The following is a 66,611-nucleotide window of genomic DNA, read 5'->3' as shown; positions in this document are numbered from 1 at the left end:
CCTCAGGTGAGCCTTGAAAAAAGTTAATGATGCTGAGAGGCAGATGAGAAATGAGAGCGTGGAACACTGCCTGTGCAAAATTATGGAGGTGGGGGGGGGGCAGCTACGTGGCACAGTGGATAGAGCACCAGCCCTGGATTCAGGAGGGCCTGAGTTCAAATCCGGCCTCAGACACTTGACACTTACTAGCTGTGTGACCCTGGGCAAGTCACTGAACCCCCATTGCCCCACAAAACAAAAAAATTTATGGAGGTGGAATGTTGTGTAATTGGAATAGCAAGCCATCTTGTTTGATTGGAACACAGAAGTGCATGACCCTGCTGCATGCTTCATGTTGCCTTAGAATGTCAGCTACCCAGTAATAGGAAGTGTATTTCCAAGACAGTCTATATCACACTTAAGAGTGTGGTGAACACTTTAGCCATATAGAACTATAGTGATAATCTTTAGGGTCCAAAATAGACTTAATATCTTTATTTTTTTGTTTTTGGTTTATTTTGGTTTTTTTTTTTGTTTTGTTTGTTTTTTTTTGCGGGGCAATGGGGGCTGAGTGACTTGCCCAGGGTCACACAGCTAGTAAGTGTCAAGTGTCTGAGGCTGGATTTGAACTCAGGTACTCCTGAATCCAGGGCCAGTGCTCTATCTACTGCGCCACCTAGCTGCCCCCGACTTAATATCTTTATTGATAAGTTAATTATTGAAAACTCCTAATTCCTACATCAAAATTTTTCAAGATTCCCCAAAAGCTATAACAATAGAGATTTTTGTTGTTGTTTAGTTGTTTTCAGTTGTGTCAGACTCTCCATGGCCCCTTTTGGGATTTTCTTGGCAAAGGTACTAGAATGGTTTTCCATTTCCTTCTCCAATTCATTTTACAAATCAGGAAACTGAGGCAAACTGGGTTATGTGACTTTTCCCAGGGTCACACAGCTACTAAGTGTCTGAGTCTGGATTTGAACTTGGGTCTTCCTGACTCCAGACCTGGCACTCTATTCACTATGCCACATAACTGTCAGTAACAACAGAGATATCATTCAATGACCATCTGACCACACAGGGGAGTTGTGCTGTTTCTCTCTGTGGCTCATTGCTCCTACATGAAGTTACTCCAGGGCAGTCCTCTAGTACATTACTACTATACCTCAGGTACAAAAAGAAGGAGCCATAGGTTGCCATAAACAGATCCAGAAATGTAGAAAACACTCAAATAGTCCATTAGTTCCTACCCTGTTGATCTTGGGTTTGCAACACCCTGACAGTCCAGTGAATTCTTGCTCTCCCACACAGGCATCCAGTTCATTCCAGACTCATACTTCCTATGGTTTACAGTCTTTTAGTTCCATCTCTCTCTCTCTCTCTCTCTCTCTCTCTCTCTCTCTCTCTCTCTCGGGAATTGGGAGATTTCTGTCTTTAGACTCTGGTTGTTATTGTTGCGTTGTTTCAGTCATGTCCAACTCTTCATGACTCCATTTGGGGTTTTCTTGGCAAAGATACTGGAGTGGTGTGCCATTTCCTTTTCCAGCCAATTTTACAGATGAGGAAACTGAGGCAAATATGGTTAAGTGACTTGCCCAAGTTCACCGAGCTAGTAACTGTATGACGACGGATTTGAACTCAGGAAGATAATTAGACTATGGATTTGAGACTAACTAAATAATACTGGCCAGAGAACCAAGGTCTAACATATACCATCATTAAGACTTTAACCAAAGAAGTGCTTGGTTATTTCTACCCTTCCTTTCTGTCTTTGAGGATACTTATAACTAAAAATACCCTTCAACCCCATAGTGACCCATCTCCATCTCTTTTTTTTTTGTGTGGGGCAATGGGGGTTAAGTGACTTGCCCAGGGTCACACAGCTAGTAAGTGTCAAGTGTCTGAGGCCAGATTTGAACTCAGGTACTCCTGAATCCAGGACTGGTGCTTTAACTACTGCACCACCTACCTGCGCCTTCCATCTCTTTTTTTTTTTCCTTTTCTTGTCTTTTTTTTTTTTTTTGGTGGGGCAATGAGAGTTAAGTGACTTGCCCAGGGTCATACGGCTAGTGTCAAGTGTCTGAGGCTGAATTTGAACTCAGGTCCTCCTGAATCCAGGGCTGGTGCTTTATCCACTGTGCCACATAGCTGCCCCCCACATCTCTTTTTTAATGACTTTTCTTGGCCAGGTTTTTGTTCTCCTCTGCATTTTCAAAACACTGGAAATGTGAAGGTGAAATGCCTGGACTGCTTCACATAGAAACTCTTACCTATGGTCACTCTATAAAAAGAAAATTTTTGGAAGCTTTTTGTCATTATATCATAATAATTTCAAAAAAATAATAATTTCAACTTCCTTTGTGATTACAAAAACAATTAAGCAAAAATATCTAATAGCTTGAGTATATCTGACAATGTATGCAATATTTTGTCCTAATAGTTCCCTTTCTCTATGTTGTGAGCAGGTAGGTACATAAGGCTGTCTTAAAGCTGCATTATGGGGGCAGCTAGGTGGCGAAGTGGATAAAGCACTGGCCCTGGATTCAGGAGGACCTGAGTTCAAATCTGATCTAAGACACTTGACACTTACTAGTTGTGTGACTTTGGGCAAGTCACTTAACCCTTATTGCCCCTCCCCCCCCCCAAAAAATAGGGATCATTGAAATTTATTGATTAGGGGAGGTGACATGGTCAGATCTGTGCTTTAGGGAGATAAATTTGACAATTAAATGAAGATTGGACTAGAGTGGTAAAAGACTTGAGACACAGAGACCAACCAGCTGGTGCATTAATCCAGGTGGAGTTAATATGGGCATTTGCTAGGGCAGTGGCAGTGTCAGAGGAGAGAATATGAGACATGTTTTGAAGGTTATAGTTGTATGCCGTGTCACCAGATTGAATATGAAGGTGAGAGAAAATAAGAAGTCAAGGATGAAACCTCAATTTTGAGTCTGAGTCCCCGGGAGGACGCCAGTGCCTTTGGCAGCAATAGGGAAGTTCATAAGAGGGGAAGATTTTAGGGGAAAGATAATGAGTTCAGTTTTGGAAATATTTAGAGATATCACATATCTATGAGACAAGTAATTTGAGATTGCTAATAGGCAATTGGGGATGGGAGTCCGGAGATCAGGAGAGAGGTTAGGGTTAGATAAGCAGATCTGAAAATCATCAGCATAGAGATAGTATTTGAAACATGAGAACCAATGAGATAAACAAGTGAAATAATAGAGTGGGAGAAGAGAAGAAGGCCCAGGACTTAGTCCTGGGGATCCTCACCGTTAGTGATCAAAACCTGGATGAAGACCCAGCAAAGGAGATTGCAAAGTAGTTAAGCAGGTAGGGAGAGAACCCGATGTCATGGAAACCTAGAAAGAAGAGCATATCAAGGAGAAAAGGGTGATTGACAGAGTCAATACCTGTAAAGAGGTCAAAAGGATGAGGATGGTGGGGGGGGCATTAGACTTGGCAATTAAGAGACCATTGGTAACACCAAAGAAAGCTGTTTTGGTTGAATTATGAGCTCAGAAGCCAAGGCTGTTGAGAGTTAATAAGAGAGTGAGAAGAAAGGAGGTGAAAGTACTTATTGTAGACAGCCTTCTCAAAAAGATTAGGCATGAAAGAGAGAAGTGATTTGAGGTAATAGTGGGGATGGATGGATCAAGTGAGGGTTTTTTGAGAGTGAGGGAGACAGTCATGTTTGTAGCAGTAGGGAAACAGCTAGTAAATAACAAGAGATTAAAGATGAGTGAGAGGTAACCCTCATTGCCCCGCAAAAAAAAAAAATCAATTTTGGGGGCAGCTAGGTGTCATAGTGGATAGAACACCAGCCCTGGAGTCAGGAGGACCTGAGTTCAAATCCGGCCTCAGACACTTAACACTTACTAGCTGTGTGACCCTGGGCAAGTCACTTAACCCCAATTGGCTCACCCCCCCAAAAAAAAAAACCAAAAAGATGAGTGAGAGGGTGGAAATGTTAGGGGGTGGGGATTTTGTTGGAGAAGATGGGATTGAATGGGATTGTTTATGCAAATAGAGGGTTTTACCTTGGTAGAGAGAATGGCCACCTCTTCATGTGAGACAGGGGTGGAGAGATAGATGAAGAAGTCATTATCAAGCCAGATAATGGAAGATGAAGTCATTATCAATCCCCAAACAATGGAAGGTGACAATGGTGAAATGACAAGAAAGATTTACTTCCAAGATTTTTTAAAAACATATTTGGGAAATACCAGGCACAGAAGAATAGGTGTAGGGAATTGAGATTTTGTACCTCCCAAGGAGCATTGATCAGGAGGTTTAAAGCCAAGATTGCTCATTTCATTTTCCCTGTAGTAAAGAGTCCATTTAATCTACAATCAAAAGAGCAATCCTTGGGGCAACTAGGTGGCACAGTGGATAGAGCAGCGGCCCTGGATTCAGGAGTACCTGAGTTCAAATCTGGCCTCAGACACTTTACACACTTACTAGATGTGTGACCCTGGGCAAGTCACTTAACCCCAATTGCCTCACCAAAAAAAATGTTTAAAAATAGAAAGGAAAAAAAAAAGCACAATCCTGTCATATCATGCAAAGTAGGGAAAGAGATTGGAATACTGAGGGAATGGGGGCATGAGTTAAGCTAGTTTTTCATTATAATGGCATTGAATCATACCCTTAGATTTAAAATATCAGACAGTAATGTGAGAAAAGAAATCATTGGAATACTTTGGTGTAAGCAAATTCAGCTGGTAGCCAGCAGATTGCTCAAGACTGGAATCCAGGAATTTTTCAGAATGTATAGTGGAAGTGAGCTGGAGCAGCCTAAATTGAAGCACCACCTGGTGGCCTTCACAGATACTGCCCTCTGATGCAATCCCAACCCTGTCCCCCCTAAGGAGTCACAACAACAAAGTGCTTCAATTATATGCATTCTTTGTCAATTCTTCTTTGTCAATTTTTTTTATTTCCTTGGTAGAATAATCACATATGCTTTTGTCCTTACAGAAGCCATATTTTCTCAGATACTTGCTAGCTATGAGACTCTGGGCAAGTCACTTGACCTCTCTATGCCTCAGTTTCCTTGTCTGTAAAATGGGAAGAGTAATAGCACCAGCCACACAGATTTATTGGGAAGATTAAATAAGATAATATTTGTAAAGTGCTTTGCAAATCTCAGTATTATCATTCCCATCACCCCATCCTACCCCACCGTTAGATCTACTTAGGTTTACCGATTCTACCCTTTATTAACTCTATGACTTTGCCCAATATAGTAGTGAGACCCACCAGTCTTCAGTCATTATTTCCCCCCACCAACTCTTTTTCAAATGGGGCATCACATTGACAATTTCTGTGTGTTTTGGCATTGTGGACATGGGTAATACTCAGAACAACAATTCCACAATTTCATCCTTTAATTTCCCCACAATTCTTAGATCATTCAAGCAGAGACTAGTAGATGGCTGAATTCCCAAGTGAAGCATGAGTAGACTTCCCCAAAGGGAATAACACTCCAAAAACTTAGTTTTGTTAACATATGTGCCATTAAGTAACACCTGGGACTTAGGACAAAGAAGGCAGGGCTGAGGATTACAAGGCTTTAGAAAAATCAATTATAGCCACAATTCAGAGAGGATTCTGAGGTCTGTCTGAGCCTGGATTAAAGACCTCATCTAATGAAGGAGAGGAGAACCTTAGGGTATAGTTCATAAGTCCAACAATCAGTCAATAAGCATTTATTAAACACCTTATTAAGTTTGTGCCAGAACTTGAGCTAAATGCTGCAGATACAAAGAAAGACTAAAGATAGTCCCTGTCATGAAGTTACTTTCTGTGTAATGGAGTATAGAAGTTGGGGTTAAGATATAGGGTCAGGGTTAGGAAAAGATTGAGAAACAATTTAATATGGCTGTATCCCCCCCCACCTTCCTACCTCCAAACCCCATGCCAATAAAGCATAGTGCCCTGTTACTTCACCCTGAATTTGGCACTTAAAACCCTTCATGATCTGATTCCTACCTACCTTTCCAACTTTTTATCACAACGTGTTTCTTTTTTTTTTCTTTTTTTTAGTGAGGCAATTGGGGTTAAGTGACTTGCCCAGGGTCATGCAGCTAGTAACTATTAAGTGTCTGAGGTCGGATTTGAACTCAGGTACTCCTGAATCCAGGCATGGTGCTTTATCCACTGCACCATCTAGCTGCCCCACATAGTGTTTCTTCATACACCCTCTCAGTCAAACTGGTCAGTTAGCTATTCTGCATATATAACATTCCATCTCCTACTTCCTCATCTTTGTAGAAATGGTTGCTCCCAGAATAATTCTTCTCACTCTTTCCTCTTGAAATTACTTTGCATTTACTTGTTCATTCGCATGTTGTATCCTCTTCTCTCTCCACCCCATTCTGTAATGGAAGTTCCTCTGGAACAAGGACTATTTTTCATTGTGGTCTTTTCATCCCCCAAACCTAGTTCAGTGTATGGCACAGAGTAGGCACTTACTCAGTGTTGACTATTGAGTTGATTTAATAAATGTTTGTTGACTTGAATATAACTGAATTGTATCTAGGATGGCATGTAAACAGGACATAGGACTAGGTGATTCTTGAGAACCTTCGAATTTCCTAGAAGTCTATGAAAATGATGATTTCTTATTCCTTTGGGGGGGGCAGTGAGGGTTAAGTGACTTGCCCAGGGTCACACAGCTAGTAAATGTCAAGTGTCTGAGTCCAGATTTGAACTCAGGTCCTCCTGAATCCAGGGCCAGTGCTTTATCTACTGTGCTACCTAGCTACCCTGATTCCTTATTCTTATGGTTGATGATTCCTCATTCTCAGAACCAGCTACCCACGCCTAGTTCATCAGTAATCAAAGGGCTCAAAGCCATGGGCAGTGCTGTCTTCAGAAACTAATATGATTTTATCAGTGGAAATGTTATTAGAGAAAAGATGTTACCATCTGTTTTGCTGCTGGCCTCTAAAGACCATGGGACCTGCAGCTGAAATCTTCCCTATGTTTTATATCACTGTGAGAAATGGGTAGTTGTCTCCTCTCAATGTGGATATAACAGTCAGTCATACTCCCCCGACCTGTTTGTAGGACAAAGGTCTCAGATCCCCTCCTCCCCCTCAGGTTAGCAAGGTCACATGGTTCAAGGAGCCCTGGTCTCAATTAGGTCCTCTCCAGAGTTCTGTCCATATAAGGAAGTATAAGGTCCACTCCTGAGTTATGCCCATACAAGGAAGAGGGGTGGGAATACTGCGTTCTGATTAGCTAGTTTTTGCGCGCAGATTGTAACCCCGACCAGTGATGAAAAAGGGGAAGGTCCATTAGCGTTAGGGACTAGGGTATAAAACTGGGCCTGCGAGCCCCCTTTCGGGGCACCCACTAGCTGCACACTAGGGTGCCTCCTTCTCATGAGAATAAAATAAAAGCCTTTGTCACCTCGCTGCTGAGTTCCTGAGAATTATTGAGAAGAGGATGGATTTTTCCCTCACAATCACCCTGTTTGAATGGAGGCTAGTCATCACTAATTCACCCAGAAACCTGGAGATAGGTTCAGGAACCCAGCGATATCAGATTAGTCACATGAATCCTCAATCCTCTGTCATTTCTTGGGGAGGGGAGAGGGATGGCTTGGGAAGAAGGGGCAGTGGAAACCTAGAGAAAAGGGTAGGAGACAGGAAATGAGGTTGGAGAGTGAGATGTTGAAAGAACCAAAGGAAAAAGAAAGAAAGAAAGAATCAGAGACAGGAAAGACTATTTGGGGTTATAAGGAGGCAGCTTCTTCATTCCTAGTGGGGGGCGGGGGAGGAGGGGGCAGGGAAGTGTCTAGTAGGTGTGTGTTTCATTCCTTCTGTTAATATGATTGGTTCCTCTGAATCAGCCAAAATGTTCATATTAGGTCAAGACACCTAGGTTTCTGTCTGTGTCTTTTATTTCCAGATCTCTGCATGCCTAGGTTCGTATTTTTTAAGGAATACAAGATGGGGGTGGGGAGGAACCCTTTTAATTGTTTATTTTGTAAAGAATTAATTATAAATTGGTCCCCACAATTTCAAACTTATCCAGAAGGAATCGATCTTCTCTGAGGAGTGAGCCAGATAAAATGGACTTTTAAAGTTAGGTTGAAGCGGACTTTCCTCACATGACCTGGGTTCCACACATGTCCCAGATGCTTGTTACATAGTAGTTGCAAGCCACTTAATGCCTCAGGGCCTCAGTTTTCCTTTCTGTAAAATGGGCATAATAATACTTGCATTGCCACCTGGGGCTGCTGTGAGAAAAGCACCATGCAAACCCCATTTGCTATATAAATGTCCATGAGTGATTACAAAACTAATTGTTGGAATGGTCTCTTTAAAAGGCTGTGGAATTTCCTTCTTTCAAAACAATTTTCATTTGCCTAGAATATTTTAGAATAGATGGATCTGGGCCCAAAGGGCAGGGTGTATGATCATTGATTTAGAATTGGAAGGCACCTCACAGGTCACTTCACCCAACATCCTCATTTTACAGATGCAGAAACTGGCCCAGAGAGCTCGAATGACTTGCCAAAAGTAGTAAATATTAGAACCTAATATCTGAATCCAAGTCTTCTGACTTCAAATCCAGGAATCGCTCTGCAGCACTAATCTGCTCTCTCAAACACCAGTAGAGCCCTGGATGTGCCCAACAGAAGGGCACAAGAAAGCAATTGTTAAGTGCTTACTATGGCAAAAGCACTGTGCTAAGTGCTGAGGAAATATACAGAAAAGGAAGTCCCTGTTCTCAATCACCTCACCTTCTAATAGGGGAGAGAACACATATGGAAGGTTTCCTTTGCAAGTCAGATGGAAAAGTCCCAAGATCTTTGGGGTGCAGCGGCAAAGGCAGATGGTAATGCCTCTTCTCTTATGCCATTTCCACTGATAAAATTAGACTAATTCCTGGTGTTGAACCATATGACAAAGCCAAGGATGTTAGCGGCCAGAACTTTCTTTTCTGGGTCTGCAATAGATGTGGCTGTAGCACCTGCATGAGCAGCTGCCAGGCTGCATCTGCACAGGGGTTGCTCCCCAGCATGATAACTGAGGGCATTAGAAGCACTGCTATTCCTAAAGCTCTTGGATTGGGGTCCTGGGTTCTCTCCATGGGAGTCTTGAGGGGGAACTAGGGGCCTAGGTAGGTAGCGTTAGTGTTTTTACTTCGTTGGCACATACACAAGAGCAGCTTTCTAGTCAGAAGGTTGCCCCACCCAAGCCCCTAGAATAACAAGATCCCTCCTGATGTTTCAGCATCTGGATCCCACAATGGGGAAAAGGGCTGCTGATGTGATTGGAGGAGGAAAAGAGCGGAGTCAAGAAGTCGCGTGAGGTCGAGATGAAGTAGGGCGCTGGCGGTAGAAAGAAAGAGACAGGTAAGAAGTAGAGGGATGCATGTAGGTAGAGGGATGAAGGAGTTGGTCTCAATAAATCCCATCCGCCTTCTGACAGCTGGAGCCTTCATCTTCCAGGCTCCTCCCCCTGCTTTGCATACAGCTTCCTGATAGGTCCGGCGACTTGACCCGGCTCCTCCCCGCCCCCTCCACCGAACCCGGGGAGGGAAGAGAAGCAGCCGGCTGGGCTGCTCGGCGGGCGGACGGGATCTGCGGCACCAGCCACGGGTCTGACTCTGGACAGAGCCGGTGGCTGCGCGCGGGCCGGGTGCGGATAGCGCTGGTAACGTCTCCGGAGCTCCGGGAAGCCCTCAGAGCTGCTCTGCGCTGCGCACGGACCCTGCGCCTCTCTTCTCCTGCTCTCCCCCCGCCCTCCATCCTCCCTCCCTCCTTCTCCCGCCGTCCCCGCCCCCCAGCCCCTTTGTGCCGCCGCGGCTGCAGAAGATTCCCGAGCCGACCCGGAGCTGCCTGGCCCAGCCCGGCCCGGCCCGGCCTTGGGGAAGCGGGAGCAGTGATTGGAGAGCCCGGCGCGTCCGCCCCGTCCGGGGGGCCGATGGCTAGGGGCCGCGGCGCTGGCTGGGGCGCCGCCGCCCGAGCCTCCCGAGGCCCCGCCTGCCTGCGCCGCATTGTCCCGGCCCGGAACCCCGGGCCCTGAGCTTGGAGCGACGCCGCAGCTCCGGCCCGCCCCGGACGGGCCCATGCGGAGAGCCGGAGGCATGGAGGACTACTCCGGGGAGGATGAGGAGTCCTGGTACGATCAGCAGGACCTGGAGCACGGTAAGGGGCCGGAGAGCCCCCTCCCCGGCAGACCTCCGCGGCTATAGGGGCTGGGGGTGATCCGACGGGGCGCACTGCGCTCCTGGGGCGGCCGATGCGTCCGGCCAGACCGCCCGGGGTTCTGGAGGAAACGAGGGAGCTGCCAGTGGTTACCTTGGCCTGACAGCCAGCTGGGAACTAGTGAAGTCCTGGCTTTCTCCTCCTCCTCTTCCTCTTCTTTCTCCTCTTCCCCTCCTCTTCCCGCCTCGCCCCCACCCCAAGGAGAAGCGGTGTCCTGGGACTAGAGCATCCTCTTGTCCAGCTACCACCACCAACACACACACACACACACACACACCCCAATATCAGGGAGAACACACCTGCCAAAGTACCTCTTTAGTATTTGAGGGAGTCCGAAAAAAAGAGGGGGTGGCCTCGAAAACTTAAGGGAGGGGGGCACCTTTGTAGCATTTTGTGGAAGGGGAGGATGAGTCCTAGTTGCCCGTAGATGAACCAGCATCTCTCCCTACCACTCATCTTGGGAGAACCGCTCTAGCTCAGAAAAGTTCCCCCCAACTTGAGGGGGATGCAACAGAGCCCCTCTCGGGACTCTGGACTAGTCAGCAATGTGTAGTGAGGGGGTGGGAACCGAAGGAAGGCCCTTAGTATCCTCCTTTCGGCTTGAAAAATGGGGAGGGGGAGGAGGGGGCTGGCTGGAGCTGTCAGAATTAGAGCCAGAACTTGGAGAGGTAACTGGGATCCCAGGGGAACGGAGTCAAAGAAAGTGGAAGGCAGGCTTTTCTGTAAGGAGGGGGAACAAGGATGCGTCCGCCTCTGTGGCTGGGTGAGGGGGGTGGCGGTGAGGTGGCTGAAGTGACATCACTGCTGATTCAGGAAGGGGGAGGGGGTGTTTCCAGCGGGAAGGGAGAGAGCTAGGAGAGGGCCAGGGCTTAGTCTCGTTGCAGCTGGCATCAGTCTTGGGCCCACAATGCTAGTCTCTTGGTTAGAGCCAGGATGCATGGGTATGATTCATGGTCTTGCTCCTGGTAAATTGATTCTACACAAATCTTGCCCCTGGGCCGTGTCTTCCTTCCCTCTTAAGCCCACTATCTCACCTCACACTCATTTTCTCTAGCTAATCATAGACTCATAGGACCACATCCTTGTTCCCAGAAAGACCCCAGTTAACTAATCCCAAAGTTCAGACCTGGAAGCAAGGACTAAGGAATACGTGGTGGCTCCAGGCTTCGGTCTCCCTGTTGGCAAGGGGATAGTAAGAGATTTCATCACTTTTGGTCTCTTCTGGGAAGAGGACACAGGGCTCTGAGGATGTCTAGGATTGTTTTTCTCTTCCCCTCCTCCTCTTTCACCAAATTCTTCAAATATAAGACATTGGGGGGGGGGGAAGGGAGGGGAACCAATTAATGACAATGTTACTGCTGCCTTTATTTACATTCATACACCCTTAATGAAGGCTTTGGCACCCTGCCTATTCCAGATGTGGGAGGGAGCTGGAGAAATGGAGATTTAATGCTCTGGAGGAGAACTGGCAAAAATGGGGACTGCCTGTACTCTCAGCCCAGCTGTGCCGGATGTTTCTTCCATGTTCCAAGAACATTAGTGGGAGGTGTGTCTAAAGAGGCCAGATGGAAAACCATAGAAATTTAGATGTCACAGTCTAGGTTCTCCATTTTGCAGATAAGAAAACTGAGGTCAAAAGAGATTAAATGATTTGCCGAAGGTCCCTCAGAACTCTGTGTTGTTAGGGCTGGAAAGATTAGAGCTGTTAAATTAAGAGGGGGGGAAAGTCCCTGCACTCTTGGCCCCAATCAGATCCAAATAAAATAAAAACCAAGTAGTCCTATATCTATTCATTACTGAATTATAGGGTTGGGGCTAGAAGGGATTATCTAGGTTAATCCCCTTATTTTACAGAAGAGGAAACCGAGACCAAGGAAGTGATTACCCACGTTGACAATAAATGGCAGATTTGGGACTCAAACCAGACCTGAGTTCTGATTTATTGCAGGGATTTGAGAGAGATGGGCTATTCAGTTTTCCCTTTTCTAAACTGAGGCTTGCTTCCTTTATTTAATACCTAGCTAAGTGGTTTGGTGGATAAAGCACTGGGCATGGAGTCAGGAAGACCTGAGTTCAAATCTGGCATCAGAAACCTACTAGCTAGGCAAGTCACTTAATCCTTGTTTGCCCCCCTTTCCTCAATTAATGGGAATAACAACACCTTCTATGGGGATATAAGGAGATAAAAAGTGTTTAGCACAGTGCCTGGCAAATAGATATTGTATATAAATGTTTATTCCTTTAAAAACCTCATAGGATTTTTAAGAGCATTGGATGAGGTAATACAGGCAAAGTACTTTGTAAACCTTAAAGTGCTGTCAAGGTGTTCCAAAAGTCTTGGTGTTATTTTAGTCTATTTAAACTTCTGGAACATCCTGTATGTTTGTCAGTTATTGGTATTATCATATGATATTATTTATTGCCTTGTTGATTAGTCATTTCATTCACATCCAACTCTTTGTGACTCTGTTTAGGGTTTTCTTGGCAAAGATAGTGGAGTGGTTTGCCATTTCCTTTTCTAGCTCATTTTACAGACCAGGAAACTGAGGTCAACAGGGCTAAGTGACTTGCCCAGGGACACAAAGCTAGCAATTTTCAGAAGCAAGATTTGAACTCAGATCTTCCTGACTCCAGGCAAGTGGTTTATCCACTACACCACCTACCTGCCCATTTGTTGCTTTAGCCAATGCCAAATTACCTTGAATTTATTTTATATAAATTGTGTGTATATTATACATGTTCATGTTATCTCTCCTCATGAAATATATAAAATGAAATATAGCCCTTTTAAAAAATTGTAAAGCTCTGGGGTGGCTAGGTGGCGCAGTGGATAAAGCACCGGCCCTAGATTCAGGAGTACCTGAGTTTAAATCCGGCCTTAGACACTTGATACTTATTAGCTGTATGACCCTGGGCAAGTCACTTAACCCCCCATTGCCCCGCAAAAAAAAAAAATTGTGAAGCTCTTTATAAACGTTATCTCATTTGACCTCCCACAACAACTCCTGGGGCAGGTGCTATTCTTATCCCCATTTTGCAGATGAGGAAGCTTGAGGATGAGAGAGTTGCCGAAGGTGACACAACCAGTAAGTATCTGAATTGGGTATCTAACTTAGGCCTTCCCAGTTCCAACACTCTACCCACTGAACCAATACCAGGGACTTTCATTTTTTGTCTTTGTGTACCAAGCACAGTGCCCACATATGGTGGGCATTTAATAAATATTTATTGATTGCTACAGATTCAAAGTGAACACAAAAGAAAACACAGGAAAAAAAAACAAGAAAAATAAAGGAAGTTTTGGTTTTTTTGTTTTGTTGAGAAGTATGATTCGACCTGCGTTCAGATTCCATCAGTTCTTTCTCTGGAGGTCTATGGCATTTTTCATCATAAGTTCAGGGAAATTAAAAAAAGAAAATCAATCAACTTAGATCTCATTTTTCCCCTTTAAAAACTTTTTATTGATGCATTTTCCTCATATATCCCTCCACTCCCACTCCTGTTGAACCCTGTAACAAAGAACAAGTTAAGTAAATATTTTTTAAAAGACAGCATCTAATTTCATATGCAGCTTTGTATACCTGTAGTCCCCCACCTTTGTATCAACAGGAGAGAAGCACATTTTGTCATTTCTTCTCAGGGGCCAAAATTGGTTATCATGTTTCACCAGAAGCTCAGCAGTCTTTGGGTGACATTTTCATTTACACTATTTTAATCATTGTGACATGTAAAATACATTATTTTAATTTTAAGTAGTATTTTATACTTTCCAATTACACGTAAAGACAATTTTTAACATTCACTTTTTTGTTTGTTTGTTTTGTGGGCAATGGGGGTTAAGTGACTTGCCCAGGGTCACACAGCTAGTGTCTGAGGCCAGATTTGAACTCAGGTACTCCTGAATCCATGGCTGGTGCTTTATCCACTGCGCCACCTAGCTGCCCATTCATTTTTTTAAACAAAATCTTGAGTTCCAAACTTCCTACTTCCCTCCTTTCCTTCCCCCTCCCCTCCCCAAGATGGTATGCAAGGTAATATAGGTTATCTATGTGCACTCATGCAAACTATATTTCCATATTAGTTTAAAAAAAATGAATGGGTGACCTCTAAGATCTAGATAATCTCTAAGGATGTTTCAACTCTAAAAGTTTATGTATGGCCCTGTGAAATTCCTTCCACTGTAACTCTTTAAATTACCCATGCTACTTCCATCTCTAGTCCCAAATGGATCCAAGCTAGCTACCAATACTGAGCAATAATACCAGCTCTCCTTTTAGCAGTCAAAGAACCTAAGAGATGGGGCAGCTAAGTGGCGCAGTGGATAAAGCACTGGCTCTGGATTCAGGAGGACCAGAGTTCAAATCAGACCTCAGACACTTGACACTAGCTGTGTGACCCTGGGCAAGTCACTTAACCCTCATTGCCCCACCCCCAAAAAAATGATAAAATAAAAAAAGGAAAATAGAAGGAAGGGAAAAGTGAAAGATGGAAAGGGTTATAGAGGAAGGTCCCATAAAATCAGACTACTGGAAATGAAGTTATGCCAAAAAGGTACACCATATATTTTATTATCAATAATTACTTTTCTGAGAAAAAAATCTGAACTCTGTAATTATAATGCCCAAGCTTGGCCATGGAGAAGATTAGAGGTAATATACCTCCCACCCTTCATTTCAGAAGTGAGGGACTATAGAAGTTAAATATTGTATATGTTGTCAGACATAGTCAATATGTTGGTTGGTTTTAGTAAATCTTTTTTTCTCTTGATTGAGTTCTCTTTTTAGATCCATTACAGGTTTAATGATTTTACCAATCTGTTATAGCAGGATGGCCCATAGGTAGGGAAGGACATAGTTAGAAATGAATGTGATGTAAGAACTTTTTTTCATCAATAAAAATCTAGCAATAAAAACAATTTTAATGACCTTTTCTGCCCCCTTCTCCCCATCCCCAGGGCAGATGCTTCATCCCATTGTTTATCATCCAGGTCAAATGGATTATCAGGCAAGGTTCTATCACCTATGTGACTTTGAGGCAGGTCCCTGTTCTTATTGGGGGGGCGGGGAAGGGATCCTAGATCCATGCTGTGTCCCCTCTGTCTGTTGCCTCAAGCACCTATAAAAATAGAAAAAGCTATTAATTATTAAGCATCAGGTACACTTTACCCTTCCTCCTGACCAAGCATGGAGAGAACTGTAGGTACCACTATCATTCTCAGTAAAAAGTAGCTGCTGAGTCATGAAATGACAAGGGCTTGTCCCTGTGCCATGGATTCCTTCTCCTCTCTCTGCCAACCTCTGCCCTTGAGCCTATAGTGGCAAAGGAATATCCAATGACCTTAATATAGAAAGAGGGATCTTTAGTATCCTGCCCCTAGTGTTATCTCAAAGATGGCACAGATTCAAGGCCCATGGGTTACCAGTTTTTTGGGTCCTTAAGTGAGACGTTGGGTCTCTTTACAAGGCACTTACATCAGCACTTCCTCTTAAGTGAGTCACACTGCTTCTCATCATCTTCCATTTCTTCCTTTTTCTTCTTTTCTCTTCCTTTTGGAGGTGGGTCTACTTTCTGGGAGACAGTGTGGTATAGTCCACAGAACCCTAGACTGGAAGTTAGAAAGACCTGGGTTCTAACTCTTCTACAGGTATTAACTAGATATGTGACCTTGGGCAAATCACTTAACCCGAATCTCAGTCAATAAGCACATATTGAGTCTATTATGTGTCAGGAACTGTGCTGGAAATACAAAGAAAGGTAATTTTTTTTTTAAGTGAAGCAATTGGGGTTAAGTGACTTGCCCAGGGTCACACAGCTAGTAAGTGTTAAGTGTCTGAGGCCGGATTTGAACTCAGGTACTCCTGACTCCAGGGCCGGTGCTCTATCCACTGCGCCACCTAGCTGCCCCTAGAAAGGTAATTAAAAAAAAAAAGTCCCTGCTCTCAAGCCACTTACATCATAATTATTTACAAATTGTAATAATATGTGAATAAATATTTACAATATATAAGTAATTGGGACATGCAAGGTGTATACCAAGAATATGAAGTAATTTGAAAGCCTGTTTGTTTTTCCAGTCTTTTCAGTCATGTCTGACTCTTCATGACCCCATTTTGGGGGTTTTCTTGGCCAAGATACTGGAGTAGTTTGCCATTTCCTTCTCCAGCTCATTTTACAGATGACGAACTGAAGCAAACTGGGTTAAGTGACTTGGCCAGGGTCATAAAGTTACTGTGTATCTGAGGCAGGATTTGAATTCAGGAAGATGAATTCCAAGCCCATTGCTCTATCCACTGCACCATGTAGCAGCCTGAAAACTTATTTCTCCACCTATAAAATGGAGATGACACCTCATAGTTGTGAGGCTCAAATGAGATTAGGGATGTTAAGCATTTTGCAAGCTTTTAAAGCACTATATAAATGTGAGCTGTTATTGTTTCTCCCTGGTCTTGACGGCCCTGGAATAAAGTCTGTTTCCCCAGGTTCAAGCTTTTTATTCTTAAACTGTCAGGGTCATTATGTCAATGGGGTATCTCCTCCAAGGACTACTCCCAGGGCTCCATAGACATAGAGTTCTTCTATTTACCCTCTTCCAAACATGCTCAGCCAGAAAAGGGTACAACTATATTATTTGATAATATATGCCCTTAGCTCCCGCTTTCACAGTAAGTAGTTCATGAAATATCACTACATGGACTCATGGCTTAAATTAGCTTGACACAGTTTAATTCATTAATCCGGTTCTTAAGAGACTATTTTTCATTTTTTTTGTGCTTCCAGTTAGCCTCAATTCTTGGGTTCCTCAGCCTTCTCTACAAGGTCCATCTCAGAATCACATGTTGAATTGATTCACTTTGCAATCCCCAAACCCCAACTCAGTGATCCTTTTGTCCCCCAGGGGTATTTCCAAAACCCTTGAGACCATTTTACCCCTTTTTGGGTATGCAGTCTCCAGTCACTTCCTCTCTAGCTTTCAAACATTTTCTTAAATAATAATGAGTATAATGAAAACAAAGTTTATGGATGCTTTTTTGTCTTTACATCAATGTAGTGCCTATACATCCACACCAACCCTACAGACTAACTTCAACAGGGAACTGAACAATCGAACCCTCTCTTGTAATAAGAGAAAACAGTTAAAGGGAAATAACCTAGTCAACCCATCATATAACAAACATTAACTGCTATTTGCCTCAGTTTCCTCATCTGTAAAATGGAGATAATAAAGTATTATTTAAATGCTAATAGTAGTAGTAATAGTAGCAGCAGCAGCAGTAGTAGTATCAGAACATTGGTAGTCATAACTGCAGCAGTAGTAGTAATAGTAGCAGTAGCATTAATAGTAGTAGTAGTAGTAGTAGTATCAGAACAGTAGTTGCAGTAGTAGTAGTAGCAGAAGAAGCAGTAGCAGTATCAGAGCATTAGTAATAATAGTAGCAGCAGCAGCAGCAGTAGTAGTATCAGAACATTAGTAGTAGTAGTAATAGTAGCAGTAGCAGCAGCAGCAACAGTAGTATCAGAACATTAGTAGTCGTAACTGCAGCAGTAGTAGTAATAGTAGCAGTAGCATTAATAGTAGTAGTAGTAGTAGTATCAGAACAGTAGTTGCAGTAGTAGTACTAGTAGTAGTAGAAGAAGTAGCAGTATCAGAGCATTAGTAATAATAGTAGTAGTAGCAGCAGCAGCAGCAGTAGTAATATTAGAGCACTAGTAGAAGTAGTAGCAGCAGCTGCAGTTATTGTAGTGGTAGGCACCAGGCACTGTGCCAAATGCTGGGTATACAGACAATGATGATAATAACAGCTCACATTTATGTATTGCTTTAGGGTTTGCAAAGCATTTGACATATATTATTTCATTTGAGGCTCATGACAACCTTTGGAGGTAGGTTGTATTATTATACCCAGATGAGAGAACTTAGTCTGAGAGAGGTCAAATGATTTGCTCTGGTCATACACAGTTAGTAAATATTTGAGGCAGGATTTGAACTCAGGTCTCTCTAAGTCTAGCAGTGTCCACTATACCATCCTGCCGCCTCTAATGAAGGAAACACCCCCTTCTCTCACAAGAAGCTTACCCAGTGAGTGTATCTAATGATATAGGCAACATCCTCTCCCATCTCTCTGCAAAGAAGAGGGAGATTTGTTTTCTTATATATTCTACAGGACCATTTTTGGCTTTTTATTTACTTAAGAGTTTAGCTTCCTTTTAGTGTTTTTTTCCTTTCCATTGCTGTGATCATTGTCTATCTCGGTCTCCTGGTTTTGCCTTTTTTTTTTTTTTACTCTGCATCAGTTCATAAAAATCTTTTGTTAGTTTCCCCTGAATTTCTCCTGTTTGTCATTTATTATTGCACACTAACAGCCCATTACTTTTGTGACCCATGGCCCAAGAGGCTCCATTCCACAAGAGGCACTGACCTTGGACCCACATAGACTTGGATTCATCCTGGGGACATCAGACTCCAGAGAATAGAGTTAGGTTTCTCTCTTTTTGTAGCTCATGATGCCCCCATCCCAGAGTAAAACTCTGGAGGAATCTCTAAAACTAAGGTTACACCAGTAGTATACACCTTCAATCCCTCCAAAGGGGCTTTGTCTTGAAGGAAAAGAAGTATTCTGTATGTGGGGAGTTCATACCAGGCATGTGGGACATATTGCCTGTGTAAAGGTGTGGAGATGGGAGATGGAAAGTTGTGTAGGGAAAAGAGAGGTCAGTTTGGCTAAATCAGAGAGTTAGCAAAGCTGAGAAAAACAGCTTTAAAAGCTAAACAAAGGAGTTTTTATTTTATTCTAGAAGCTATTAATAGGATGCTACTTGAGCTTATTGAGTAGAGAAGTGGCCCAGTCAGATCATGCTTAAGGAAAAGCACTTTACAGCTGCTACAGGATAATCTAGTGGTGGTGATTTCTTCCAGAAGTTCTCCTCCCAATGGTTGGCCCATTCCCAGCCATGAAATTCTAGAACTTCTGATCCACAAAGTTATTGCCAAGGTGATGAAGTGGAGAGAGTGCCAGACCTGGAATCAGGAAGACTTAACTTTCTGAGTTCAAATATGGCCTCAGACAGTTACTAGCTGTGTGACCCTGGGCGAGTCACTTAACCTTGTTTGCCTCAGTTTCCTCATTTATCAAATGAGCTGGAGAAGGAAATGGCAAACCACTCTGGTATCTTGGCCAAGGGATCACTAAGAGTCAGGCACGACTGAACAACAACAAAATTCCATTTCTTAAGATTAATGGGGGCAGTGGATAGACCACCAGCCCTGGATTCAGGAGTACCTGAGTTCAAATCCGACCTCAGACACTTAACACTTACTAGCTGTATGACCCTGGGCAAGTCACTTAACCCCAATTGCCTCCCCCCCCCCAAAAAAAAGATTAATGGGGGCAGCTAGGTGGCGCAGTGGATAGAGGGATAGAGCACCGGCCCTGGATTCAGGAGGACCTGAGTTCAAATCCGACCTCAGACACTTGACACTTACTAGCTGTGTGACCCTGGGCAAGTCACTTAACCCCAATTGCCTCACCAAAAAAAAAAAAAAAGATTAATGGCTTCTGCACAGGGAGGAAACAGCAAGGCAGAAAAAACTTGCCAGGGGCTCTTTTCTGTGAGGGCTTACTAGAAAAACACCTGTAACAGCTGCTATGTGTTTGTAGCCATCATTGCCTCAGGCAGTGGAAAGATGGGGAAGAAGAGAGAGAGAAATCCATTCTTCTCTTTGGTGCAAGGCCAAGGGAAAGAAAGCACTGAAAGAAAAAAGCCCTCAATAAGAAGGTCCAAAAGAAAAAATGACTCAACTTTATTCTTTTTTTGTTTGTTTGGGGGTTTTTTTGGGTTTTTTGAAGGGAAATGAGGGTTAAGTGACTTGCCCAGGGTCACACAGCTAGTTAAGTGTCAAGTGTCTGAGGCTGGATTTGAACTCAGGTCCTCCTGAATCAAAGGCCAGTGCTTTATCCACTGCGCCACCTAGCTGCCCCCTGAACTTTATTCTTATAGACTACCAAGGGGGTTGGAATGGCTTCCAGGACCAGACAGCCAATAATCTTCAGTAACAAGGTTTTAGTGTCACCCACACTCCTAGCCTACATGGAGTAGCCATCCTTCAGCCTGCTACTTAACCCATTAGGGGTAGGTAGGTGGTGCAGTAGATAGAGCACTGGCCCTGGAGTTGGAAGGACCTGAGTTCAAATGTCACCTCAGACACTTACTAGCTCTGTGACCCTGGGCAAGTCACTTAACCCCAACTGCCTTAAACATCTGGGGCCATCTCCAGTTGTCCTGATCTATATCTTGTCACTGGACCCAGATGGCTCTGGAGGAGAGAGTGAGGTTAGTTATCTTGAACAGCCCTCCCTCACTTAAATACAATTCATTGCAAGTCATGACATTACCCCTAAGTCAAGGTCCTCTTTGAGAATGAAGAACAGACAACAAGAACTTAGCTCATCATATTCGTCATCATTATCTCAATTATAGTTATAGTTCTATGTTCTGTGAATCAGAGATGAAGAAGGAACATATTCCAGGCAAGGATAAGAGCCAAGGCAAAGGTGTGGAAATGGGAAATGGAATATTGTGTCTGGGGAACAGAGAGGAGCCTAATTTAGCTGGATGGCAGAATACAAAAGGTTGAATAACATGCAGTAAGATTGGGAAGATAGGCTGAGTTAAGGTTCTAAAGGGCTTTAAAAGCTGGGGGTGGCTAGGTGGCACAGTGGATAAAGCACCGGTCCTGGATTCAGGAGTTCCTGAGTTCAAATCCGGCCTCAGACACTTGACACTTACTAGCTGTGTGACCTTGGGCAAGTCACTTAACCCCATTGCCCCGGAAAAAAAAAAAAAAAGCTAAGCTGGGTGGTTTATATTTGATTCTAGAGACAATAGGAAGCCACTGGAATTTATCAGCCAAGGGGGAATAACATGGTCAGAATTGTGCTTAAGATATAAATCACTTTAGGGGCAGCTAGATGGCACAGTGGATAAAGCACCAGCCCTGGATTCAGGAGGACCTGAGTTCAAATCTGGCCTCAGACACTTAATTAGCTGTGTGACCCTGGGCAAATGGTTAATGAGGGGTAATCTTCATTACCGCCCCCCAAAAAAGATAAATCACTTTATGGTTTGTAGTAATTAATAGTGCTTATTAATTACTAAAATTGTAACCTCTTTTCCATTAGTCAGGTAGCTCTCAGCACCTACCCAAGTTTTTTTTATTTATTTAATAAAGTGGAAAACCCTCTTTTCCATAAACAGTTACTCATCTATCAATCAAAATTCTCAGTCTCCTAGGTTTAAATAAGCATCTGTTAGTGGTATATATAATTTACTCACAAAGTAACAAATAATAATACAAAACCATACATAATTGCTTATAATATTTTAACAGTGAGAAAAATCACAGCCAGTCACCTCTAACCATCACTTCTACCCTTGACATCTTCTCATTTTTGAAATACAGTCCTACCATTCAGCTTCTCCCCTCAAGAATCCTCTTTTTTTATTTATAATGCAGAATGTCCCAAAAGTCTTAGTGCAGTTTTAAAGCTTTAATAACTTGAGATACCCTGTATAAACATTATACATATTCCTCTCAGGAATTAAATTCTTTGTCTATACACTCTGTCTCTGGCCATGATAGGAAAATGGTATCTTTGTAGATGACAGTTAAACTCAATTTCTTTGCAAATTATTAAAACTCAATCCCCACTGACTCCTCAGGAAATAGTGGTTAAATTCTCATTGCCCCACGTTCCAAAGCCTCTCAGTTTTTATAATATCTAAAAGAGGCTGATATTGAAACTGCTTTTATACTTAGATACAACTCCCCAGATGCCAACGCAGCAAAGAGCAGATGTCTTGGCAGGAAGGAACTAAAGTGAATATCCAGAAGAGTGCCTCTTTCTGACAAAGTTCCTTGTTCTGTAACATCAAGTGAATTGCTAGTACTTCATTGATCTGGGATAGCCCAGAACAATCCCCTCACCCACCACTCCGACACATTAACATTTATAGTCAGTCCAGTGTGCCTCATTTTGAGTAGTATTTAGATGAAACTGGAGGACAACCAGAGGCAAAGTGATGAGGGTGGTGCGGGACCTCCAGGTTGTATTGTGTGAGAATCAGGTGGAGGAACTGGGAATGTTTGGAGACGGTAGTTGTCTTCATGAGTTTGAGGCACTGGGTCTATATAAGTCATGGTGGGAGAGGGATCAGACTTGTTCTCCTTGACCCCAAGGGGCAGAACTGGGAAGAATAAAAAAAATGTGGGGGCAGCTAGGTGGCGCAGTGGATAGAGCACCAGCCCTGGAGTCAGGAGGACCTGAGTTCAAATCCAGCCTCAGACACTTGCCATTTACTAGCTGTGTGACCCTGGGCAAGTCACTTAACCCCAATTGCCTCACCAAAAAAAAAAAGAAAAAAAAGTGAGCTTAACATGTAGGGGAAAAACTTCCAAATCACTGGAGTTGTCCACAATTTAAATGGGTTTCCTCTTTCTAAAGGTAGAAACCACCATTGTCAAGGTATGTTGTAGAGATTATTTGGATATGAATTGTACTGAATGGCCTCTGACGTCCCTCCTAACTCTGCAATTCTGCCCAATAACATCAAGGTCTTTCTCTGGTTATTTTAATATTTCACCATGCCACTCAGGCTCTGTCATCCTTCACTCTGTCTATCTTACCAGCCCCTCTCTTCTGTTGCTCATGTCTTGCATGTCTTCTTGTCCCCCCTTGTCACACTCAGATCATCAGTCTACAGTCCTCTTATACCTACCATACATATTCCCATTGCCCTTTGGGCCATCTGCAGCTTCAGCTCTCTAGAAATTGTCATGTTCCCTTATTCCTAGCCATAGAGCATCACTAACTAGTGGTGGAAGGCATCACTATTAAAAAGATGGGATGGGGCAGTTAGGTGGCACAGTGGATAAAGCACCAGCCCTAGATTCAGGAGGACCTGAGTTCAAATTCAGCCTCAGACACTTGACACTTACTAGCTGTGCGACCCTGGGCAAGTCACTTAACCCTCATTGCCCTGAAAAAAAGAAAAAAAAACCATTTATATAGTGCTTACTATATGCCAGCACTGTGTAAAGTGCTTTACAATTATGAGCTCATTTGATCTTCATAACAGAGGGAAGGAGGTATGACTATTATTCCCATCTTACAGATAAAGAAACTGAGGCAGACAGAGATTAAGTGACTTTCCCAGGGTCACAGAGCTAGTAAGTTTCCAAAGCCAGATTTGAACTCAAGGTCTTGGGCCCACAGCTCTCTCCACTGCACCACCCAGCTCTCCTGTCAAAAAACTAATACTAGGCAACATTTTAAGTGCCTCAATTTCTTATGTCTCACTTGATTTTGATACACAGTATGGTCAAAGTTATGTTTATAATTGCATCTCTCTTAGAATCTTGTATAAGTTAAGCATGAGAATGGGTGATACCTTGTTTAAGAAGGCCTTTAAGACTGTTTTATTTAGCTGAGTCAAAATGTTTTTGCCCATACAAGGAGAGAAGAATCTAATATTCTCTGTACTACTCTATCAGGTATGTGACTGAGTGTGCAGTCTGCTATAGAAAATCTTGAAACCCCACCCTATTCCCTTCCCATATTTTCATAAATGATTTAATAGGCACATAAATCATTCTCATAAAGATTTTCTAAAGAAGAGGAAGTGGGGGGGGGCAGCTAGGTGGCACAATGGATAGAGCACTGGCCCTGGATTCAGGACCATCTGAGTTCAAATCTGACCTGAGACACTTGAGACTTACTAGCTGTGTGACCCTGGGCAAGTCACTTAACCCTCATTGCCCCGTGTTGAGAGAGAGAGAGAGAGAGAGAGAGAGAGAGAGAGAGAGAGAGAGAGAGAGAGAGAGAGAGAAGTAGACTGTTGATTGGTGCTTGTGTCTTCTTTGGCACCTCTGTGGAGAGGGCATATACTTTGTTCCTAATTCTTGGCTACTACGAAAAGTTCTGCAACAAGTATTGTACTGTTTGCCTTTCTTTTTAGAACAAACACACACACACACACACACATATATATATATATATATATATATATATATACACACCTCCCTGAGGTATATGCCAGGCAGTTGAATCTCTGCCATAAAGGGTATAAATTTTCTCATCACTTTCTTTTCAGCTCTCTTCTAGAAGAACAGCATCAAGATATAGAAGTGAAAGGTTTCTGGGTAGTCTGCAAATCGTTGTCCTTTATCCTATATTTTCTCCTCTCCTTTCCTTTCCCTCACTCAGGCAGGTGCTACTCATGGGCCCAATTCCACCGATTGGCAAGAGAGCTCTGACTTCCATTTCTGACATGGGCTTCTTTGCTTCACTTCTTGGGTAATATGGTAGCAGAGCTCTTCCCCTACCCCTCCCTTCCAGGAAATCAACATATTAATGCCAAACTGATTTCAGACACTTGATTAGTTTAATCCATGGTAGCTCAAACCTCCTGAATTCAAGCAATCCACTAACCTCAAAGGGGGAGGGGAGATGGGATGGGACACCACCCTTTCCAGTAGCTTAGATTACAGGTGTGTACCATCATATGGACTATTCTTATTTTCTAATATTAGTTTTTGCCTTCCTCACCTGTCCCTGCCTTCCCATAGAAGTCACCAAGCATCAAGGTATATTTTGTCTTAGTTTGGAGAATCTTATCGAATTCATAGAATTTCTCTTCTGCAACAAATGTTGATATATAAGCTGGAATTGTATTCATGACAGTTGCCCCTGGTCTCATGATGAAACTCATCTCTCCAACTCTTTTATCTACTTCTCAACAAGGAAAATCCATGAGCCATCCTATTAAACTACAAATTCTAGTTTCATTTATACTAAAAATGCCAATATAGACATGTTTCAGCTGGCTGAGTAGTATGTCAGGCCTCTTGACATAACAATCACATGTTACACATACCAACAGTTAAGGCTCATAGTTAATATAAGAACTCTGATTTTTAGTACCCTTCTGTTCACTTCCCCACAATTTATTATGGAAGCACAGGGTTGAAAGCTGTTTTGTATTTTGAAATGGTTCTATGAGTCTCTGTAGATAAAGATGAGATCCAGCAATGGCCACCATTCTGGTGATGTGATATGATCAAGGCTGTGCCTAAGGGAGATTAACTTAGCAGCAGTGGGAAGAATGGTTCAGAAGGGGAAGAGATAAGAGGTGGAATGACAGGTTAGGAGGCTATGGCAATAGTCCAGATGGATGGTGATGAAGACCTCTACTAGATCAATGACAGCGAAAATAGAGAGGAAGAGATAGGAATGGGAAACATCACAGGAATCAAGTCAGCAGATCTCAATAAATCAATGACATGGGAGGAGAAGGAGAAAGATCACTCCAAGGTTACAAACATGAGTGCTGCTTTCAACCTCCACAGACCTACACTTGGCAGCAGAGTTGGGGAAGACGCTGTTGGAGCGGAACAAAGAGCTGGAGGAGTCCTTGCAGCAGATGTACTCTACCAATGAGGAACAGGTTCAGGAGATTGAGGTGAGGAGGCCAGGAGACTGGGTGGCTATGAGTGGTAGTGAGCAGCGAGCCTCACCTTCCCCCATCCACTTCTAAGGCTTCACTGTTAGGACCATAAGGATCCAAGACCAACCTACCTCCCCCCATTGAGAATATTGAGAAGGCTAGGAGAAAGCACTGGCCCTGGAGTCAGGAGGACCTGAGTTCAAATCTGACCTCAGACACTTAACACTTACTAGCTGTGTGACCCTGGGCAAGTCACTCACCCCTCATTGCCCTGCCCCCCCCCCCAAAAAAGAGTGACTAAGAAGACTCAATATTCAGAAGTTACTTTAGACTTCTATGTCTTCATTGGAGTTTTTCGCCACTCTCCTAATCTGTTTCAGAATCATACTCCAAAATGGAATAAATCTGGTGGTTTGCCACTTGCCTCTTCAGTCTTTCCCCCTGTTTTTTTTTTGTGGGGCAATGGGGGTTAAGTGACTTGCCCAGGGTCACACAGCTAGTAAGTGTCAAGTGTCTGAGGCTGGATTTGAACTCAGGTACTCCTGAATCCAGGGCCAGTGCTTTATCCACTGTACCACCTAGCTGCCCCCTCCCCCTGCTTTTTAATAGAACTGCTCAGTTCCTCCCCCAGAGTATCAGGAGAGACCTCAGTTCAAATCCTAATTCAGCCTCTTACAGGTTGTATAGCCACAAGTAAGTCACTTATGAATGACTTGAGTCTTAGTGTCCCCATGTGTAAAATTGGATTAATAGTATTAATTGTAGTATGCAGGTTCACGGGGTTCTTGTGAGAAGTAGGTGGGTTGATGTTTGCAAAGCACTTTGCAATCTTTAAGGTATTGTATAAAATGTGTTGTTATTGTTCTCTTACCAACCCCATCCTCATCCCAGTACCTGACAAAACAACTAGACACGCTTCGGCAAGTGAATGAGCAACATGCCAAGGTGTATGAGCAGCTAGATGTGACTGCTCAAGACCTGGAGCTGTCCAACCAGAAGCTGGTGCTGGAGAGCAAGGCTGCCCAGCAAAAGATCCAGAGGTGAGGACACACAAGATGCCAATGGGGTATTCTGCAGCTGGAGGGAAGATGATATCCTCTGAGTGAGGAAGTATGTGGCTGATTCACGTTTACATAGGAGCCTGTGCATGTGGGTCATGGGCAGATGTTGGACAGGTAGTTGTGGAAGAATTTTCTTCTTATGTCTAGATCTGTTGTTGCTTCATTCTCAAAGAGGACCATAACATTGGTGTGATGTCATGATTTGCACTGAATTGGATTTAAGTGAGGGAGGGCTGTGCAAGGTTACCAACCTCATTCTCTCCTCCAGAGCCATTTGGGTCCAGGGGCAAGATATACATCAGGACCACTGGAGGTGGCCCCGGATTTTTTTAAGGCAATTGGGGTTAAATGACTTGCATAGGGTCACAGAGCTAATAAATGTCTGAGGTGAGATTTTAACTCAGGTCCTAGGCAGCCAAGCAAGACACAATGGTTGGACTGCTGAATTTGGTGGTCAAGAAGATAAGTTCAGATTCTGACTCAGATACTTCCCGTGTAATGCTGGGCAAGTCACTTAACTTCTATCTGCCTCAGTGTCCTCATCTATAAAATGAGGATAATAATGGTGTCCCTCTCCCAGAATTGTTGTGAGGATCAAGTGAGATAACATCTGTAAATTGCTTTGTAGCTCTTAAAGTGCCACATAAAATTTTTATACAGGGCATCCCAAAAGTCTTAGTGTAGTTTTAAGCTCAAGAGATAGATGGATAGACAGACACACATACAGACACACACACACACACACACACACACACACATATATATGTGTTGACATAGATACACTAAGGCTTTTAAAATATCCAGCATGTATTTATATATTATTTTATATAATTTACATTATACATATTTATGTGTATATATACATTTATAAACATGCATAAATATATACAATACACAGATAGCTAGATAGGTGAATGTGTGTATATATATGTGTGTGTGTGTATGTATATACATATATATATTCCTAACTATATATAATGCATGGATAGACAGACAGACAGACATACTATACAAATATTCACCTCAAGACTGATCACTGTTCCTTTATTCTACATTCCCCCCCTAACCCAGAAAGAGCTTGCCAACATTAAGATTCCAGCCTTGGTCTTTCTATCTGCAGGAAGATTCCTGGATGAAGGCCAGGCACAGAGCTGACCTTTCTCTCTGTAATGTTCTTAAAGACTTAGGAGTTGGGGGCAGCTAGGTGGCACAGTGGATAAAGCACTGGCCCTAGATTCAGGAGGACCTGAGTTCAAATCCAGCCTCAGACACTTGACACTCACTAGCTGTGTGACCCTGGGCAAGCCACTTAACCCTCACTGCCCCACAAAAAAAAAAAAAAAAGGACTCAGAAGTAGAAAACAGATGTTATGACAACTTGTTTGGTGTTTTTTCTTCTCAATCCTTTAGCCTGACAGAGACCATCGAGAGTCTCCAGACCCAGGTAGAAGAGCTTCAGGGACAGGTGGAAGAGCTTAGGAGCTTGGAGCAATTGAGGGTCCGAAGAGAGAAGCGGGAGCGACGGAGAACCATCCACACCTTCCCTTGCCTTAAGGAATTATGTTCCAGTCCCCGGTATGTTGGAGGCAGAAGCAGGAGGGAAGAAGGGGACAGGAACAGAGGCTATATCTTGGCCACTGATACCTTAAGTGTCTTGGGAACCAGAAGGATTCTCAGTGTCTCTCCAGGCAGGAAGGGATGGCTTTCTCCCAGACCTGACCTGCTACACATAGAAAGGACAAAGGCTTTAGCACTTTAACTGTGACAGCTGGTTTCCTGAGAGACTGTCTCCTCTGAAATACTTCACCCTAAGCAGGTCTTCTTCCTGGCCATCTTCCCCTCCATCTTCTCCTTTTACTGTCCCTGCAATTGCCAGCCATCCCCAGGCAATGCCACTACCCCATATCATATACTCTGCCACATTCTAGTTAATACAATGCACTCTTTCTTCACAGTGCTTGCTTCTCTGATGAAGGGGGGGGGGGGTCATCTCCACCCTGTTTCTCCTCCATTCCCAGAAATATACCATTCTTAGAGCTCTCCCTTCCCCAAGACGTTGCTGAATGCTTGATTGTGTGTGAGGGTAGTTTTCAAATACTCATTTTCAGCTCCTTTCTCCCCCACATCTGACTGCTCTGTCTAGCCACAGACTGAAAGGCCTTCTCAGCTGAATAGGGAGGTATTGTATTAGTTAGAGGGATCTATATGCAGAGGGTGCTATGTTATGTAATTGTACACAATTAAAAGACTATCTTGGGATTCCTCATTTATCAGACTTGGAAGGACCTTAGAGATCACCATGGTCCACTGAACTCAACGAGTCTGTAGTGTGCCAAAGCAGATATATAACAAGTATTTTAAATGATATTCAATTCATCTATTAAGTTACTGCTGTATGTAAGTGACTGTGCTAAGCATTGAGGATACAGAGATGAGGGGCTTACAATCTATTGGGGGTTGGAAGGGGTAAATACATATGTACACAGATTAAGTTTAATCCAAAGTAGAAAGTGGTAGGGCCAAAGGAGAGCAGACAAAATGCTTTAAGAATATTTGGGGGAGGGGGGGAAAGCAAGGTGGGGCAGTAGATAAAGCACCAGCCCTGGATTCAGGAGGACACATGTGTGTGTGTGTGTGTGTGTGCATGCGCGCGCGCGCGCACGAGTGTGTTATGGGCCCATAGCACCCTAGAAGTTCTCTGGGGCACATCAAAGAACCTTCTCCTTGAGAAACTAAACCAGAGGATAGACACACCTAGAGAGATAAGTGGAACCAGACCAGACTGAACTAGCTCCAGACCCCCACCCTTCATTCTAGTCTCCCTCAACCCTGGGGCGATAAGATTAGTGTGGCTGCTTCCTTTATGTCCTGAGGAGATGGCTTGAGAGATCTGTAGCCACCCTTCATTCAACTCCTCCAGCCACCACCAGTGGAAGATGGTCCTCCCTCACTAAAGGAACTTAACACAGTCAGATGGTCACCCCCATCAGTCCTCTATAAAAGTACCTACCAGTCTCCTGCTCAAGGAGATTGGTATCTCAGAGCCACTCTCTCTGTGCCATGCCTTTCTCCCCATGAGAAGACTAAGGATTTTTTTCATGGTTTCCCTTCCCTTCCTTTCCCCTGCCACTAAATTACTATCTTATTCTAACCGCTTTTGTGTGCAAGAGGGTGTAATTCTTGGGTGTCTTTTTTTTTTTTTAGTGAGGCAATTGGGGTTAAGTGACTTGCCCAGGGTCACACAGCTAGTAAGTGTTAAGTGTCTGAGGCCAGATTTGAACTCAGGTACTCCTGACTCCAGGGCTGGTGCTCTATCCACTGCACCACCTAGCTGCCCCTGGGTGTAATTCTTTAAAGAGGAATTCCTAAGGACCCCAAACCCCTATCACTATCCCAAACCCCCTACCCCATTTTCCCCCATGACATATATATATATATATGTATAAATATATATATAGTATGTATATATGTGTGTGTGTGTGTGTATTTGAGGAGGGAAAGAATATTCATGGAGGATAGTGGCCTTTGAGCTTGGCTTTGAAGACTGCAGTGTACATAAGACTCAATACAAACTGAATTAAATTGATACAGTCCTTGGCTTCGGAGGGTTTCCGATCTAAGAAAGACAGCACAGATGTATAAAGAGAAGGATGTAAAATATATTGAACACAAATTATTTTCATCACCTTCATTTAGTGAGGTAGGGAGGAATAAAGTGTTTTTCACAGGCTAGAGGCTGCAGAAAGTCTATCCCTATCCACAGTCTTTAAAAGAATTCTTTATGTTCTTTGCAGAATAAAGCTTTCTTTGGGTGGGCGGGCCTTCTTTTGCAGAAAGGGATTAATTCCCATGATCCCTGTGACCTAGTTCCTACCTCCTTAGGTACGAGGATGCCTTCCGCTTGCATAGCTCCTCCACGGATCTGAGCCCAAAACCCTTGGAACGGGAGAACGAGCATTTGCAGGCCATTGTGACCTCCCTGCGTTCCCAGGTGAGCCAGGAGAAGCAGCGGAAGGAACGGGCCGAGCGGGAGTACACGTCCGTGATACAGGAGTACTCAGAGCTGGAGCGGCGGGTATGTGAGATGGAAGGCTGCAAGCTTCGGGTGCAAGAGCTGGAGGCCGAAGTACTGGAGCTGCAACAGATGAAGCAGGTGAAGACGTACCTCCTGAGCCGGGAGGACAACCTGTCCGAGGCCTTGCTGGAGCCTCTCAACAACGCGCCCGAGGCGGACGATCCCGAGCTCGGAGGGGACGGGACTGCAGGGAAAGATGGGGTCCCGTCCCCCGCGGCTTCGCCGGGGCATTCGGTACGCAAGAGCTGCAGTGACACGGCCCTCAACGCCATCATGGCCAAAGACCTGGCCAACCGCCACATGGGCAACTACATCCTGCACGCCAACAGCGTGCGCAAGCGGGGCATGTCCATCCTGAGGGAGGTGGACGAGCAGTACCACGCGCTGCTGGAGAAGTACGAGGAGCTGCTGAGCAAGTGCAGGCAGCACAAGGATGGCGTGCGGCACGCCGGGGTGCAGACCTCCCGCCCCATCTCCCGGGACAGCTCCTGCCGGGACTTCCGGGCGGGGGAGGAGGGCCTGGGGGAAGAGTGGGGCGGGGGCAAACAGGGGGAGAAGAGCCTTATTCAGCACGTGGAGGCTGTGGACAAGCGGCTGGAGCAGAGCCAGCCTGAATACAAGGCCCTCTTCAAGGAGATTTTTTCCCGGATCCAGAAGACCAAGGCAGACATTAATGCCACCAAGGTCAAGACCCATAGTAGCAAGTGAGCCCTGCCTGTCCCCAACCCCCCCCCTCGCTTTTGCCCCAGTCCTCTTCTTCTCCCCAAGCTACGAGGTACCCCCACCTCCTTTCTCTAGAGCCCTTCCCGCCTTCCGAGTTGGGGTGTGATGCTATCGCTCCAAGCTGGAAGGGTTCCCTACAAGGGCTGGAAGTGGAAGGAAGAGAGGAGCTTCATAAGAGCACCTTGGTGATGGTTCCAGAAACACCAGAGGAATACCCCTCCCCCATCCCCGTGGTGGGGGAGTATGGGTAGCACTGGGGAGTTGATCCCATTTCTCAGGAGCTCCCAATCACCCGTTGTCTGCCTGATGAAGCGGAATCCCAGAGTTAAAAAGCCAGACATCCCAGGGGAAGCTCCTCTCTCCCTCACCCTCTGGCTTCCGGGCCATATAGCTGCTTCTCAGATGTATGGCCAACTTTCTTTTCAGAGCCATTCTGGATCTGGGGTGTTTTGGTTTTTTTTAATTTTTATGATAGCTTCCCCTCCCCCCAACCCAAGACTGGATGCACTTGAAGTGAGACCAGCCTGAGCTGCCTTCTGCAGTCCTGACTGGTTTCCTGGACCCATACCCAGCACCCTAACTGGGAATGCCACCCCAAACCCAGGGTTTTCATCACTCCATTTTGGCAGCAGCCGCTTAGTCCAAGGCATCCCTGTCAGGTTGGAGACAGACAACCCCACTCTGGGCAGAAAGCCCCCTCTGAGAGAAGAGAGGGCCTCTGCTGTAACTCCAGACTTGGGAACCAGCTGTCTGTATCCCCCCCGGGATGTCATGGCCACCCCTCAGGAGCCAGCCCAGCACTGTGTCTGTAGCAAGTGAGCTCTGGGGAGGAGGAGAGACCCTCACCCAGCTGTGAAGGAGCTTAAACTCCTGCTTTGCTGTTCTCCAGCCTTCCCAGAAAATGCCTCTGACCGTGTTCATTCTTTCAGGGGCTAGGGTTGAGGGGAATCCCAACAGGAGGGGACACCCTTGTGGCCCTTGGGATCCCCTGACTAACATTGTAGCAGAACCACTCCTTTCTCACCCACGCTTGTGGTTTCCTACCTTCCCAGTCCGGGACTTCACTATGTCTGCCCCTATCTCAGGGACCATGATATCTCATTCACATACTCCATCCAGTGCCCACTCCTGGGTATGTACAACCAGCATGTTAGCCGAGCTTCAGCTTCTAGCCTGTCACTCCTAGGGCCAGCCTGATGACTGTCCACCCATACAGTATTCTCCACCCAATGGGAGAGAGAACAGATCTTGCCTCCTGAATAATTCCTACTCTTCACCAATAAGGCTCAGCCTCCTCTTTTCTTCCTCTGATTGCTTGATTTGGGGATATGAGGAGGAAGGGCTTTGAGTCTCCTCTGGTGTTGACTCTTCCTGACTGTGGCTATTGCCCCTTTCTGGCTCAGTCTAAGAAGGTCTAGGGATTCACAGCCCTGCCTCCAAGCCACCCAATTCAAGAGTCTCAATCCTTTCTGCTGACCCCATAACCATCAGTGGCTGTAGAGCCTGATGGAGGAAGTGTTGCCTGGCTCCTATACCAGGATCTCTCATGCCTTATTTATTTGTAACCAGAATAGCAGTTTTCTTAAGCATCCCTGAAGGCACCCAACCTACTCTTGAGGCATCACTGTGATGGAAGCTGGTGGCTCTGGTCTTTTATATTCCCTTGGTTTTGAATCTTCATCCTGTGGGGCAGAGGAAACTCTAGTCATTTGTGCGTCTCTTCTGGCGGGGTAAGGGTGAGGGTGGGAAGGAGGAACTCCATCCTGTCCAGACTCCAGCACTCTAGCATCCTACCAGCTTCACCTTTGAAGTGTACATGAGAGAAATATATTTACAAATGCTTTATTCTCTTCTTAAATTAAAAAAAGAATGCATCAGTATTCTGAAAGCAGAAGTTGCCTTCAAAGATATGGATCCTGTCTGTCTCTGTAGCATTCACATATACACAACCCTCTGTTTTATTAGAGAACTTGATAGCTCAGGGGTTCTCAATCTTTTTTATGTCATGCACCCCTTTGGCAGTCTGGCGAAGCCTATGGACCCCTTCTCAGAATCATCCTTGTAAATGTATAAGATACCGATTATATTGAAATACAGTTATCACAATTGCAAAACAAATTGACCAACCCTATTTAAGAATTCCTGTAACATAGCTGGAAAGGGAGAGAGACATAATGCCCACTTCTCTGGTGGGCTGCTTCTATGGAATTCCATTCTCCAATGGGATTTTTTTTTTTGCTAGTTAAAAAACAAACATTTTATTGATGCTCTGTTTTTTATGCTACAGTCACTTCCCATGAAACCTAACCAAGCCCACTACAGACCCCCTGTAACTCTCCTCTATAACAAAGACAGAAAACCAACCTTGTTTGGCACCATATGCAAGGTTACACATCTTCCACTTTGCTATCAGTCCTCCAGAGCACAGACTCAAACACAATTTTGAGAATGCGCTTTCCTTCTCCCCTTTCATTTCTGCTGGGCTGGCTGAGAGAAGTGAGAAGGCCTTTGAATGATGGCCTGCTATGTGAAGAATGCCACTTAGAATAGATGGAAAAGGGAAGTCGTGAGGAGGAGAGGGCCTGGCTTCACATCCAGTTGGGATTGTAAGTCATCCAAGGACAATGAGGGGAGAAGAAAGCAAAACAAGTTTCCCAGGAGAATATTGGAGCTCCCTTGTGGCTCCTCAGGGCACTCTCAGGAGAGCCCAAGGGGCAGGTTATATATGCACAAAGCCCAGCTTTAAGCATAGCTCTCAGAACACTTAGGGGATTCCCGGGTAATTAAGATTGGGCAAATAAAAATAGTAACCCTTAACTTTATAGTGCCTTAAGAATTACAAAGATTTAAAAAAAAGACAAAGATGCTTTCACCAAGAGGTCAATAGTGCAAGTTAAAGAAGCCAAGTTTCAGAAAGGTAAATTCCATTTCTAAAATTTATTGCATATTTCCTGTGCTAGGTACATGATAGGGAATGGACCTGTGACTTCATTTGTATTGGAAACTCTACCAATATAGGTCAACACCTCTGCACTATTAGTTTACTAGAGAGCTGTGGCAAGCAAACCAAAGCCACTGAACTGGACATAAGGGTCCCTACAGGCCACACATTGACTTTTAAAAATTATCATGTTCTGCGTATTTTTATTTTAACTGTCCCCGTTACACTTGAACTGGTTGGGCCAGGGGGAGGAGAGAGACTCAGGAGAGGCCCCTGTTTGACACTTCTCACCTAACATGCAAAGAAGCTACTTTCCCAAGGTGGTCATACAGCCAACACTCAACCCAAGACATCTTCCTGAGTGAAAATCTGACCTCAGACACTAGCCGTTTGATCCTGAACAAGTCACTTAGTCCTGTTTTGTCCCAGTTTCCTTATCTGTAAAATGAGCTGGAGAAGGAAATGGCAAACCACTCCAGTACCCCAAACGGGTTGACAGAGAGTGAGGACACAACTGAAATGACTAAACTCTATCCCCCACACCCAACTGCCTCTGGAGATGCAAAGATAAAATGCACTTCAGATACTGCATTTACATTTTACCAGGAAAGTGGCATACCCTTGATAGGATTGGAACCTGTGCCTTCTGACTAGACCTCTTTCCACCACAGCAGACTCCTGGGGATTGAAGAAGGCACAGAGAAGGGCAGAATCTGTCTCCCCTCTGTGTCAAAGTACTGGTATTACGAGAACCTTGGTGATAAAGATAAGCAATCAGTTTTATGATGGAGACCAGAGAAAAGGTCTCTGTTTTTAGATCCTTGCCTGGTATAAAGTTGGAACTTTCCCCAAATATACATCTGTGATCTTTCACATCTTAAACTACAAGTTTGACTTCTTTTTGTTTTTATTTTTAAAGTGGGGCAATGAGGGTTAAGTGACTAGCCCAGGGTCACACAGCTAGTAAGTGTCAAGTGTTTGAGGCCAGATTTTAACTCAGGTACTCCTGAATCCAGGGCAGGTGCTTTATCCACTGTACCAGCTAGCTGCCCCCTAACCTACAAGTTTGGAACTGGTAATATCACACAGATTTTTCTCTTTCCAGACCTTAAAAGTTGTTTCTTCTGTAGGCTGTGTGTGATCAGATTATTTTTAATTCAATTTTTAATTCAATTTTGATTATCAGTTCCAAATTCTCTTCCTCCACCCATTGAGCAGACAAGAAATACAATACCCATTATTTATATAAAGTGATATAAAACATTTCCACATTAGGCATGTTGGGGGGGGGAGGAGACAGAGAAAAAAATATGCTTCAATCTGCAGTTTTCTATCTGGAGGTAGACAGCATTTTTCATCATGAATTCTTTGGTAAACTCTTTTGGGGGGGTGGAGCAATGAGGGTAATTCTTTGGAATCCTGGTAGGTCCTTGTATTGAACAGTTACTAAGTCACAGTTGATTAGAATATTGCCATTATCATGTAAATTGTTCTGTTTCTTATTGCTTTGCATCAGTTCATCTAAATCTTCCCAGGTTCTTCTGAAATCACTCCCTTCATTTCTTATAGCACAATAGTATTTAAATTTCTAAATGTGGGTTCTAATCTGTCCCCCCAGTTTTGGGGGGAAACTGACTAAAATCACTGATAAACACGTTTAGGTTTTTAAGGGTTTATTGAAAGATAGTAAAAGAAAGAGAAAGATTGAGAACAGAATTCCTACAACTTGGCAATACTATCTTTCCTCAATTCCCCTGTGAAGTCCTCCGGAGTCTCTCCCCTCTACCATGGTGAGGTCAGGAACCAAAAGAGAGCGAACTCCTCCCCCAACATCTGCTTCCTACTCCGTGTGTTCCTCCCAGAAATGGGAGGCTCCTCAAGTTGATTGGCTGGTAACCTTGATAGACAGTACCCTTGAGCAAACATCACTTCCTAACACCAAGGAAGAGCCGCATGGCCTTGCCCTCAGAGGCATTCTCATGGTGGAGCTTTCCTATAGTAAGTCTCCAACAGGTGGTGTCATTCCAATCATTCCAATATCATAACTTATTCAGCCATTCCCCAATTGATGGAGAGCCCCTCAATTTCTACATTTTTTTTGCCACCACAAAAAGAGCTTCTATAAATATTTTTGTACATATGGGTCCATTTCCTTTATCTTGTTGCTCTTTGGGGTATAGATTCTGTAATCTTTTTAGGAAAAATCAGGAAGACCTGAGTTCAAATTTGGCCTCAGATACTAGTTTTGTGACCCTGGTCAAGTCACTTAATCTCTGCCTCAGTATCTTCAACTGTAAAATGTGATAAAACAGGACCTATCTCCCAGGGTTGTGAGGATCAAATAGTATTTGCAAAGTGCTTAGCACAGTGTCTAACACATAGTAGATGTTATATAAATGTTAACTCCATCCCTCTTTTGTAAACTCTGGAAATCCTTACCCCAACTCCCATTCTCACAGACACTCACCTCAGGTCCTCTCAACAAGACCACTACATCCCCTCCAGGCTGCAAGCCCCTAAGGTAGGAGGAGGAAGCAGCAGATCTCTTCTTGTATTATCTTCAAAAGCATCGCCCCTCCCTGTGTTGTGCTTCCCTGAAAGATGACCAGTTATGAATCAATTCAATCAGTCAACAGAGACAGTGAGGACACAACTGAAATGACTTTTTTGTTTGTGTTTGGGTTTTTTTTGGTTGTTGGTTTTTTGGTTTTTTTGGTGAGGCAATTGGGGTTAAGTGACTTGCCTGGGCAAGTCACACAGCTAGTAAGTGTCAAGGGTCTGAGGCTGGATTTGAACTCAGGTCCTCCTGAATCCAGGGCCAGTGCTTTATCCACTGCACCACATAGCTGCCCCTTAAGTAACTTTTTTTTGGGGGGGGGTAGGGCAATTTGGGTTAAGTGACTTGCCCAGGATCACACAGCTAGTAAGTGTTAAGTGTCTGAGGCTGGATTTGAACTCAGGTCCTCCTGAATCCAGGGCAGTGCTCTATCCACTGCGCCACCTAGCTGCCCCATTAAGTAACTTTTAAGAAAGACTATTTGCTGTGGTGATAAAAAACATTCCTGCAAAAAGTCTGTGACACCCCTACCAGTACATACAGAAGCCAGTGAAAAGTGGCTTAAGCTTAGAAAGTACACATGGCTACGGAGTAACCATGGCTATAAAAAGGCCTTTTCATTCCTTCATGGGATGCCCGGGAAGATCCCTTTAGGCAGTGATAGAGCTTTTTTCTGGGCTTCTTGGGCAACCATTAATCTATGGTCCAATTGGTCTTTGGCTCCCAATGTAAATACCACCATCAGTTGATCTGGGGACAATAAGAGGACACTAATGGGAAGATGGCAAGTCCAAGATCCCCTAGACCCTTTAAAACTTTCAAGATCCTTCTCTGGCCTAAAAGAGGGAGGGGGAGGAGGGAAAGGAAGGGGAGAAGAGAAATTATATTTAGGCTGAAATCAAAGTTCTCATCCCCCCGCCCCCCAACACCAAGCCACTTTTCTGGGGCTTGAGCTGAAATAATCTTCATTTGAATCCCTCAAATAACTTGCTACCTCCAGGAAAAAGATCAACAAGATTTGAGAGGTTTTGGACACCTAAAACCTATTCATAGAACATCAGAGTTGGAAAGATTCTTAGGCATTTAATGCAAAATGATTTACTGATGAAACGACCGAAACTGAGAAAGGGTGTCATCTAAGATAACTTCGCAAGCTGGTAACAGAGCCAGATCTAGAACCCTATTCTCTTTGTTTGGGGTTTGGTTTGGGGTTTTTTCTTTTTTGAGGCAGTTGGGCTTAAGTGACTTGCCCAGGCCACACTGCTAGTGAGTGTCTGAGGCTGGATTTGAACCCAGGTCCTCTTGGCTCCAGGGCTGGTGATCTATCCATTGCATTATATAACTACCCGTAAAGTCCTATTCTTTTTTACTTTTTATTGATGTATTTTGTTTTTATATCACCTTCATTTCCAAATATTTCCCTCATTCCTTCCCTATCCAGCAAGTCATTCCTTGAAACAGAGACAAAAATGCAGTCCAGCAAAACTAACCAGAATTTCATCTAAGCCTAACTTATGCATTGTTCCACACATGTAGTCCCTAACTTCTGCAAAGACAGTAGATAGGTGCAGTTTCTCCTCTCTTCAGCTACATGGCCTGAGTGGCATAGAATGCTAGGCCTGGAGTCAGGAAGACCAGAGTTCAAATACTCACACATGCTAGCCAGGCAACTCACCAAACCTCTGTCTACCTCAATTTCCTTATCTGTAAAATGGGGATCATTATAGCATCTACCTCCCAGGATTGTTGTGAAGATCAAATGCAATCATATTTGTAATGCTCTTAGCACAGTGTCTGACACACAGTAGGTGCTTAATAACCATTTGCTCTCTTCTACTCCCCCTTCCCCACAGCCAAGCTTCGTCATTATAATTATATATGGTTCAGTTTGGTAGCAACACATTCTCCTGACTCCTCCTCCATACAAAGGCCAGAATATCTTCACCCCTCTGGGCCCAGAGTGGAATACCTCCTCAGGGAAATTCCCAAGGAGCCAGATGACCAGGCCAAGTTTCAAGACCACAAAATACTGCTACCTCTTTCCTTCTTACTCACTAACTCTTCTCCCAAATGTATGTAGCTAACACGGCATCCTGTCTTTCACACCCAGGGCCCCAAGGAACTCTCTGGATCTGTATAACATTCAAAATGGTAGCTCATGAATCCCCACTGGTATGTTCACTTTTTCTCTAGTCAGCCAGAAAATACAGTTCAAAGCAAAAGTATTTAAGGAAGTAGTATAGTGATAGGTTTTACAGTAAAACATTCATGGGGCAGCTAGGTGGTGTAGTGGATAAAGCACCAGTCTTGGATTGAGGAGGACCTGAGTTCAAATCGGGCCTCAGATACTTGACACCAGCTGTGTGACCCTGGGCAAGTCACTTAACCCTCATTGCCCTGCAAAAACAAACAAACAAACAAAACACAATAAAACATTCACTCCAACCCCCATAAAGGGGCACATTCTCCCACATATATTCACACCACCAGTGTGGAGACTGAGCATATGTGAAAGTCAAGCATGAGGGGCACACATATAGAGAATACATGTGGAGGAGCACCTCGCTCTCTGACGCTGAAGGACCCCTGAAGTCTTCTAGTGATGTCATTTTGCTGATCTCACCAAACCTGCTCATCACTGGGTCCAGCATCTCCACTAGAGCCATTGGGCCTACTCAGTATGCTTACTTCTCTGGGTCCTCACACTTATTTCTTCAGACCAGTTCAGCCACTTCAGCCTCAGTCTACTAGGGTTTAGCAGCTAAAATCTCCCTGATTAGGGCAGGCTGATAACTCTTAATCATGCTCCCCTAACAAAAGCCAGCCAGAGTATCCTTAGGCTTTGACTGGGTCTTACCCTTTCACTCTCTATATCAGCAGGGAAATCAAAGCCTTCTGTAACAGATAATTGTCTAGTTTTGGGTTCACACAATTTGACACATTCCCAAGGTCCACTGTGGCTTAGCTATGAAAAAATTTGAGCCACAACTAGAGGAAGGCAAAGGAAGCAAGGTCAGTGTTTTCCATCCACCAAACAAAATTCTTTGGTTTATTATGCATTTCTCTCCACAGCAAGGCCTAAGTGCTTTGGTGCTATATTTTGGCCAGAAAAAAACCCGTCTTCCTGCATATACATATCATATAAGGGGGGCAGCTAGGTGGCGCAGTGGATAAAACACCGGTCCTGGATTCAGGAGTACATGAGTTCAAATCCGACCTCAGACACTTGACACTAGCTGTGTGACCCTGGGCAAGTCACTTAATCCCCATTGTCCCACAAAAAAATAAACATACATATCGTATAAGTATATATGCATGTGTGTGTGTGTGTGTGTGTGTGTGTGACTGTGTGTGACTGTGTGTGTGCATATGTAATGGGACAGGCAAAAGGGTATCCCAAAAGTTCTTGCTTAGTTTTATGCTTTAATAACTTTGGGACGGTGTATGTGTGAGTGTGTGTCATACAAATTTTCTTTCTGTTGCAGCACCTCCACCTATAAAAACCCCAAATGCAGAAAAGGCTGACTTGGTGAATCAGAGAAGGAGGGAATATTCCAGAACACTGTCTTTCTATTTTCTGTCTGTCCTCCAAAGTGTTCCTCCCTGACACATTTTATCCCATAGTGGGTTTCGCTAATTTCCTCTTTCCTGCTTTCTTCTTTCTTTATTGCAAAAGTCATAATATTAATAGCCCACACTTCTGTAGTGCTTTAAGATTTACAAAATGCTTTATTCATAACAGCCTTCTGAAGTATGTATTATAGGAATTATTCTACTCATGCCTAGAATGTATAAAATAGCTTATGTGGTACCTGGGATCTTCTAATGTGGCCCCCTGGTGCCTATTCCAATTGTTCCATGATCCTCAAGGGGGTAATTATCTGTCCAAATACACAGCTTATGAGGCCCCGTTTCCCCTGAATCTCCCAGACCAAGTCAGAAAAAAAAAAGGACCCATGATATTTTGGTAGGACAAAGGATACGTATTTATGTATTTAGAAGAGATAGGAACAGGGTCTGTGATTTCACTAGTCTGGTCTTTGTCCTTTGTACCTGAAGAGGACCAAATGACCAAATGGCACCGTGTCCTACCTCGGCTGATTAGACCGATGCCAGCTTGGAAGGCTCTGCCATGGGTCAGGCCTTTGGGCAATTGGGATGGTAACAAAACAGTAAAACAGTAAAACGGAACGGGGGATGTCTTTTGACTTGTACATAAATTGGATGTAGAAGAGGCCAAGTTGTGCGGAGTCTTCAGCCTCATTCTCCCTTCCAGTCATCAGAGTCCAGTGGCAAGACAAAAGCCAAGACAACTGGGAATGGGCTGGGAAGCAGTGGATGCCCTTGGCCTTGAGTGCCCCACAAAGCTCCAGGCACCACATGGCACTTCAGCCGCCTTCATGAACTCTGGAAAAAATTGCTCACATCCACCAATTCCACTGGAGAAATCTTGGGAAAGACACTCCCTAACTCACCTGCAGGTGTGAGTCTGTCGGTTACCCTCAACCTACTTTAGTTCATCGGCTGAGACAGGTTTTGGGGTTTTTGGTTTTTGGGGGTTTTTTGTGGGGCATTGAGGGTTAAGTGACTTGCCCAGGGTCACACAGCTAGTAAGAGGGCAGCTAGGTGGCGCAGTGGATAAAGCACCAACCTTGGATTCAGGAGGACCTGAGTTCAAATCCAGCCTCAGACACTTGACACTCACTAGCTGTGTGACCCTGGGCAAGTCACTTAACCCTCATTGCCCCGCAAAAAAATAAAAAAATAAAGAACCCCCAGATGAGGAAATTCCCTTGACCAATCTAGTCTTAGGGAGTTGCCTAGATCCTCGTTTCTTAAACTGTGGGTCAAGACCCCAAATGGGGTCGTATAACTGAATGTGGATGTCACAAAAAATTTGGCAGCAGTAAAAGGTTATGTATGCCTATTCATATAACTATATACCCAGGGTCATGTAAAAATTTTTCTGGCAAAAGGGGTCTTGAGTGGAAAAAGTTTAAGAAGCCCTGGCCTAGATCACTGAAAGGTTAAGTATCTTGTCACATAGTATATGTCCGAGGGAGGATTTGAACTAAGCTGGTTCCAAGGCCAGCTCCATTTCCACCACTCTGTGCTGCTTCTCAGCTTAAAACAGAATTCAGGGAAAATAACAAGTCACATCAAACAGCAAGCACTATTGCTACCCATTTCCCAAGGCTACTGCCTCCCATGAGCCCAGGGACTGATGAAGGTTTCAAAGCTGCTCCTTCTCCACTCCCCTTGAATCTCCAGCATAACAAGATAGGCAGTTTCTGCTCACACAGAGATCTAATAGTCCTCAAACAGATAAACGATTTCATTTCCTCTTTCTCATCTCCTCTTCTTGCCCTGGCTTCTCCATGTGGTCAGGCTAAAGACCCGGAAGGTCACTAAAGACATGCCATGTAAACAAACATTAAAGCCTCAGAGTCTATGCAGGGAGTATGCTCTGGCCATTTAACCAATTAACATCAATTAGATTTTCTGAATGGAGATTTACTTCACAAATATGTCCAGAACAAAAGTAAAAACATTTTCCCCCAACACCTCAGGGGTACACTCACTTAATCTCTGGGGAAAGTGGTCTGAAACACAATTTGGTTTCTACATAGCATTGGTGCCACAAGTTCATGTCCAAATGCAATAGCACTGCTGGGCAAGTCTTCCTCTCACTACTGGGCTGGGTCCCAAAGGTCTCCCCAGGTCATCGATCCTATGCCAACTGAAAAATTCAGCATAAACTCGACTCCCAGACTTCTAGACATCAGATGACTTACTCTCCTTTTGTTTCAAAATACAGGATCATAGCTTCTGAAATCATTCACCTAAAATAAAAGAATAAATGGAGCAGCTAGGTGGCGCAGTGGATAGAGCACTGGCCCTAGATTCAGAAGGACCTGAGTTCAAATACAGCCTCAGACCCTTGACACTTACTAGCTGTGTGACCCTGGGCAAGTCACTTAACCCCAATTGCCTCACCCAAAAAAAAAATCTTAAAAAAATTTTTTTTAATTAAAAAAAATAAATAAAAGAATAAACACTGTGTCAAAAGAATCAAGGCTCTATGTCAGCCTCAGATGGAGAGGAGACCAGAGGTCTCTTCCTTTATAGCATCGACTCTCACCAGATGCCATCAAGCAAGAAGAAAGCAGCCAGAGAGGGCCAGCCAAGTGAGAAGATGAGGCTGACTGAGTCCTTTTGAAGGTGTGTTGAGGTGCATTTCCACAATTGTAGCCAACAAGGGTGCCATTCACCAGGCAGTTAGCAGATGAGAACCGGTTACACATCCTCCAAAGTCTCTCCAAAGCACTTCCATTTCACATCATCATGACTCTCATTAGCAATAGCACCCTAGGGGGCAGCTAGATGGCGCAGTGGATAAAGCACCGGCCCTGGAGTCAGGAGGACCTGAGTTCAAATCAGACCTCAGACACTTGACACTAGCTGTGTGACCCTGGGCAAGTCACTTAACCCTCATTGCCCCGAAAAAAAACCAAAACAAAACAAAAAGCAATAGCACCCTACAAATGCTGATAGGGACTTAGACTCCTTGGCCAATTCCTCCATTACATCTAAAAAGCACAGCTTCTTGGTTTGGGAAGGAATGATGAAGACTCAATTGTCTTAAATTCACTTAACCTCAGCTTAAGAACCAAAGAAGGCAAAGTCTCCTGCCATTGGTTCTCCTGGGGAACTTTAGCACCAGCATATAGTCTAGACACAGATACCAGTTTTTTCTCCTCTCTCTCTCTGGTTCTGCTACCCCAGTCTCCAGCCTATGTCTCTTCCCTCCATGACACCTTGACTGAATTTTGTAAACAAGAGTGCTAAAAATACTTCTATCCAATCAAAGTCCAAGCTTGGATAATATCATCACCTACTGAGCTCATGCACAGTATTCTGGGGGTTGTAGTTTCCAAATAGAACATGTCATTTTTGTGGCTCCCCCCTTAAACTGATATTCACATTGCACTCTAAAGTTTTCAAAGTGTTTTATGTATACTATTTTGTCTGAACCTCACAATGATTCTGCAAAGAATTAGTAAGTTTGGGAAGCAGGATTTGAGCCCAAGTTTCTCCTGCTGGAGCCTAGGATTTTATTCACTATATCATGCTGCATTGTATTTTACTTTGGGGGGATTTTTTTTCATTGCTTCAGGAAACTCACAGGGGGGATGCCCTCCCTATATTAGATTAGAAACTGTTCTGCAATTTATAGGCTTAGATGCCTATAGAATGGTTTAGTGATTTGCTAGGAGACATACAGTTATGGGTGAAAGGTTGAACCCAGGTTTTCCCAACTGCGAGGCATGACTGTCTATCCACTATGCCAATTTCCCCCACATGGCTCTCTTGGTTAGTTTCTCCCTCTTCGCATGCTTATCTCCTCTCCAGGCTCACCCACATTTTCTAAATCTTCCCTCCAGGCCTAAAACCAAGACAAGGGTTAAGGACACAGTGCTCTCCTCCTCCCACAAGAAAGTCATTCAATATTCATAAGTTTTGTACAAATCTGAAGGGCAATCGCTTTAGGGAAGAAATAGTTTTACAGCATCTGGAAAACTGGACTCCATGAATGCGCACAGGTCAGATAAAAATAATGATATTGAGGAAAGGGAAACACTCCCCACAAGGGCTGAGACAAAATCATGCACACAAAACCATGCTTGTAAACAAGAACAACTATGCTTTATTCTTCCCAGAAGGTCAGGGAAGAAGAAAAGGGGACATTACTTAGAGATGGTTTGTCTATGTTTTCAGTCATCCTTTGTTGTTCCTGGGTCATGTTTCAGTCATGCTTGACTCTATGTAACCTCTTTTTGGGTTTTCTTGGCAAAAACACTGGAGTGGTTTTGCCATTTCTTTCTCCAGCCCATTTTACAGATGAGGAAACTGAGGCAAACAGGGTGCCATGACTTGCTCAGGGCCATACAGCTAGTAAATATCTGAGTCCAGATTTTAACTCAGGAAGATGAATCTTATTGACTCCAGGCCTGGTGCTGTAGCCACTGTACCACCTAGCTGCCCCATCACCCTACTATTCATAAACTAGAGCTTTGAAAAGAGAAAGCCCTTCAAGATCTCTCATATGTGTATGTATACACCTCTTCTCTTTTCTCTTTCATATACAGAGGTTTTTTTTTCTTTCTTTTTTTGTTTTTGTTTTTTTTGGCAGGGCAATGGGGGTTAAGTGACTTGCCCAGGGTCACACAGCTAGTAAGTGTCAAGTGTCTGAGGTCATATTTGAACTCAGGTACTCCTGAATCCAGGGCCGGTGCTTTATCCACTGTGCCACCTAGCTGCCCCATATACAGAGTTTTAAGAACTATCCAGATACAAAAAGACTTTGAGAAGAAGCCTTAAAATAGTAAAAGTAAATCTATTCCCTTGCCTCCATCCATCTGAAGGATGGTCCCTGTTGGAATGGCCGGACCCAGCCTATCCCCTGCCCCATGGTGTTGCCAAAGACTCCAATTCCATACACTTTAGGAAATGGTAGCTGATTCCATAAATCTGGTCACAGTAATCCTCTGATGAAATATCTCCAATGGCTTCCTATTGCCTATTAGGTCAAGTTCAGACTCTTCGGCCAGGCATTCAAGGTCCTCAGAAATCTGAAACTACCCTACCTTTTCTGCTCTTATTTCATATTACTAGCCTTTGCAGCCTCAATGTTCCAGCCCAATTGGTTAACTGTGTGTCCCCTGAAAATAGCCTATTTTCTTTTGCCTCCATGCTTTTGCCCTTAATGATCCCCATGCATGGAATATCCTCCCTCTGTGTGTGTGTGGGGTGTGTGTGTGTGTGTGTGTGTGTGTGTGTGTGTGTGTATAACTATACACTCTTTAAGAGTCCTGGACTCTTTATATAATTGCATATGTATAACTTATATTTGATTGCTTACTGTCTCTGGGAAGGGAGAGGATCGAGGAAGGGAGGGATAGATAGAATTTGGAACTCAAATTTTATTTTTTTACATTTAATCATAAAAGTCTTTTATTATTTTCCAGTTACATGTAAAGATAGTTTTCAACATTTGTTTTCATAGGATTTTTAGTTCCAAATTTTTCTCCCGCCCTCCCTTCCCCCTCCACAAAACAATCTGACATAGATTATATATGTACAATCTCATTAAACGTATTTCTGTATTAGTCATATTGTGAAAGAAGAATCAGAACACAAGGGGAAAACCTTAAAAAAAGAAAAAAAACAGCCAAAAAGTAGAAAGAGTATGGTTCAATCTGCATTCAGAATCCATAGTTCTTTTTTCTGGATGTGGAAAACATTTTCTATTATGAGTTCTTTGAAATTGTTTTGAATCATTGTACTGCGGAGAAGAGCCAAGTCTATCATAGATGATCATCACACAATGTTGCTGTCACTGTGTATAATTGGAACTCAAAACTTTAAATAAAAATGTTAGAAAACTGAAGGAAAAAAGTCTTGGACCCTTTAAAGTCCAACTTAAATGTCACTTCCTCTATGAAATATTTCCTGATCCACTTGGTCAGTAACAATCTTCTCCCATGGGGATCACATTATATAGTATATTGTTTCTTTTTTTCTTTTTCTTTTTTTGCAGGGCTATGGGAGTTAAGTGATTTGCCCAAGGTCACACAGCTAGTAAGTGTCAAGTGTCTGAGGCAGGATTTGAACTCAGGTACTCCTGAATCCAGGGCCAGTGCTTTATCCACTGTGCCACCTAGCTGCCCCTAGTATATTGTTTCTTACCACAGTAGGAATATTGTTTCCTACCCCTTCTAATGATTTCATAATATATTATTGGTTATTATAGCTATGTTCATCTTTTATCCTACTACTACATTGTAAGCTCCTTGAGGGTCAGGGTGAGATCTCATCTAAATTCATGTGTGTGTGTGTGTGTGTGTATCCCTCAGAGTACTGTGCTCTGTACTAGTAGGTGATCAACATATGTAGTATTATATGAAGTTTTGGGTACTGTAATGGGATTTATTTCCTTTGTAATCATTAATATTTACAAAGTCTTTAATAACCGCAAGATTCTTTACACACATTCTCATCTGACCTTGTTTCTCCAAATTTGCTTTCTCTCCCTCAACCTCTTCTTGACACAAGGGATAGAAAAGTAAGATTGGCTTCTGCCTTTGGCTTTGTCGCTTTTCAGGGAACAGGCTGTCTCTTGTCTGACCCAAGTCTATTTCTTCCTAGAGGGCCATCATTCTGGATGCTTTCAAAGCAGCAGGTAAAAGGGGCTTGCCAGCTGCTCTTCCCTCTCCCTGGAGGCAACTCATCTCATTTATCCCAGTCTTGCTTTCTCCTCCTGGAATCCAGGTCACCAGATGGCCCAAACAAGCTGTTCTTTTACAACTATGAAAATCTGCAGCTTTCTTTTCCCTTCCCCGTCTCTTAAGGGGCCCAGCCTCAGAAATGGCTGCCACACAATGAATGGTGACCAATTCCGGTTATTATTTATGATTCTAAGCTCTTATACTTACTTGGGTACTAGTCTTTGCTCTGTTGGCTGGCTAATTTGAGTCACTGTTGAGATGTCTTCTCTCCCTCTGAGGTTAAGTCTTTAGCTAGTTAAATTATTTAGAAAAAAAAGACTTAGACGGTATCCTCTCCAGCTCAGGGCCCATGAGGACTATAACATTTCCTATCATTTTATAGGCTTAGATTTGCAAGGTGGGCACTACTGTTCATTTTCTCCCAAGTTCTTTTCAGGGATTTTGGACAAAAATATGGCAGTGTCTTGACTACATTCTAGTGGTCCAATTATCAGACTCTTCTAATGCATGGTGGGTTTGGGGTTTTTAAAATTTTTTTTTAACTCTTTCTTTTTTCTTTTTTTTTTGGGGGGGGGTTTGGTGAGGCAATTGGGGTTAAGTGACTTGCCCAGGGTCACACGGCTAGTGTCCAGTGTCTGAGGCTGGATTTGAACTCAGGTCCTCCTGACTCCAGGGCTGGTACTCTATCCACTGCGCCACCTATAGTTAATTGAGTAAGAATTTACCGTGCATTTCCTCACATTCTACTGTTTTTGGAAAACAAAAAAAAACAAAAACAAAAAAAACTCCACTTTTATTAAAGCTGTTAAACACAACTATTAACTAACCTTATTAATTACTATGCTTAAATGGATGATATACAATGTATAACAAAATTGGAAGAAATATAAAATTCATTCTACTTCTGGCTCTCATGTGGGAGAAAAGAGAACTACATGAGCCAAATAAGGAGAAGGAACTTGGAGAGATTTGGACTAGTGAAGTAGGTAAGGAGCTGGATTTCGGGAGGACAAATTTGGCAAAATTTGGCAGAATTGAAGAAAATTTGAAGAACAATTTCCAGGTCTAAATATTGGTCCAGATTCTATTTAAGGATTGTCAGAGAAGAAAGACTAAAGGATAATTAAGGAGGTTATGAAAGCATTAAGGAGAATTAAAGATTATGAAGGAGCATTAGAGAGTCCAGCAAGAAGTAGAATCAAGAAGGAAGAGAAAGTAGTTGGCAAGGCAAGGTAAAGTCAGTAAGAAAAGGTCAGCAGAACAAATAGAGAATCAAATGAAATAATAGGGTGGATTGTTGGGTAGGGCATATTGTTTCTAAAAAATGTTTACTTTTTAACTGAGTAACTTTAAGGTGCTTAGGGTTGAGGTATAAGCACAAGTAGTTTCAGGAAGGCAAGTGGATAGTGCACCAGGCCTGGAGTCAGGAAGACTTGAGTTTGTCATGGGGAGAATGGGGTGCAGGGTTTGGGGGAGGGGTTGGGGTTCTTAGGAATTCCGCTTTAATGAATTACACCTTCTTGCACACAAAAGCAGTTAGAATAAGATGGTAGTGTTGAAGGTGCAGAGCACTCCAGAAGTTCTCTGGGGCACATCAAGGAATCTTCTCCTTGAGAAACTAAACCAGAGGACAGATAAGCCTAGAGAGAGAAGTGGAACCAGTTTGGACTGAGCTAGCTTCGGGACCTCCACCCTTCATTCTGGTCTCCCTTACCCCTCGGGAGATAAGTTTGGGTGTGGCTTTGGCCTTTGTATCCTGAAGAGAGAGATGGCAAGAGAGATCCTTAGCCACCCCTCACCCAATTCACCCAGCTACCACCGGTGGGGGATGGTCCTCTCTCACTAAAGGAACTTTTCACGGGCAGATGGGCCACCCCCATCAGTCCTCTATAAAAGTACCTACCAGCCTCCTGCTTGAGGAGATTGGTACCTCAGAGCCACATGCTTTGTTCCATACCTCTCTCCCCATGAGAAGTCCAAGGATTTCTTTCATGGTTTCCCTTCCCTCCCCCCTTCCCTTCCCTTGCCCCTAAATAAACTACCATCTTATTCTAACTGCTTTTGTGTGCAAGAGGGTGTAATTCTTTAAAGTGGAATTCCTAAGAACCCCAACCCCTAACCCCAAACCCCTTTCTCCCCATAACAGTAGTTTATTTAGGGGCAAGGGAAGGGAGACTTGAATGAAGGGTGGGGGTCCTGGAGCTAGCTCAGTCAGAACTGATTCAGCTTATCTCTCTAGGCATTATCTGTCCTCTGGTTTAGTTTCTCAAGGAGAAGATTCCTTGATGTTCCCCAGAGAACTTCTGGGGTACTTTGGGCCCACAACAATACTGAGGAGAAAAGGACAGAAAGGGGCACCTATACAATTAGAGCTAAAAACAAATTTGAGACTTCTCTGTCCTCTTTAGAGAAAACCCTTTCATAAAAACTCAGGGAAGGAAGCTATCTAGGAGGAGAAGGTGGCCAACAGTGTCAAATGCTACAGGAAGATTTTTAAAAATTAGGATTGAGAAAATGCCATCAGGAAAGAAGACAGCAAGTTCTGCTCAATAACAATGTAAGCGAGACTGAGATGGAGGTAGGATTACTAATTAGATTATGGTTCACAAATCTAAGGGGTTCCCTTAAAGATGAAAGTAAAAAGTATTCAATGCAGAATATGAATCAGGGTATTCCTACACACACACACACATCCCAAGAGTAAAGGGATTATATCACAAATCAAAAGAATGATTAGATTAGAATTCAATAACTTAAGGTGTAACTAGTATTAAAATCTACTGGGAAGCTATAATTTAAACCTCATCAGAACATAAAGCAGTTTTTTGAGACTGCTAATTAGGCATCTCTCTTGGTTCTAATCCTACCTTTCTGGCTACTCCTCATTCTCTTTTGCTGGATCATCGTCATCCATGTCTCACCAGGGCTCTATCCTGTGTCTTCTTTCTCCATTTCTTTTTCTCAGTGATCTCATCAAGATCTATATACCCAGCCCAAATCTCTCCTTGAACTTCAGTTCTGCATCCTCAGCTGCTTCCTGGACATTTCCAGTTGGATGTCCTTAAGAGGTCTCAAACTCAACATGTCTTGAAGAGGTATGTTGGAACAGGGTAGTCGGAAGACCTAGGTTCAAATTCTATCTGTGATATTACCAATGTGGTCTTGGGTAAGTCATTTAACCTCCATGGAACTCACTTATTCATCAACAGAATGAAACTTTATAGCCTATGAAACTCTGCTAAAGATTTAGATCTATAATCTATGTCCAAAACTTAATATTTTTCCTCCAAAATTTTTCCCTTTTTCTGACTTTCCTATTTCTATTAAGGGTACCACCATCTTTTTTTGACACCCAAGGTCACAAATTCAGAGTTACTGTTGACTCACAAATTTTTTATATCCAATCAGTTGTTTAACCTTGTGGTTTCTACTCCTACAATATCTCTCTTGTCCATCCCCCACTTTCCCATTACAATACTCTTTCCTAGAGTGGTTCAGGCCCCTCATCACCTCTTGCCTGGACTATTGTAATAGCATCCCGATTTGGTGTCCTTTTCTCCATCTTCTCTCTTCTTCTATCATCTTCCTCATAGTCACCAAAGCAGTATTTCCAAAGTATAAGTCTGAATCCATTACTCCATTGCCCTTCATAATATGACTGAAGTTTGCCTTGCTTTTCTAAATTAAGGTCTTTTCCAGGTCTCAGTTTGTCTGAGATCACACCCATTCAATGACAAAGGGCTAGGTAAGAATTGAGATGAAAGATGGCCCAATTTTCAATCCCAAAGATATTAGTCCAGGAGAGGAAGCCCCTCAGAGTTTCTGACCACAACAGAAAACAATTTCTATTTAAAACAATGAGCCACAGAAGCTTGGGCTTGGGCTTTGAGTGGCCCGTCAGTGAAAGCCAGACTGATTTGAGTTTAAAGGAATAGTCAAGTAGCTACATTTAAAACACAGTGGGCTTTTTTTAAAAAGACTGTTTTTTCAGAACTATATTTCAAAAAATCAAAAGTGAAACATTAGGCATGGGTTATCAGATTCAAAGGAGGCTTGATGTTATTTAATATTAATGATCATTATTGTGTTACTTCAGGGTTTTTTATCATTTTGTTTTATGGTGTTTATGTTTACTGTTTTCCAGGTGACCTTGGTGACATATAAATCTCCCCTCTAAAATTAGTACATGGTAAATCTTCCAAGTGGTTTAATCTGTAACCTCATTGACTTATATATATGATGGAGGAGGTAAAAAAGGGGTTAACAGACAAACCTCAGACCAGAGCTCTAGAGCTATAATTTATTTTGTTTTTAGGTTTTTCTTTGGTTTTGTTTTGTTTGTTTGTTTTGGTGAGGCAATTGGGGTTAAATGACTTGCCCAGAGATACACAGCTAGTAAGTGTCAAGGGTCTGAGGTCAGATTTGAACTCAGGTCCTCCTGAATCCAGGGCTAGTGCTCTATCCACTGTGACACCCTAGCTTCTCTCCCTCCCCCAGCTCTAATTTAGATCTAAGATCCAAGAGGGGCTAATAGATAAATTGCACACCCCAGTTCTGAAAGGGATTAATGAATGGATAATTTAAGACTTGGGCCCTCATCAATATAAGGCAGGGCCTAGGTTCTTGTTAATTGTTACCTGGAAGTCCAGTTCCCATTAATCACTACCCACAACAAAAACATAAAGAGACAGGTCACTGGTAAATGTTAATATCCAGAAACCAGGCCTAAGAAAAGAGAGATCAAAAACACAGAGAAACTCTTGATGTGGGATGGAATTTGGGGTCAAATTAATTGTGAGTCATCCCAAAAGAATTACAAGACTCAGTGACTCAGTTTGCCAAGTTTTATTGCAATACTGTGGGTGACCACAGGGAGAGAACCAGAATATTGTAAAGGTATCTCTTGAATAAGGAAAGGAAAGACAGTTATATTTATAGTGTAGATAAATTGATTATCAGTCTCATTATAATCATCTCCACCTTGGGGAGGTACAAGGGAGGGCCTATCCTCATTATAATATTCTCCACCTAGAGGTGTTACAAGGGAGGGTTTATCCTAATTTGGAATTCCTGGGGGTCCTAAGCCAACCCCCGAGGTGGGTACCTTTTTCAGTGGAGGTGTGTTTTGGGGGTTTACACATCATAAGGTGAATCTGGGGACAAATTTGGCCTTTTCTGCGCATGTATCTTTCTGATTCCCATGGCTAGTTTCAAAATATAATCATTTTTCATTAGAATTTTTATAGGTTGTCTTTTTCCTTTATTGTTATTTTGACCTGACCTGCTCTGGTCCATTATGGATGTTGATCACTATGGGTATGAGAACCTAACATAAGTTATCCATTAACTGAGATCTAACTCCCTTTTAGAGCTAATATCTGTACTAGAGCTTGGGTCTTAGATTTTTCTATTAACCCTTTTTTGCCTCCTACATCACTCTGACCTTGGCAAGTTGAGGTATGTTTTTAGGTACATGAGCAGAAAGGACCAAATATGTCCTTAGATTCATCTTATGGTGTGTAAACCCGCAAAATACACCTCCACAGAAAAAGGTACCCACCTCGGGGGTTGACCCCAGGAAGTCCAAATTAGTATATGAACCCCCATGTACCTCCCTAAAGTAGAGATTATTATAATGAGACTGATAATCCATTTATCCATACCATAAATATAGCCGTCTTCTCTTTTCCTATTCAAGAGATACCTTTCTTCTTTTCTATGGTACTCTCCCTGAGGTCAATAGTCTTTTCAATAAAATTTGTGAAACTGAGTCAGAGTCTTGTAATTCCTTTGGGACACCTCATGATTAATTTAATCACCTTAATTCCATCCTATATCATATAGAGCCTATTTAACAAGGTTTGTCTCCTTAAGGGATATATGAGAATATGACTCCACTTAAAAAGTTTAACTTTTATGGCATTGAAGGAAATACGGAATTATGATTTATAATACTCACGGCCATAATACACTTATTTCCTGTTGCAAGTTTAAGCCCCCTAATTTATAGACAAATTGATTTGGCAAGAGTCTCAGAGATTAGAATGATGAAGTTGAGGATAGAGGAGCAATATAGAACTGATTGTGGTTCTGTACCATAAATGTGGTTAGCACAAAAGTGGGGATTGTGCAAAGTCAAGCTACTTTTGCAAAGTATAGTCTGAGTGACCCCCATATTTTAAGCTTGAGCAACCTTTGGGTACTATGCTCAGCAGCCAATAAGAAGACTACCTCATCTCAGATTTCAAATCCTCTATTACTACTGATGTGGGGATGGATTTAATTAATCAAATTGATCATGAGGTATCCCAAAGAATTACAAGACTCAGTGACTCAGTTTCTAAGTTTTATTAAAAGACTATGGGGGGGGGGAGCAACTAGGTGGTGCAGTGGATAAGGCACTGGCCCTGGATTCAAGAGTACCTGAGTTCAAATCCGGCCTCAGACACTTAACACTTACTAGCTGTGTGACCCTGGGCAAGTCACTTAACCCCCATTGCCCTGCCAAAAAAAAAAAAAGACTATGGGGGAAGCTAGGTGGCGCAGTGGATAAAGCACAGGCCCTGGATTCAGGAAGACCTGAGTTCAAATCCAACCTCAGACACTTGACACTTACTAGCTGTGTGACCCTGGGCAAGTCACTCAACCCTCATTGCTTCACAAAAAAAACAACAAAAAGCAAAAGACTATGATGGGGGCAGCTAGGTGGTGCAGTGGATAGAGCACTGGCCCTGGAGTCAGGAAGACCTGAGTTCAAATCTGGTCTCAGACACTTGACATGTACTAGCTGTGTGACCCTGGGCAAGTCACTTAACCCCAATTGCCTCAACCCCCCAAAAAACAAACAAAAAAAGACTGATGACCACAGGGAGAACACCAAGGAGAAAAGTGTTTTGGTTAGGGAGATTTAAATGGTTATATTAATAGTGAAAAATGTAGGTTATTTCTTCATTATCTTAATCTCCTTCTTGTGGGAGCTTCATACCCTATTTTAGAATTCTTGAGGTGCTAAGATGTCCCCTGAGGTGGGTGCCTTTTTCCCTAGGGGTCTGTTTTGGGGGTTGAAACATCATAAGGTGAACCTAAGAACACATTTGGTCTTTCTGTGTATGTTCATAAAACATGTTTAGACTTGTCAGACACCAAGGGTCTCTCTGTTTAGGATATCTCTTTACTTTAAGACCTGGTTTCTACGTACAGTTTCTGTTTCCTGTCACCTAGGATTATTAATCCCTGGCTACTGTTTCCTTAGGCTTCTGTTGATAGTGTTTGTTGATAAGGACTGGAACCCTCTGGTTACTAAAGTCTTAGTTTATCTGTTAACCCTTCTGGCCACCTCCATCACTATCATACATGACTAGAAACCAGACCCAAATCTCCCATGTGATCAACCAGAACCAGAAAGGGCAGCTCTGAAACCCTTGTTACTGTAATGATGGGAAATGGGGTATGGGATGTGTTAGGGATTGGGGTTCTTAGGAATTCCTCTTTAAAGAATTATACCCTCTTGCACACAAAAGTAGTTAGAATAAGGTGATAGTTTATTTAGGAGCAAGGGAAGGGAAGGGTGGGGGGAGGGAAACCATGAAAGAAATCCTTGGACTTTTCATGGGGAGATTTGGCATAAAGCACATGGCTCAGAGGTACCAAATCTCCTCGAACAGGAGACTGGAAGGTACTTTTATAGAGGACTGATGGGGGTGGACCATCTGCCTGTGGAAAGTTCCTTTAGTGAGAGAGGACCATCTCCCACTGGTGGTAGCTGGGGGAATTGGGTGAGGAGTGGAGGACCATCCCCCACTGGTAGTGACTAGAGGAATTGGTTGAGGGGTGGCTACGGATCCCTCTTCAGGACACAAAGGCCGCAGCCACACCCAAATTTATCTCCCCAGGGTAAGGGAGACCAGAATGAAGGGTAGGATTCCGAAGCTAGCTCACTATTATCTCTCTAGGCGTTATCTGTCCTCTGGTTTAATTTCTCAAGGAGAAGGTTCCTTGATGTGCCCCAGAGAACTTCTGGGGTGCTCTGCACCCCATGACATTACATTCAGCCCCTCCAGACTTGCACAGCCCATATAACTCATAGGACCAGTAACAATACATCCATAAATAATGTTTTTAAAATTTAAGTGTTGTAGGAAGCACTGTGCAGTTGCTGAGATCATAAATACAAAAATGAGATGTCTCTGCCTATAAGAAATTTATATTGTATAAGATGACTAGATGTGTGTTGCTTTTCAGTCATTTCAGTCATATATGAGTCTTTGTGACCCCATTTGGGTGGCAAAGTGTCATGGGGGAAATAAGAGGTGGGGGTCCTTAGGTATTCCTCTGTTAAGAATTCCACTTTCAGGGGCAGCTAGGTGGCGCAGTGGATAGAGCACCAGCCCTGGATTCAGGAGTACCTGAGTTCAAATCTGATCTCAGACACTTGACACTTAATAGCTGTGTGACCCTGGGCAAATCACTTAACCCCAATTGCCTCACCAAAAAAAAAAAAAAAGAATTCCACTTTCATAAACATCCTGATTAAAGATAAAAGAACAGTTTTATTCAATACAAAGGGACTTGGCTGGGAGGAAAGTTTAGAACTTTTACCTCTTTCAACCAGACTAGGAACAACCATTTAATGGAGGGTAGATGGGGTGGTCACCTGAGAGTGGAAAGTACCTTATTGGGGGTGGGAGAAGCTGGAATGAGGGGTGGTGGTCCTGAGTTCTGGAGTTATCTAAGTCCCAGGCAGGTGCCCCTTATCTCCCTTACTTCTTTGGTATGTCTATCCTTTAGTTTAGCTTCTCAAGGAGAAAGTTTTCTGAGTTGCCTCAGAAAATTTCTGAGGTCCCGCAGACCCATATCACAGAAATAAAAGTGATTTGCCACATTCCTTCTCCAGCTCATTTTTACAGATAAGGAAACTGAGGCAAACAGGGTTAAGTGACTTCTTAGGGTCACACAGTTAGTAAGTGTCTGAGGCCAGATTTGAACTCAGGAAGATGAGTCTCCCTGACTCCAGGCCTGGAACTTTATCAACTGAGTCACCTAGCTGCCCCTACTATATATTTAGAGCTATTTAAGTTAATATAAAGTGATGGAAGGATACTATTAACTACTGGGGAAAAGGACTCTTGAAAGAGGTAGCACTTGAGCCGATACTTGAAGGAAGCTAGGGGGTAACCCTTTCTCCAGACCTTAACTTCTTTCCTAAGAGACCATGTGAATATGTAGGCCTCTCTCCAGAAATCTTTGTCCATCCTGATTCTGATTCATAGACATTTGTCCTGTCCATGGTGTATGAGATGATTATGGATTTGAGTCAGATTAAACTCTGAGGATGGGGTCTGGAAGGTACCCAGCCCTGCCCCAGTATAGTTCGTTTAGAAGTTTATTGCTTATCAAATTCTCACTGTCTCCTTTAAGTTTTATTGCCAATTAACAGTATTTTTACTTCTGCTCAGTCTCCCCACTTGTCAGCTACATATTAGTTTTGTCTGCAATCCATCATGTGTCATGTAACGATTGGAATGACGCCACCTGCTGGAGACTTACCGTAGAAGAGTTCCACCCATGAAGTGAGGGTCTTTGAGGGCAAGACCAGGAGTCTTTTCTTTAGCGTCAGGAAGTGACGCGGGCTAGTGGGAGGAGGAAGGAAGAGACTGGGCTCTGTCTCACGCTCTTTCCTTTGGACTCTGGTGGAGAAGGGAGCTAGAAATGTGCTCTCCCTTTAATAGATAGGAATCTAGGCCTTTTTCTCTCTCTTTACCAGATTCTTATTCTCCTTAATAAATGCTTAAAAATCTAACTCTTGCTAAAGCTTATAATTTATTGGCGACCACTCATTAGATATTTTAGACAGTTTAGCTAGAATTTTAGCCCTTAACAGTCAGAACCCCAGTCCCTGTTGAGTGGGTCAGGGAGTTTGCCCACCAATTCAATACTCGGGACTCAAGAAGAAAGGACGGGGTTCGGCACAGGATGCGGCAATTAAGTTGAGACCAGATGTTAAGTGACATGTCTCTTTTTCTCAGAGCAGAATCCCCTTGGCCCTGGGGTCCCAACAATGGATTATTCTTTTCTTCCCAACATAGCTGAAGATAAATTTTAACCCTGTCGTCTTTCTAGAATTAACACGACTACAGAACAATGCTGAAGCACCCGAGTGACTCTTCCTGTTATTCAGGTTGAATATCTTTAGAGACAGGGGCCGGGAGAGGGGAGTCAGTGGGAACTGTGAGATCTGAAACATCTGACTGTCACTCCCGTTTCCTCTTCCTTTGGTTTGACCTTGATCCCCCTCCCCTTTTCCCCCTTGTTCCTGGAACACGTATGCATGTCTCCATACATTGATCACGAGCTAAACACGCACCCTGGGTGAGACAGGATTGGATGTTAGATTGTGACTTCGCCCTAGTGTGCGTGGGGACTTCACCTATAAAAGGTCATGGCATGTATTAGCTAGCGTGGCTCAGGCATTGAGTTTGCCCATTCCTGCAGGAATGTAATAAATCTGTCTCTGCTTGACTTGGTGGTCTCCTCGAGTTATTTGGGTAAACTGAGGCAGTTTGCTCCATACAATGGTAAGTGGGTCTGTGTCTGCTGTGCTCCCATCTTCATGGTTCTCTTTGTAAGGAGGAAGTATCTTCTTCTAAGGAATACACTTTCTCCTTTTTTTTTTTTAATTTAAAATTTTATGGTACAGCATCTTCATTTCTCTATATATCCCTTCTAATTCCATCTTCCAGAAAGACATCCCTTATAATAATTTTTTAATTACAAAAGTATTTTATTATTTTCCAGTTACATGTAGAAATATTTTTCAACATTTGTTTTTATAAGATTGCTAGTTTCAAATTTTTCCTCCCTCCCCCCCTCCCCAAGACAACAAGTAATCTGATATAGGTTATATATGTACAATAACATTAAACATATTTCTGCATTAGTCATGTTATAAGAGAAGAATCAGAGCAAAAAGGAAAAACCTCAAAAAAGAAAAACAACAGCACCAAAAACAAGAGAAATAGTATGGTTCAATCTGCATCCATATCCCACAATTCTTTTTTTTTTCTTTTCGGATTTGGAGAGCATTTTCCATCATGAGTCCTTTGGAGCTATCTTGGACCACCTTATAATAATTTTTAAAGGGAAAAAAGAACAGCAAAATGAGTCAACATACCAACCAAGTCCACCTTTATATGCAGTGTTCCATTCCCATGGTCTCCATTTGCAAAGAAGCTTCATAGCTTTTCTTTGGGGCCAGACTTGGTCAAAATAATTTCAAAACCTTCAGTTTCCATTGTTTTGTTGATGTTATTTCCATTAACACCATAATGGACCCAGCAGTGGAATTTCTAAGTCAAAGGCTGTGGATAGTTTGGCACTTCTTTTATTGCAGTAGTCCAGGAATAAGATGATGAGGGTCTACTCCAAAAGATGGGATATGTGGGATGAGAGAAAGTAAAGAGTTAAAGATGACACTGAGGTTGAGAGCCTTAGTGAACAGGAAGATGGTGGTGCCCTTTTCTATAATAAAGTCAGGAAGAGCGAAGGATTTTAGGAGAAATATGAGGTCAGTTTTGGACATGATGAGTTTGAACCGCCTACAGGACATCCAATTTAAGATGTCCAAAAGGCAGCTGGTGATGTGGGACTGGAGCTCAGGAGAGTGATTAAGGCTATACAAACACAATGTATGTATGTATGCATACATGTGTGTATATATATATATATATATATGCAGAAGTATATATGTGTATATATATGTATGTATGTGGGTGTATATATGGGAATCATCTGCATAGATAATTGCACCTGTGAAAACTGATAAAATCGCCAAAATTATTTAAAGAGAAGAGAGCCCAGGACTGGGCCATGGAGGAAACCCATAGTTAGTATAACCTTGGATGCAGATAACCAGTAAAGAAGACTGAGGAGCTATGATACAGGTAGGAGGAGAACCAGGAGAAAGCTGGGCTGCAAAAGCCTAAAGAGAAAAGAGTATCAAGGAGGGGAAGGTGGTTAAGGGGGCAGAGGTTGTAGAGGAGTCAAAAGGGAAGAGGATTGAGAAAAGGCCGTTTGATTTGACAATTAAGAGATCACTGGTAACTGTGGAGAGTGCAATTCCAGTAGAACAAGTTTGAAAGCTAGATTGCAAAGGATAAGGTATAAAGTTCATCAAGGAGATGAACTTCATGACCTTGGACAAACACCTTAACTTTTCTAGACTTGTTTCCTCATCAATGAGAGGGTTGAAATTAGCTGACCATTGAGGTCCCATCCAGCCCTACATCTATGATCATTAAGTCAAGGATTCCAAGTCAAGTATCTCTGCCTCCAAATCCAGTGCTTAGGGTTACTAAGTTCCAGAGTCTGGAGGACCTAGGTTCAAATCCTACTAACATTCTCTCCCTATGTGACCTAGGACAAATCACCCAACCTACTTATGTCTATTTCTTCATCTATAAAATGAAGGGAATGGGTTACTTAATAGTCAGGATGTGGTTCTCATGTGGAATCTGTGAACTTAAAAAAAAAATTGATAAGAGGATTCCAATGTAATTTATTTCCTTTGTAATCCTATATTGAATGTTGTGCATTTAAAAACATTACTCTTGAGAAGGATCTCACCAGACTCCCATAGTTGGGTTTTTTCCAGCATTAGATGTATAAACCTATGATTTCCTTACACATATGAAGTCACAGGTTATGGGAAACAAAAACAACAACAAAAAAAAACAATGTGCCACCTTGGACCACTCACAAATTCCCATCAATACGCAGATTACAACATGCCTGAATCTTCCTTTCAGCTAGGTCTAAAATAAGCGGAAACTACGTAGTCAGGAGACCCTGCCCTTGTGCTGCGTTTCCGGCCGGACTTGTGGAGCGTGAACACCCGCCGGAAGCAACCAGGAGGAGAAAACATGGCCGCTGCCCGATGTCTTCTTGGGTTGCCGAGCCCGGCTTGGTTCAGGCTGGCTCTGTTTCAGCCGCCCGGCCTCTGCCTCTGCCGTGCTCTTCACGAGAAGGCCGCCAGCTCTGAGTTCAAGAGCATCTACAGCCTGGATAAGCTTTACCCGAACTCCTGCGGCCGGGAGACTGCCTGGAGAGTCCCGGTAAGAGTGGATTGGACGGAAAACCGAGATGGGCGGCCTGATCTTAACCCCGAATGACATCAAAGAGGCGGCGCTTCGTTGGCTAGGTGTAGGGCTCGCCGGTCAAGTAACTGCGTCAGAAAACTGCCTCTTCATTGGCTGGTTGTGAAGTTGCTATGGGGATGTTAGAGAGCTGACTCTTCATTGGCTAGACTGGGAGACGCTGTAGGGCTTGTCGGAAAGCTGGCGCCTCATTGGCTAGGTTTGAAAATGCGGGGTTTGTGGGTTATGCGATTCCTTTTTGGTGGGTAGCGGAACGCTCGTTGCTTTTAGAAAAGTAGCCCCAAGACTATACCACGTGGGGTTTTTTCCGGGTTTTCGTGCCTCCATGGCAGCTTAGCTTAGTTTAGCAGCTACCGGAGTCGCTGGCTTTTAATGTTAAAGAGTAGTAGAGGTTGGGGGACGGGGGGGAGGGGGGGAAGGGGCTGCAACTAAATGGCGCAATAGAGCGCTGGCTCTGGAGTTAGGAGAACTTGTGTTCAAATTCGCTTTCAGACACTTTCCAGCAATGTAACCCTAGACAAGTCATTTAGCCCCAATTTCCTCCAGAAATAATAAGAAGAGTAGTGGAGATGGAAGGAACCTTAGTGATCATTTCTAGCCCAACCCCTGCACTGAAGAAAAAACTGAGGCTGTGAGAGGAAAAATAACGGAATCATTAACAGAGCTAAGACTAGATCCCAGGTGCTTGTAAACCCAGGGTTGTTTTGTTTGTTTTTCTCCCCACCATCCTGCTGTAGCCTGCCCAGCCTGAAGAATGTCAGAACTAAAAGGGATCCTCTAAACCATCAAATACAGCCCCCCTTACTTAGCAGATGGGAGAAACTGAGGCCCAGAAAACTGAAATGACTTTCCTGAGGTTGCATACCCAGTTAGTAGATTGAGTATGTTTTAGAAGCCAGCGGTCCTTAAAGGTGGACAAGAAAAGGACAGTACTTCCCAAATGCGGTTTGGTTTGCTAGTGAGAGTGCCCTATAGCTCTTGAGTTTTCTAGCAGTTTAGGCATCTTACTACTGGAAACACCCAGAAAAAAAGTGACATGAACCCCAAAGCATATGTACCTAGGAAGAACCCGACATTGAATCGCTGGTTGTTATCTCAAGTTTAAGGATTCTAAGAAACCTAGCTCTGGTTTTCTTCTTAGCTTTGGATTTTTTTTATTTTTTATTTTATTTTATTTTGGTGAGGCACTTAGGGTTAAGTGACTTGCCCAAGGTCACACAGCTAGTGTCAAGTGTCTGAAGCTGGATTTGAACTCAGGTCCTCCTGACTCCAGGGCTGGTGTTCTATCCAAATCTTTGCTTCTGTCCCATTCTTTGAGGCTCATATTGGAGTGTTACTGGACCCCACAGTGAAAAGGAATAGTAGATTCAGTACACTAATAAGATCTCAAACAAAGAGATCGAGTTGAGACCACAAATCTGGTGACTTTGGGGGGGGGTATTCTTATTTGAATCATTGTTTGTATATTGGTAAATAAAGTATAAATAAAGTTTTATTGGATTTTCAAATGTAAAAAACCATCTATAGCTCTCCAGATTGCTTTCTCAAGCTGTAGTTTGCGAGTCTCCTTACTTAAATCACCCAGGGCACAGATTCATCTACCCCAGAAGGTTTTGCTTAGTGTTGTATGTGTTTCTTAACATTGAGTGTATATGTCTGTTTGTTGTAGGATGATGCAAAGCAGGCCAGCACTGACATTCCTATAGGTAAGTCAGCTTTTGCCTCTTTACTGTCTTTGAAAATTAAATTATTTTTTCAAAGAGATTCCCTCTTCATTGCCTCTTAAGTTGAGAGTTCTATTGGGTATCAACTATAATAGGTTACCATTGCTATCTTATGCTTGCTTCTTTATATCATATCTCCAGAAGCTCCAGAAATGGCCTTTCTGCTAGCTAGAAAACCCTAGAATACTGACTAACCCACTGTCATTCCCCTCTTCCTTCTCAATTAAGTTTGATCAGTAAGATTGCTTTTCATAGATTATGGTATCATAGAGTTGGCAGGGAATATAGAGATTCAGTTCTATTAAATTCTATTATTATTCTGTTAAGCAAACACTTTTTATTTGTTAACACTTTATTAATTTATCACTACATATAATGTAGGTCATGCAGTGGATAGAGTTGCCAGGCCTAAACTCAGGAATACTCATCTTACTGAGTTCTAATATGGCTTCAAATACTTACTAACCACGTGACCCTGGGGAAGTCACTTCACCCTGTTTGCCTCAGTTTCCTCATCTCTTAAATGGGCCAGAGAAGGAAATGGCAAACCACTCCAGTACCTCTGCCAAGAAAACCCCAAACGGGGTCACAAAGAGTCAGACACAAATGAAACAACTGAACAACAATAATGTGCTTTGCTAAATGTGGAGCTACAAATGAAAAAAGTAAGTAGTCACTGGCCTCAATTTTCTTACATTCTCCCAGGAATACATGTACACGTAGAAATAAATAGAAAATAATTTGAGACAGGGGAGAGAGCACTAACAGCTGGGGGAAATTGGAACCGAATTCCCTTAGGAGGTGGCACCTTGACCTGAGCCTTGAAGGAGGCTACTGATCTGAGAAGCAAAGGTGAAATATATGTTACAGCCATGGAAACAAAGGCATGGAGAGAGGAGATGAAGTATTGAATTCAAGGAAAAACTAATAGGATAGAGTGGCTGCACTATAGAGTACACGAAGGGGACTGTTTTAAGTCTGAAAAGCTAGGTAAAAGCCAAATTATGGAGTTTTAAATGCCAGGTTGTGGAGTCTGTGTTTTATCTTAGTGGCAATAGAAAGCCACTGACGACTGACAGTTATTAAACTGGAAAGTGATGTGGTCAGAACTCCGTTTTAGGAATGTTAGATTTGCCAGCTGTGGGAAGGATGGAATAGAGAGGATTGAGACTGGAAATAGGGAGATCAGCTGGGAAGTTATTGCACTTTACCAGTAGAGAGGCAAATAGGGTCTGAATTAGTGGCCATGTGAGAGAAGAGAAGGGGATGGATTTGAGAGAAGTTATGGAAGTATCATAAACAAGACTTGGTAACTGATTGGTTATGGAAAGTAAGGGAGAGGGAAGAATTAAGGATGACTGAAAGGTTGCAAATCCGGGTGACTAGAAAGATAGATGTGCTATCAACAGAAATAAAAATGTTTGGAGGACGAAAGAGTCCTTTGACATGTTGAATTTGACCTGCCAAGAAGACCTGCCAGTGGCAGTTGGTCTTGAGGATTTGGTCCTGATTTCTCATTTTTATAGTTGAGGAAATGTAGGCTCAAAAGAGGTTAATTGATTTGCCCAGCCACACAGTGATTTATGGTGACAGAACCAGGGCTCAGGAACACAGCTCCATTGTTCTTTCTACTTCACCTCCACTTCAGTGTAAAACAAGTAAGATCCTGGTGTGGTTTGTCATTATATTTCAGCTTTTAAAACAATGCTAATTATAAAAATAAAAGAAAGATTGAGGCCAACAGATATGGGGGCCCTGTAGTTTTTTACTGGGCAGAAGATCTGGATTTCAGGTTTAGTTTCTCCAGTGACTGTAAATGTCATTTATTCTTTATCTTTGTTAGTTTTCCTGGATGTAAAATGAGCCTAATAAAAATACCTGCCTCTCCCTTCCTTACTAGAATTCTATTTCTTACTAGAATCTTTACTATAAGGATAATCTCCATGAAACTCATTGAACTATAGATGCTTTGTAAAAAACTATAGCTGACATTAATAACAAGAAGGTCATATATAAGGAACTAACACAAATATGTAAGACTGAGTCATTGTCTACTGAGTAAGTGGTAAAAGAATACAAACACGCTTTTCCCCCCAAGTAACAAGTATTTTGTTTAATTAATTTGGCCCTCTCACTACCTCCTTTAATTAGAGTGCCCTAAGAGTGATCAATTATATTTGCATAATGCTTTCAAAGCACTCACATCATCTCATTTCATGTCATAAACTACCCAAGTTCAGCTGTGAACTGCTGCTTAATTCACAGAATAAGCAAAAAAAATTTAAACCCCTTCAGCACATAACATACCATATTAATCGTGCTGAAAATTTATATCATTCATTTTAAATTCGTTACTTCTCTGTCAGAAGTAAGTGGCATGTTTCATCTTTGGACTTGTAATTTACTGTTACACTTCAGCATTCTAAAGTCTTTCAAAGTTGTTTTTCTAATCTTATCATTGTATAAATTGTTCTCCTAGTTGTGTTTATTTAACTCTGCATTAATTTATTCTTAAAGATCTTCCCAGTTTCTTTTGAAATTGTCCATTTCACAATTTCTTATGGAACAATATTCTGTTATATTCACAAATTGTTTCACCATTCACATATGGGATACCCCCTTAGTTTCTCTTTTTTGGCTATCATGAAAATAACTGCTATAGATAACTTTGTACATACAGATCTTTTTCCTCTTTCTTTGATGTCTTTAGGGTAGAGGTTTAGTAGGGAGTGGCGTAGCTGAGTCAAAGGATAGGCACAGTTTGGTCACTTTCTGGGCATAATTCCAAAGTGCTTTCCACATCTGTACCAAGAGTGAACAAACTTTTCAAATAAGAATGTAATCTCTTAACAATCATGAAAGCTTGCTCCAAATCACAATAAGAGGAGAAATGCCTGGGGTTTTTACCTCACACCCAGAAAATCGGAAAAGATGATAAAAAATGGGAACAATTAATATTAGAGGGGCTGTGGGAAGACAAGCACCCTCATGCACTGTTGAGCAGAATCTGAATTGACCCAACCATTATGGAAAGCAATTTTGGAGTTGTGCTATGAAAATGACAAAGAGGTCAAAGACAAAAAGAATGCTCTATCTACATTAAAATATTCATGACAGCACTTTTTGTGGTGGCCAAAAGCTGGAAGCAAAGTAGACACCCATAAGCTGTAGAATGGCTACACAAATTGCAGTATATGTCCAGTTTTCTTATACAAAATGACAAATATGGTCATGTTTTACATATTCACACATGTATACCCCATATCTGATTGTTTGCAGCCAAAGGGAGGGAGTTGGGGTAGGGGGGGAAAGAGGGATAAAAATTGGAACCCAAAATTATAAATGAAAATGTTTATTGCAAATTGTGGTATATGAATATAATGAAATATTACTGAACTGTAAGAAGGGATGATCATGAGGAATTCTGAAAAAAAAATGGGAAGACTTATATGAACTCATAAAATAAATAGAACCAGGAAAACAATATACGTAAGGAACATAACAATATAAAACTAAAGAACAAAAATAAATGAAGCTACACTCTCTGAAATTATAATAACCAAGTTGTCCCTAAAGAAACAAGAAAATATACCTCCCTCAGTTGGAAATATAGAGAATTATAAGTGTGGCATATTTACAGATACCATCAGACTCAGTTGAGAGATTGATTAATTTTGTTGAACTCCTTTTTTTTTTGGTGAGGCAATTGGGGTGAAGTGACTTGCCCAGGGTCACACAGCCAGTAAGTGTTAAGTGTCTGAGGCCGGATTTGAACTCCTGACTCCAGGGCCGGTGCTCAATCCTCCTTTCTTTTTTTTAATCTCATTTTGGTTTTTTACCCTCTAATGAAAAGGTGTCCCTTCTTACCAAGTCTGACTACTTTACATATAAAGTTCATCCTGTCCTCTTCCATTTTCTTTAGCAGATTTTTACACTATCATTTTTTCCTCTCTCTTTTCCTCTCTCCTCTCCTCTTCTCTTCTCTCTCTCCTTGATAAAGCTGACTATACTCAATGCCTCCACTTCCTCTCATCTCACTGATAAACCTCTAACAATCTGATTGCCAGCTTCTTCATTCTACTGAGACTGGTCCTTCTAGAGTTAACATTGATCTCTTAGTTGCAAAATCTAGTGACCTTTTCTTAATCCTCATTCTTCTTGATCCCTGAAGCATTTGACACTATTGACTACCATCTCCTCTATTTCCCTTTTTTTCTTGGTTCTGGTGATATATACTTTCTCTTGGTTCTCCTCTTACCTGTCTAACCATTCCTCAGTCTCCTTTGCTGCATCTTCATCTATGTCATACCTATTTGGGGTACATGAGTTCAAGGATTAGTCCTGGGCCCTCTTCTCTTTTTTCTCTATAGTCTCTTTTTTGT

At 42.9% G+C, this 66,611-nt stretch overlaps 2 protein-coding genes across 3 annotated transcripts in view; both read left to right on the top strand.

Annotated features, from left to right (window-relative positions):
* Positions 1–9,941: 9,941 nt before the first annotated feature.
* CDR2L (cerebellar degeneration related protein 2 like) lies at positions 9,942–35,707 on the top strand. 2 transcript variants are annotated; one of them, XM_043964189.1, is made up of 5 exons: positions 9,942–10,147; positions 25,611–25,723; positions 26,600–26,748; positions 28,180–28,344; positions 30,652–35,705. In XM_043964189.1, the coding sequence occupies exons 1-5, from the start codon at positions 10,069–10,071 to the stop codon at positions 31,550–31,552; spliced, it is 1,407 nt and encodes a 468-aa protein (XP_043820124.1). In that variant the 5' UTR covers positions 9,942–10,068; the 3' UTR covers positions 31,553–35,705. The 2 variants fall into 2 exon arrangements, with proteins under 2 accessions (XP_043820124.1, XP_043820122.1); XM_043964187.1 differs by having other exon boundaries at positions 10,016–10,147; positions 30,637–35,707.
* A 24,519-nt stretch (positions 35,708–60,226) lies between these two features.
* Positions 60,227–66,611, top strand: part of MRPL58 (mitochondrial ribosomal protein L58) — a 9,504-nt gene continuing 3,119 nt past the window's right edge. The window contains exons 1-2 of the mRNA XM_043999771.1: positions 60,227–60,463; positions 62,175–62,211. Of these exons, the coding sequence (XP_043855706.1) occupies positions 60,272–60,463; positions 62,175–62,211 (229 nt within the window). The 5' untranslated portion in view covers positions 60,227–60,271. The remainder of the gene's footprint in view (positions 60,464–62,174; positions 62,212–66,611) is intronic.

This window comes from Dromiciops gliroides, chromosome 4 (assembly GCF_019393635.1).
Source record: "Dromiciops gliroides isolate mDroGli1 chromosome 4, mDroGli1.pri, whole genome shotgun sequence".
Lineage (NCBI taxonomy): Eukaryota > Metazoa > Chordata > Mammalia > Microbiotheria > Microbiotheriidae > Dromiciops > Dromiciops gliroides.
This window is presented reverse-complemented; position numbering and strand designations above follow the sequence as displayed.

Excerpts from the sequence above, each read along its gene's own strand:
- CDR2L (XM_043964187.1), top strand. The coding sequence starts at position 10,069 with ATGCGGAGAGCCGGAGGCATGGAGGACTACTCCGGGGAGGATGAGGAG. Across the intron at positions 10,148-25,610 it reads TCAGCAGGACCTGGAGCACG|ACCTACACTTGGCAGCAGAG; the intron begins GTAAGGGGCCGG and ends CAACCTCCACAG. Across the intron at positions 28,345-30,636 it reads GAATTATGTTCCAGTCCCCG|TTCCTACCTCCTTAGGTACG; the intron begins GTATGTTGGAGG and ends CCTGTGACCTAG.